Genomic DNA, 72,089 nt, shown 5'->3' with positions numbered 1-72,089 from the left:
GATGGATGTGCCTCATACTTTGATCTCATATGGTTTGGTCAAAAAGGGAGTGACTAGTGATAATGATCACTGTCAACCCCTTGAAGGCACACTCGAGAAAGAAAGATTTTCAAGCAGCTATCATGCTTAGCTTCCTGTATAACAACCACTATAAAGTTCCAATCTGTCTGTTTTGTCTTGGGCTAGCACCTTGTGGTTAGGAGTTGTATTTCTACAGAATCTTTGCAGGCAGTGGGTAAAAGGTTTGAGATACAAAACTAAAAAAAAAAAAAAAAAAGTAAAATAATTAAGGTTTTAGTAATTAAAAAAAAATTCTTTTACCAGGTGTGGTGGTGCACACCTTTAAACCCAGGGGAGGCAGAGACAGGCGAATCTCTGTGAGTTCAAGGCCAGCCTGGTGTACAAAGCAAGTTTCAGGATGGTCAGGGCTGTTACACAGAGAAACCCTGTCTTAAAAAAAGAAAAACCATCCCCATAAGGAGGTTCTTTCATGCTCATCGTCTTCTTGAGGTAATTTAGCACACCAGTCACTGGGCAAAAGTGCCCTTGTTTCTGCGACTGACAGAATTCTGGCTAAAAACAGGCAAGCTTAGATGCAGGCAGAGTCAATGACCAAACTCTGCCAAGACAGGGTAAGCAAGTCCTCAATAGTTCCTGCCCCACAAATATATGTGTCAGTTATATTGGGCCAGAAGGTTGAAGATGATGCTCCAACGTTATAGAGAGTTTCAGGTGACTGTTCAGACATCAAACTGTCTCTGTCATTTTTTCATTTTGGAAGCTGCTAACATGCATTTCCTGTTCACTCAGGTAATTAACTTTTATTCCTTCTCAAGTCTCTGATGAGGTTGAAGACCATATAGTTTAGTCTTTTAAATTAAGCTTAGTTGCTTAGGGGATAAGATGTTTTTAGTTCTAGATAGATGTTTTACGTTGATAGAGATGAGATATGATAAATATTGATTTACATTCAGAATTTTAGATTTATCAAGATAGCAAATATGTTTTCTGCAAGGTTGCCAAATACAATTAGCCAAAACACCATGAATGTAACATTTATATAATTCCTGATTGTTTCCTGGTTCTTCTTGCTGTAAGTAGTTTATTTTATGTATGTGTAATAATATAAATGTATATGCCAAAAAAGAACTGTGAGGTATTCACCTTTAAAAAAATCACTAGATCTTAAGTATTGGAATTTATAATAAATATTGTTATATATTAAAAACAAAACAAAACAAAAACCCAAAAACCAAACATTTTTTATAGTCACACCATTTTTTTTGTGAACAATCAGAAACTTATTTGAGGGTCCTTGTTGCATTCTTCCTTCCTTGCTCTGGATATTTTGGGTGTGACATCACAATAGACAAAAAATGTTTGCCATTAATAGCATGTACCCAGGCACAGCAGACCTCTAGGCATCTTACACACTAACATTAATGCCAAATTGTGTGTCTTTCAGGCATTCTGGAGTGCTCAATCCATCTTAGATCAAGAAGACAATTTTAGAACTTGTAACACATAACAGAAGCTTAGAGTACTCAAAAACAAAACAAAACAAAGACATTTTTGTTTTTTTTTTTTTAGATTTTAGTTTAAAGGTCAAATAACAGATAGAATAAAACTTTGTTTTCTAGGCCAGCTACTTATATGTTAAAAAAGAAAGAAAGAAAGAAAGAAAGAAAGAAAGAAAGAAAGAAAGAAAGAAAAGAAAGTTAAAGAAAAGAAAAAAGAAAAAAAACTTGGACTGGAGAGATGACTCAGTGGTTAAGAGAACTGGCTGCTTATCCAGAGGTCCTGGGTTCAATTCTCAGCAACCACATGGTGGCTCACAACCCTCTATAGTGAGATTTGATGCCCTCTTCTGTCTGATGCTGTCTTCTGTCATGTAGGCATACATGTAAATAAATAAATACATAAATTCAAATTTTCCTATTAAAATCAAATAAATGGTCCAAGAAAACTGTCAATTACCAAAGAACAAATACCAGTGTAACACTAGTGTCCTTGCAAAATCAGTGCTCAGCTTCGAGAAAAGCACCCCCTCCTATTTTCCTAGCTTTATCATGATTGCTTTTCAAAATTTCTTTTAAACTTTCTCTCATCTTTTCATTTGTCCAGTCCCTATACCTTAACATGTGCAGCAGCCACATTCTTATATTTCATCTTTTCTTTATTTAAATATGTGTTTAAAACAAAACAGTGGTCTGAATTGCTCGTGAAAGTTTGAAGCATTAAGCAAATCAGCCTTCACCTCAAGTCATTTCCATGTCACAGCATATTAAATGCATGGACAGTTAAAAGACCCAGCTGCAGATTAGTTGTGGTGGTGCACGCCTTTAATCTCAGCACTTGGGAAGTAGAAGAGAGAAGAACTCTGTGAGTTCAAGGGCAGCCTGGTCTACAGATCAAGTTCTAGGATATGTAAGGCTACATAGAGAAACACTGTCTCCAAAAAACAACAAAGAGGGAGAGAAAGGAAGAGAAAGGGGGAGGGAGGGGGGAGGGAGGGAGGGAGAGAGAGAGAGAGAGAGAGAGAGAGAGGGGAGAGAGAGAGAGAGAGAGAGAGAGAGAGAGAGAGAGAGAGAGAGAGAGAGAGTCATCCTGACACGCTTCAAAAGCAGGCATGGAACTCATCCTGGAAAAGGATTGGTAAACCATGAGCATAAAGTCTGTCTGAGCTTGCCACACCAGTGGTTGTTAAATCACCTTCTCTATTTTAAAGTGTGCCTGTCAAAGACATGGAATTTGAAAGTGAGAATTAATTAACTACGAGGGCAGGCAGGAGAGGATGGAAGACTCAGTTTTCAAACCCATACCCTACAACTGGGCAAATGGAGGGGAGCTGTGGTCAGTTAAGTAAGAACAGACAAAGTGAGTTTAGTCTTGAAAAGCAAGAAACCAGGCAGGTGAAGTGTAGGGGGCCAGTGATTTGGTTAAAGGTTCTGATACTCATCCTATACAGGAAATGTGTCTTTTCCTGGATGACCAGCAGGTGGCAGGAGAACACAGTGCATGTTAGGACCTTTTCTGGAGCCCAGGCAAGGTTATAGAGAAAACCACTCTACTCATCATTTTCTACCGTTTTGTTTTGTTCTTTTGAGACAGGATTTCTCTGTATGTGGCCCTGGCTAGCTTGGAACTCGATTCGTAGACCAGGCAAGCCTCAAACTTACAGCGATCCGCCTGCCTCTGCCTCTCAAATTCTGGGATTAAAGGCGTGCGCCAACACTGCCAGGCAGGCTCCACTTAACCACTGTCTACTATTCGTGGTGTGAAAACCATACCATTTCGTAAACGACACTTCAGGTTCTGAATTTCAACCTCCTTCCTAGCAACAGAAACACAGTGCTACCTGTGGCCGAGAGCAAACCTCCTAGGCAGCCATAGCGCGAGAGGAAATTAATGCCCCTCTACTGTGCACTGTCATGAGGCTGTAGCTTTCCGGGAGCTGCCTACTCACCTTTTTGTATGCATAGTATGGTTGCCAATCTCATGGTTGTTTTCTGTTCCCTGTAGATCTGGAGCCCATAATCCATTGTTCTAGGCTATTGGCCACCCCAGTTTTTATAACACTAGAGCCTCCATCCCTGAGCTGAGAACTGTCTTGAGAGAAGTGGCCTGGTTGACTTTTAGCCAACTTGACACACACTAGAGATCCTCCTGAGAGGAAGGAACCGCCCTTGAGGAATAACCTCCATCAAACTGGCCTGTAGGTAAATCTGTGGGGCATCTTTTATTTGATAATTGTCGTGAGACAGCCCAGTCCACTGTGGGTAGTGCCACCCCCTGGCCTGGTGGTCCTGCATTATTAAGAAAGGATGCTGAGCAAACCACAGGGAGCAAGTGAGTAAGCAGCACTCCTCTGTGGTTTGCCTTGGGTCCTTGCCTGGCCTTCCCTCAGTGACGGGCTGTGATGGCCATGTAAGTCAAAGAAACTTTTCGTCTCAGGTTCCTTATCATAGCAATATAAAGCAAAGTAGGACAAGAAGTGTGCCGTCAGACAAGGGGGCTTTGGTACACACATGTCCTGTGTCTCCGTCCTCTGACTCTCCTATTTTCTGTTTATGAGTTACTGAGAAAGCTTCTAACCACCATCCCTTGACACACACACACACACACACACACACACACACACACACGCATGCACACACACCTCCTCATTGTGAATGTTATGACAATTTACATAAGAACATAGAGTTAAGTGATTAGTACAGCACTTGCCACATGGGAAATCTTCATAAATGTCAGTTATCTTGACCAGTCTAAGACAAGTGAAGTGGGTAAATAAAGTCGACTATGGGGTATTACTAAAAATAGTTTTTAAAGAGAGCTGTTCCTTCAATTATAATTTTTCTGTTGTCACATTTTAGGTATTCAGCAGAATATAAGCAATGCCAACAATCTGTTTTCATAGGCCTTTCCTGCAGCTGGATTTTGCTAATTTTCCTAATTTGTATGTGGCAATGTCACAGATGCTGAAGGAACAGGCATGAGGCATGAGCAATGCTCTCTGAAAAGCTACAGAAGTGATTAAAGAAACACAGCTGCCTCTGAAAACCCACTCTTAAGCCCTGAGCTCACAGCTGATGGTTGAGGAACTGTTCCCTGCTACAGCTGTGGTCACAGATCATAGGAAGAAAGAGTATGCCTCTTGGAGAGAGGCTGGCAAACGTGGACTGAAGCCTCTGTGGCCTGTGTTGCAAGGAGAACTGAAAGCTGAAGAAGAAATCCAAACAGAAAACTGGTCCAGTGCTACAAAGCCCACAGAAGCCCAAAGCAGCAGCTTCCCAGGGCACATACTTGCTTTCCTGCCTTTCATAAGGAGCTTCATTCTTCCACTAGTTCTAATAATTTACATTTTTAAAAAATGTGGTGAACACTAGTACCCACATTGAGTTCCAAACCTCCTAACTTACATGGCTATAAGCAGTAAGCCCATGACAGCAATTCACAGTTTCAAGACAATTCTCCATTATGTGGTCTGGGAGCTCATCAAGTTTCCACAAAGCTCCTTACCAAGGCTGTGTAAACTGTAGCAAATGTAGGGAGAGGAGGCTCAGCTGTGCAGCTGCCTGGAAGATGTGCAGGGAACCCGAAGGATGGTGTTGCATGCGTCTTCACCCACCTTGGATGAGCCTTTCAGTGCTGTAGCTGCTTTGAATCAGCCACACTGCTGCAGGTAACCCCAGTAAACTCAGGAAGCTACACTATGGTGAAGCAATTTCTTTGTTCTCTTATTGGTGCCCTGTTGGGGGCAAATAGACTTTTTATACCTCCCTAGGGAAGGAAATTTCTCGTGCCTCGCATTGGGAGTTTGTTAGACTAAAATATGATGAATTGATATATCTAAGAGCTGGTTCTTTGAGAAGATAAACAAGATTGACAGACTCCTTGCCCAATTAGTCAAATAAAGAGATGACTTAAATCCTCCTGTCACATAATAATCAAAACATTAAATACACAGAACAAAGAAAGAGTATTAAAAGCTACACGAGAAAAACATCAAGTCACATATAAAGGAAAATCCATCAGAATTACTCTTGTCTTCTCAACAGAAACTATGAAAGCTAGAAAGATGTGGACAGATCTCATGCAAATATTAAGAGACCAGAGATGCCTCCCAGATTTTATACCCAGCAAAACTTTTAATCACCATAGATGAATAAAACAAGATATTCCATGACAAAACCAAGTTTAATCAGTACCTAACCACAAACCCAGCCCTACAGAAGATAATAAAAGGAAAACTCAAGAAGGTAAACTATATCCATGAAAACACAAGAAATAAATAACTCCACATCCATAAACCCTGCATCCCCAAGAAACACACACAACCACTCTACCAACAACAACATCAAAATAAAAGGAACTAACAACCACTGGACATTAATATCTTTTAACTTCAATGGCCTCACATCCCCAGTAAAAAGACACAGGCTGACAGAATGGATGCAAAAACAGGATGAATCATTCTGCTGCATACAACAAACACACCCCAGCAATAAAAATAGACATTACCTCAGAGTAGAGGGTTGGAAAACTGTATTTCAAGCAAATAGACCCAAGAAGCTAGCCAGATTAGCCATTCTAGTACCTAATAAAATAGACTTTCAATCATAACTAATCAAAAGAGATGGAGAAGGACATTTCAACTTCATCAAAGGAAAAATACACCAAGATGATGTCTGAATTCTGAGCATCTATGCCCCAAATGCAGGAGCACCTACATTCATTAAAAAATGTTACTGAAGCTTAAATCATACATCAAACCCCACACATTAATAGTGGAAGACTTCAACCCCACTCTTTCCCCAGTAGACAGATCATCAAGACAGAAACTGAAAGGAGAAACAAGGAAACTTATAGACCTCATGAAACAAAGGGACCTAACTGATATCTACAGAACATTTCACCCCAACACAAAAGAATACTCCTTTTAAGTACCTCATGGAACCTTTTCCAAAACTGACCATATACTTGGTCACAAAGCAAACCTCAACAGATACAAGAAAATTGAAATAATCCCTTGCATCTTATCAGACCACCATGAGTTCAAGTTGGAGGACAACAACAGAAGAAGCAACTGAAAGTCTATAAACTCATGGAAACTGAACAACTCACAACTCAAAGACATCTGGGTGAGAGATAAAATAAAAAGAGAAATTAACAACCTCAAAAATATCAGTATTCCTGCTATATAGAAATGACAAACGGACTGGGAAAGTCTTTAGGGAAACTATGCCCTTCACAATAGCTACAAATAATACAAAGTATCTTGATGTAACTCTAACCAAGAAAGTGAAAAACCTATATAAATAAAACTTCATGTCTCTAAAGAAAGAAATTGAAAATGTCAGAAGATATAAAGTTCTCCCATGTTTGTGGATTGGGAGAATCAACATAATAAAATTGGCCATCTTACCAAAAGCAATTTACACCCAATATAAATCCCATCTATATTCTGACACAGTTCTTTACAGACCTTGAAAGATCAATTCTCAACTTCATATGGAGAAACAAACAAACAAAAAAGCAGAATAGCTAAAACAATCCTGTATAATAAAAGATCTTCTGGAGGAATCTCCATCCTACATCTCCAGCTGTATTGTAGAGCAACAATAATAAAACCAGCATAGTACTGGCATAAAAATAGGCTAGTTCATCAATGAAATCCAATCAAAGACCCAGAATTAAACCCACACACCTATGGACATTTGATTTTTGACAAAGAAACTAAATCCATACAATAGAAAGATGATATCATTTTCAAAAATTGGTGCTGGACTACCTGGATGGCTACCTGTAGAAAAATGTAAATCAACCCATATTTATCACCCTGAAGAAAACTATATTTCAAGTGGATTAAAGACTTCAAATTAGAAGCAGACACACTAAATTTATTAGAAGAAAAAGTGGGGAAAAGCCTTGAACTCATTGGCATAGAAGACAACTTCATGAAAAGAAGACCAACTGCTCAGGTTCTAAGATCAACCATTAATAAATGCCACCTCATGAAACTGAAAAGCTTCTTCAAGGCATAGAAAACAATCAAGAGAACAAAACAATAGCCTACATACTGGGAGAATATCTTCACCAGCCTTGCACTTGAAAAGCACTAGTATCCAAAATATGTAAAGAACTCAAGATTATAAACACCACCAAGTAAAGTATCCCAATTTAAAAGTTAGGTAGAGAACTGCACAGAGAATTCTCAAAAGGGGGATATCGGATAACTGAGAAATACTTAAAGAAATGTTCAACATCTCTAGTCATCACAGTGCAACCCAAAACAACTCTGAAATTCCATCTTACACCTATCTTATTGCTAATTCAAAAATTCCTGTGACAGCACATGCTGGCAAGGATGTAGAAAAAGGGCAACACCCCTATACTGCTGGTGGTGGGAGTGCAAACTTGTAAGATCACTTTGGAAATCAACTTGGTGCTATCTCTGGAAGTTGAGACTAATTTACCTCAAGATGCAGCCATACCACTATGGGCATATTCTCTGAAGATACTCCACCATACAACAAGGACATTTTCTTCACTATGTTCATAGCAGCTTTATTATAGCCAGAATCTGTTTACCACCTAGATTTACCTCAACCAAATAATGGATAAAAAATTAAAAAAAAAAAACCTCTGGTACATTAACACAACAAAATACAATTCAGCTATCAAAACAAGGAAATCTTGTATTTTTTCAGGCAAACGGACAGAACTATAGACAATCATCCTGAGTGAGGTTACACAGATCCAGAAAGAAATGCATGGTGTATACTCATTCCTAAGTGGATATTAACCACTTAATACAGGATAACCACATTACAATACAGAAGCAGAGGGATGTGTCAACCAAAGTCCATGTACAAAGTAGACCTAGACCCTCTGCTCAGATGTAATATATAGGCAGTACAGTCTCCTCACAGGCCCTACAATGAGATGAGTGGAGACTACTTCTGATATATACTCTGGCATTCCAACATTGATCAATTCCCCTCCTGGCAGGGAGACCCTGCCAGGACACAGAGTAAGAGGACAAAGGGAGTAGAGATGAGATTTGACAGACAGATGTCAGATGTTTGGGGAGGAGGGTTCCCCTTTCCAGGACAAGGTGAAGGAGATAGAGGGAATGAGGGACAGAGCATGAGACAGAGAGTTGATAAGGGAGGGGGCTACAGTTGGGATGTAAAGAATTCAAACTGAAAAGCAACAGGGAACTTATAGTGCTAACCCCACTATGTGGGAATAGCTCTGAGACTAGCTGAGACATGAATATACATGTACATGCACATGCATAGACAAGGCTTCTTATTGGTCACAAATTCCCTATGACTTATTATTAGATGCCATTCTTCATATGGAATCAATGAAGATTAGCAGCTGTCTTTTTTTCTGCTCATACTAAGTGCAGAGAACAAGCCTTAGGTATTCTGTGCATCATGTACACCTCATATATTTATAATTTTAGGACTGGATATTGCTTTTGAGAATATATATATATATATATATATATATTCTATATATATATATATATATATATATATATATATATATATTTCAGAAATATATATATATATATATTTCAGAACAAAAGAACCAGACACTAAAGCTGAATGTGACATGACAGGATTTATTCCTCTCAGCATGCTGGACACTGATATCATGCACCCTTCATGTTCCAACCCCAAGTGCTTCAGTTGCCAATATTCCTCAGAACAGGCCAGCTTCAAAGAAATCTTCCAACACAAATTGGTTCAACATTTCAATCTGTCCCACACAGGACTACTATTAAGTCTGGAATTTCTCAACATTTAAAAATGGAAACAAATGCAATTCCTGGGGTGCGGGGGACCTGCTTGCCCCTGCACATGGGAGGAGCGCGGACTTTCTCAGATCAGAGCAGCAGCGGCAGAGACAGCAGTGTCACCGGCGGCACCAGTGGCACCAGTGGCTCCAGCGGCACCAGGGCGGTGGCTGAGGTTTACAGCTTGGAGCCTTCCAGTGGAGGAGATTGGTGTGGTGGATGGTGGGAGTTGCTGCGGGAGAGGGGAGTCTGGACAGGATTTGGGTCGTTGGTGCCTTGAGGCCCAAACTGGACTCAGCAGACAGTTCGGCCCCAGAGTCCTGGTTTTGCTCAGTGAGCTGTGCCATGGAGAAGCTGGCTCAGTTCAGCAAGCAATTCTGCCCGAGGCACAGCTACCCTGCTGTGACACAGGCTGGGCCAAGTGCTGACTTCCACCCTAGGTTCCAGCTCAGCACAGCCGCAGTTTTCCTGCTGTGATGCAAGCTGGGCAGAGCGCCCTAGGTGATTGCTCAGCACAGGCGCAGTTCTCCTGCTGTGACACAAGATGGGCGGAGCGCTCAGTTCCACCCTAGGTGCTTGCCCAGCGCAGTCGCAGTTTCCCTCCTGTGACTCAAGCTGGGCGGAGCACTCAGTTCCACCCTAGGCGCTTGCTCAGTGCAGTTGCAGTTCTTCTGCTGTGGCAGACAGTTCAGGCCCTGAGAACCTAGCTGAGCTCAATGCGTGGTTCAGGCCCAGTATCCCTGGATGGACTTGGCAGGGGACCAAAAAGGCTGTGGATACCTTGGCCTGATCCAACGCTCATTCAGAGACCTAGAACAATTGCAAAGGGGAGCTGAGGATCACTGGCTGTGAAGAGCCCAAAACAACAGGGCTAACCTCCTGCCATCCACACCAGTGAAATATCAGGGCTTTCAGCCTACAGAAATCGTGAGAAAACAAGTGAATCTATCATCAGACTCCCTCCACCCAACTCTGGAAGTTACCCAACAAAATCAGAGACTGCAAGATGTCTAAAGGACAGCATAAAAGCATACACAAAAAACCCCAAAACAATATGGCGCCTCCAGTTTCCAGCTATCCCAAGGAAAACAACCCAGAGAACTCAAACACAATGGAAACACAAGAAAATGACCGCCAATCCTTGGTAATGAGGATGATAATGGAGGAAACAAATAAAATTCAAAATCAGATGCAGGAAGACACAGCCAAGCAGGTGCGAGACATAAAAGAAGCACATAAAGTGGTAATGGAAATTTTTCAGGAAAATGTAAACAACCAGATGAAAGAAATAAAAAAATCTGTTCAAGATATGAAGATGAAAATGGATTCAATGATAAACACACAGACAAGAAAAACGAGAATGTGAGACCTCAGAGAAGAAGGCGAATGACACAATGCTGAGCTTTTCTAACAGAATGCAAGAGATGGAAGAACGAATTTCAAGTCTAGAAGATACAATCACAGATCTTGAAGCAACCATTAAAGAAAATGCCAGATCTGGATCGGGAGAATTAACATAGTAAAAATGGCCATCCTAACAAAAGCAATCTACAGATTCAATGCAATCTCTATCAAAATACCTACACAATTTTTTAAAGACATTGAAAGTTCAATTCTGAACTTCATATAGAAAAAGAAAAAACCCAGAATAGCTAAAACACTCTTGTACAATAAAAGGTGCTCTGGAGGAGTCTCCATACCTGATCTCAAACTGTACTATAAAGCAATAGTAATTAAAACAGCATGGTACTGGACAGCAACAGGCTGGTTGATCAGTGAAATCGAATCGAAGACTCAGATATGAATCCACACACATATGGTCACTTGATTTTTGACAAAGATCCCAAATCCATTTGATGGAAAAGTGATAGCATCTTCAACAAATGGTGCTGGTCCAACTGGATGTCCATGGGTAAAAAAATGCAACTGGACCCATATTTATCACCTTGTACAAAACTCAAATCCAAGTGGATTAAAGACCTCAACATAAAACCAGAGACACTAAGTCACTTAGAACAAAAAGTGGGGAAGAGCCTGGAACATATTGGCACAGGAGACAACATACTGAACAGAACACCAACAGCCCAGACATTAATGTCAACAATTAATAAATGGGACCTCATGAGGCTGAGAAGCTTCTGTAAGGCAGGAGACACTGTCAAGAGAACAAAGCAACAGCCTACAGACTGGGAAAAGATCTTCACCAACCCTACATCTGACAAAGGTCTAATATCCAAAATATATAAAGAAATCAGGAAATTAAACACCACAAATCAAATAACCCAATTGAGAAATGGGGCTTGGAACTAAACAGAGAATTCTCAACAGAGGAATATCAAATGGCTGAGAAACACTTAAAGAAATACTCAACCTCCTTAATCATCAGGGAAATGCAAATCAAAACAACTCTGAGATTCCATCTTACACCCATCAGAATGGCTAAGATCAAAAATTCAAGCGACACCACATGCTGGTGAGGATGTGGGGAGAGAGGAACACTCCTTCATTGCTGGTGGGAATGCAAACGAGTATAACCACTTTGGAAATCTATCTGGTGCTATCTCAGAAAAATGGGAATAGGGCTTCCTCAAGACCCAGCTATTCCACTCCTTGGAATATACCCAGAAGATGCTCCAGCACACAACAAAAAAATTTGCTCAACCATGTTCATAGTAGCCTTATTCATAATAGACAGAACATGGAAACAGCCTAAGTGTCCCTCAATAGAAAAATGGATAAGGAAACTGTGGTACATATACACTATGGAATACTATTCAGCTATTAAAAACAAGGAATTCTCGAAATTTGTGGATAAATGGATTGAGCTAGAAATGATCATAATGATTGAGTTAACCCAGAAGCAGAAAGACTCGAATGCTATATACTCACTTATATCTGCATATTAGCCCAAGGGGCACGTCCCACGAAAGCCTTTACTTACCAGGAAACTGAGACAGAGGGGAGGACATTCTAGTTGGACTCTAGATGAGAGAAGCATGGGAGAATGGCAAAGTAGAAGGATCCAGACGGTCCTAGGAGCCTACAAGTAGAACTTTATGATAGGCAGATTTGCGCCCAGGAGTCCCACTCAAACTAAGGCACCAGCCAAGGACAATACAGGCGGTAAACCTTAAACCCCTACTCAGATCTAGCCAATGGACACAACACTCTCCACAGTAGAGTGGAGAGTGGGATATTACTCTCTCACATACTCTGGTGCCTCACCTTTGACCATGTCCCCTGGAGTGGGAGAACTGGTGGCACTCAGAGGAAGGAGAGCAGGTTACCAAGAAGAGACTTGATAACCTATGAACGTATACAGGGGGAGGTAATCTCCCTCAGGAACAGTCATAGGGGAGGGGAGTAAAGGGAAAATGGGAGGGAGGGAAGAATGGGAGGACACAAGGGATGGGATAACCATTGAGATGTAACAAGAATAAATTAATAAAGGAGAAAAAAATAAATATAAGGAAATCTTGAAGTTTGCAGGCAAATGGGTGGAACTATAAATGATGATCCTAAGTTAGATAACCCAGACACAAAAAGATACACATGCTATACACTCACTTACAAGTGAATTGTAGCCCAACATAGATGTCCTCTGAGAGACTCCACCTAATGGGAGGTAGAAAAAGTTACTCAGACTCGAAGCTGGACATTGGGCAGAGTGCTGAGAGTTATAGGTATGAGTTGGGGAATGGAAGGTCCAGGATGGAGCAGGAGCTCCACAGGAAGACCACCAAAGCCAATGGATAGAGGTACCATGGGGGGCATGGAGGAGGGGGTAGTCTCCACAAAATGATGCTCCAGTCAAGGACAATGCACACAAAAAACCAAGACCCCTTTTTCAGATGTAGCCAATAAACTGTGGATTCTTCACATGGGGCGAGGTGGGACTGCTGCTGAACCTCTGGCTTGCACTTGGGGGCCTACTACTTGTCCACTGCTCCTTGGCAAGACAGCCTAGTGGGCATCCAGTGGAAGGGGATGTAGACTACCCTAAATATAGACTGTTTCCAGAGGTCTAGAACAGGAGTATATGCAGAAGAGGAAGGGGTGGCAATGGGAAGATAAGAGAGAGGGGATAACAATTGGGAGGTGATGTGAATAAATTACAATAAATAAAATATACATTTTATAATCTGAACAGAGGAGAGTGTTGCTGCAGAGACTGATACACCAACAAGGACCATGCAAGATGAGGATCTAGACACTCAGTTCAGTTTTAGTGCATAAGCAGTACAGTCTCCTTGTGGGTCCCTCAATATGGGGAGTAGGAACTACTTCTGACATGGACTCTGGTCCATGGATAACTTCCCCTGGGCTGTGTAGACTTTCCAAATCACAAAGGAAGAGGATACAGATAGTATAGATGAGACTTGCTGAGCTGGAATCAGATATTAAAGGAGAGAGCCTCTATTTTGGAGGGCTAAGGGAGGTATTGAGAGAGAGAGAGTATGAGGAAAGGGACTACAATCTGGATGTAAATTTTAAAAATTAAAACTGCATAACAAGCAGGTAACTTATATTCCTAATCCCACTACATGGGAATAGCTCTGAGACAGGCTAAGACATGAATGTCTACACATAGTCAATGCTTATTATTGGTTACAGAGTACATGTGACCTAGGACTAGATGCCATTCTTCATATGGCATGAATGAATATTTACAGATGTCTTTCTTCTGCTCATGCAAACAACAGAGAACTAGCCTTAATTGCTATGTGCACCTTGCACACCCCATACCCTTATAATTTTAGGATGGTGTAATGCTTGTGAGAAATTATTTTCAGAACAAAATAACAGGACGTAGAAGCTGGATCAGACCGGACAGGATTCATTCCTCTCAGCATGCTGGATGTTGACATCGTACATCCTTCATGTCCAGCACCAAGTCCTTCACTTGCTGTTCTCCATCAGAACAGGACACCTCCAAAGACAGCTTGAAAGAAAGTTTCTGTTCCCGATTGGTAAAGAATTTCAGACTGTCATACACAGGACTGTTAATAAGCCTTGGAGTTCTCAACATTTAGGAAACTGGACCACAAATTATATTCCTACCTTGTTTAAACATTTTTCCCAATATTATTTGGGCCTCTACCAAGGTATTATTTGTCCCCAATCAGCCAGAAGAAACACTAAGAGAATGACACCTAATTTCCATTGAGGGTAGGTGGGTAAGCTTTTTTTTTTTGTTGCTTTCCTGAGCTTCAGATGTTTATTTTCATTGGGAGTTGATTATAAGTTATTATTGGTCTTATCCAAAGAGGAAAACAAGATTGGAGTCAGGGATGTCTCTCTTTTCTTTTATCTTTCTTTCTTGGGTTTGCAGACAGGGGCTGAAGAGAAAGGATGGGGGATATAGAAATATATAAGGATTCTAGGACAAAAAGTAGATTATTGAGTTGATACCTCAACTTAAGGTCTTAGCTGTATTCACAATGTTATATTCATTTCACTGGTATAGAAATTTGTTTATTCAAGCAAAAAAGTTTAATTTTGATACACTGATATAAAATTCAAATTTAAGATTATTCTTCACAGACACACACACACACACACGCACACACACACACACACACACACACACACACACACACACACTATATATATATACTCTAATATGAGGTATTGTTCCCATATCACTCAAGTAGAATACAAGGTTTACCTCCAATTATTTGAAAATCCTATTGCTGACTGTTTAGGATAAGTAAGTTAGACAAGTTAATTGTCAACTTATCAAATTGTGGTCACTTCAATTACTAGTCTATTTATATCACAAGATATGCATCCTAGATATAATACATAGGTATGATTCTATCAACAAATAAGGGAAAATACTTAGAGAATGTCCTACACAATATGGTATTTAAAATGTTTACATTATTGTAATCATTCATTGACAAGACAGGTTAACTCCTGGCAACACCCAGCCTACCTCAAAGATGATGATTAACATATCCTTATGGAGATGGCTTCAAATAGGGCAAATCAACCACTGGGCAAAATGGCCTCATTTTAACCACTGACAGAATTCTGCCTAAAACTTGGCAAGCTTGGATGCAGGCAGAGGCAACAGCCAAACTTTGCCTCACAAATGTCAGTCAGATATACTAGACCAGAAGGCCGAAGATGATGCTCCAACATTTTAGAGAGTTATGGGTAACTCTCCAGGCAGAAAACTGTCTCTCTCATTTTTTCTTTAATTTGGAAGCCGCTAACCTGCACTTCCCATTTACAAAAGTAATTCATTTTACTGTTTCTCAAGTCTCTGATGGGGTTGAAGACCAAATAAGTTAGTTTCACAATTAAGCTTATCTGTTTAGGGGTTAAGATGTTTTTAGGTCTAGATAGATGCTTTAATTTGACAGAGATGAAATATGGTCGATATTGAATTACATTCAGAATTTTAAACCCACGGAAATAAGAAAATTTTTCTGCAGTGTTGCCAAATACAAACAGACAAAACACTATGAATGTAACATGAATATGTTCCTGATTGTTCAGTGGTTCTTCTTGCTATATATAGTTTATTTTATTTATATGTAATAATATAAATTTATATGTAAGAAAGTAACTAATAAAATTATTTTCTAAAAAGTAAATAAATAAGTGGATATTAGCCAAATAATACAGAATAACCACACTATAATACATGGACATATGAAACTAAATAAAAAGGAGGACCATAGGGAGAATGCTTTACTCACATCAAGAAAGAAAAATGAAGGAGATATCAGAAGCAACTGAAGAGAAGAAACAGCAAGGGAGTCTACTATAGAGGTCTTCTGAAAGACTCCACCCAGCACAAGATCCAAGCAGATGCTGAGACACACAACAAAACTTTGGGGTGGAGCACAGGAAGTTTTATGGAAGAGTTGGGGAATAGAGGGACCAGGAGGGGATCAGGAATTCTGCAAGGAGATGAATAGAGCCAACAAATCTGGGCAGAGGAGGAGAGTGCTGCAGAGAATGATGTACCAACTAAGGACTGTCCATGGTTGGACCTAGACCCTCTGCTCAGATGTAGTTGATAGGCAGCACAGTTTTCTTGTGGGTTCAATAATATGGGGAGTAGGGACTATTTCTGACATAGACACTGACCCTCACACATTGATTATTTGACTCTGGTAGGATGGACTTGCCAGGCCACAAGGAAGAGTATACAGACAGAAGAGATGTGACTTGATAGGTTGACATCAGACGTTATGGGAGGAGGGATCTCTTTTCTGAGGACTAGACTAGGGAGGGAGAGAGTATGAGGGAGGAAGTGTATAGTCGAGAAGTGATGAGGGATGGGATAACAACAGAGATGTAAAGTGAACAAAGTTAAAATTAAAAAATTAAATAAATAAACTTTCAACTAAAATTAATCAAAAGAGATGAGGAAGGACCCATCATACTCATCCAAGGAAAACTCAACCAAGATAACATCACAATTCTGAATATCTATGCCCCAAATACAAGGGCACCTACATTTATAATAGAAGCATTAATAAAGCTTAAACAACACGTTAATCCGCACACATTAGTAGTGGGAACTTCAACACCCCCACTTCACCAAATGATATTCAATAAAACAGAATCTAAACTGAGAAATAATGACACTAACAGATGTCATGAATCAAACAGACCTAACAGATATCTACTGAACTTTTCATCCTAAAACAAAGGTTATACCTTCTTTTCAGCACCTCATGGAACCTTCTCCAAAATTGAACATATAGTAGGTAACAAAAAAAGCCTCAACAGATACAAGAAGATTGAAATAAAACCTTGTAGCCTATAAGACCACATGGCTTAAAGCTGGACCCCAATAACAACAGAAAAATTTTAAAAATCTACACACATATGGAAATTGAACAACTCCATATTTAATATTAACTGGATCAGAGAAGAATTAAAGAAAGAAATTAGGGACTTCCTAAATTCAATAAAAGTGAAGGTACAACATACCAAAATTTATGGGACACGATGAAAGCAGTGCTAAGAGGAAAGTTCATGGCACTAAGTGCCTTCATAAAGAGATTGGAAACATGTCATTCAAGCAACTTAATGTCACATCTGGGAGCCCTAAAAAAAAAGAAGCAGATACACTCAAGAGAAGGAGAAAGCTGAAAATAATCAAACTCACAGCTGAAACCAACAAATTAGAAACAAAGAGCATTTCAAACAATCGATGGACCCAAGGGCTGGTTCTTTGAAGGAAAGAAACCCAAATTGCAGGGCACATCTGTGAGGCACACTTATAAGGGATGCTTTTTCTTTCATTTTCTTTTTTTCTTTGTCTGTTTGTTTCTTTATTTCTTTCGAGTCAGGATTTCACTGTATGTAGTCTTGGATGTCCTGGAACTTGCTCTGTTAACTAGCCTGTCCAGGAACTCACAGAGATGTGCCCGCCTGTCTCCCATGTGTTAAGATTAAAGGTATGTGCCACCACTACTAGGCTGGGATTATTTCTTCTTAATTAAATCCTATTAATTGGAAACTCAGATCTAATCTTGATCTTAGAGATTTGAAAACACACCTTTAATCTGGCTACACCTTCTTCTGGCACCCTATATAGACAACATGAAAGAAGAAAGCTCATCATATCTTTGATTACTCTCACTCTCACTAACAGGTTCTTTCCTTCACTGGCATTAGAGCCTAGCTCTTAGTGATTCCTGTATACAGAAGATCAGCTCAGACAAGCAGTCTCATTGACTGAACAACTACTGGGTTCTTGAACCTTCCATTCATAGTCAGCCATTGTTGGATTAGCTGGACCATAGCCTTAACCTATTTTAATAAATCACCTTTTTATATATATTCATGTATTCTCTAAAAGAACTATATAAAGAGCTGCTCCCAAAATTAAAAAAAAAACTTAAAAGAAAAAAGAAAAGAGGAAAAGAAAAGAAAAAAATCTTTGCTACATAGAAGACACAAGTTGCCTCTGTGAGGTGAGCCTCAGAACAGCTCTAAGTTTAGCTGCTGCAGTACTCCAAGGTTATGTCTGGACACTGGTGAAGATGACATTTGTGCCCTCCTACACAAATCAAGCTGCTTCCACACCAACAAGTCCTAACCAGTGTGAAGCGTTGGCCCTGTTTCTTAACAATTAAACTTTATTATATAACCCCATTATCTTACACAAGAAGGAAAAAAGGTGAAAGAGAAACAAGAGTGAACGTTCTGGTATCTCTTCTATGGGATGGATACCTAAGTGTCTCTGGCCTGTGTGCTGGTCCAATTGGTATGCTTATCCTTTTCCTGATCCACATGCACTCCAGCTTGGTCTGAACCTACTGCGTCCTCTCATCCTCTGCCTGGGTTGTTTCGAGCGTTCAAGAACCACTCTCCTCCCACCATAATCCCACAACAATCCAGGTGGAGCACCCCAGTCCACTTCTCGAATTCCAGGCCCAGAATGGTTCCACCCAGTCTATCTCAAGGTTAATCTCAAGGAGTATCTGTGGTGTTTTCAAGGGACAAAGCCCAGCAAGTCTGCTTTCACCTGGGACAAAGCCTGCAGTCCTGGCACAGTGAGGTAGAGCCTAAAGACATAGAGATAAGATAAAATTTAGCCACAAGCCTTCCTCTGCTTTCTGGCTCATCCCCTTGTTCAGTACTTTCCTCCTTATCCCCCATAATTTTATTTTTATCCTGTCTTTTAAATGGTTTATTTAATAAACTTCCCCCCTTTTCAACAAAATGTATCATATAAGCTCTGATAAAGCCTGTCATTGTACAATAGCTCCACTTTTCCTGATACAACTGCAAAAAGACCTTTCATATGCTGTGGGGGACCCTTTCACTCCAGGCCAGTGAGGATTCTTCATATTAGTCCTTTGTTTCCTCCTATTCCCTTTCGTTGATGCTCTATAGTTCCCTGTCTTCCTCTAGCTCACTTAGGAGCAGCAGCACTCCTGGCAATGGGATTAGACACCATTAACCCAATCAACTGTATACCTTCTTTCTATCACTAGTCCTCCTGTTTCTACTCTTCTCCCTTTCTCTGCCTTTATGAGTAGTGGTCTCTTAGATTTTGTCTGTAACAAAATCATCTGTTTATTGCTCCCTAATGATTACTTTTCAAAAGTCTTTTCAGGAATACATGATGGCAATCTCATGACTCATTGCAGCTGATCCAGTTTAAATGCCCTTCTAGCTAAATGACCAGAGGATTCTCTCTTCAACAGACCTGGAAACAAATCTCTGACAATGACCCTCCTCAGTGGAAAACAGGTAAGAAAGAGGTGATATCCAGGTTCCCCACTTTTGTTGATGCCACAATTCCCACTTTTTTTGTGACTGTTACTCCCCATCTATCTGTCTTTATTAGGATTTTGAATTATGCAATGCCTCAGTTGTAAAATGGAATTCTTATGAAATTACACAAGATTTTACTCAGCTGTTATTATTCAGCCCATAAAGGGATGTCTGTTGAGATAGCTTGTCTGTCAATATAGTCAGTCTTACCATGGGAAAACAATTTCAGGAAGGAGAGGCTGCAGGAGAGAAACACAGGCTACAACTGTAACAATGTTCTTATTCCCAAGAAATTCCCTGTACCCCTATAAAAGGTCACAGCCAGGTTTTCCCTCTGGAAGATCCTCATTTTCCTGTCGTAGAAAGGGTTCCCATTGCTGTGTATTCTAATAAACAGTCCTTTCTGTTGAAAGTCAGACTCTAGTCTCTTTCTGCTTCTCCTCTTTTAAGCGATTGTACACTATTAATAATAGGTCTTTTTCAACTGCCTAGGAAAACACTAATGTTTTACCTATTCTATGATAATCATGGCTTGTTAGCAATGATTTTTTCAAGAAAGCTAGTTGAGGGCATTTGAATGTCCCCAACACAAATGATAAATGTTTAAAGTGATGACTGTTCCAGTCATCATGATCTGATGAATAATTATTTGACACATATATACATATATTGGACTGTCACACTGCAGCCAATACATGTACAAAATTACTAGGAGCCAATTACATTTTCAGAGATATTTTAAATGAAATTAAAATAAGAATATTCTCAAACAAAATCTAAAATAATGTATCATTGTTGTTTCACACTATAAAAAAATAGTACAAACTTCCTTATGATTAATAGATATTGTCCCAAAGAGAAGAGAGAAGAAAGAAGAGATAGCACTTCAGAGGTTTTTGAGACCCATGTCATGTGAAGAAGCTGACATGGATTGGAGGACAAGAAATCAGAAGTCAGATAGCCCAGAGACCAAGGATAGAGCTAAGAATGAGCAAGGGATTCTGATGCCTTCTCTTTGGTCACCTCCCCCTGGTAGGGTGCATTAACTGGCCACAGAGGAAGAGGATGCTAGAAGTCATGATAAGAGTTGTCAGGGTGGGGTTATTTGATACAGGAGGGCTCACACTCTCTGAGGACTAGGAGAGGGACATGCAAGGGGAGAAAGAGGGAGTGAAGGTAGTATCAGGGGAACACAAGGGAGGGGCTACAATTGGGATTTAAAGTGAATATACTTTTAAAAAATAGATTTAACCATAAAAGAAAAAAGAAAAAAAAAAGAAAAAGAAAAAAGAAGAAGATACATATTTGTGAAGTATACTAGACCTGTAATTAAAAATGCAAACATTAAAGAAAGAACTACAGGGATTAAATGGCTGATAAAAAGAGGAGAATTATTCATCTCAGTATAGCTCCCTGATAGGTTATCAAGTCCCAAGTCAGAGTAAAGCATTTAGGTATCTGTTCTCCTCCTTGGTTCCAGAAATCAAATTGGCATCTTCAAGCTTAGAGCAAGAGCATACTGTCACCATCCACTGAAGGCCTGACCTCTTTCCTGAATTATCCATGGACAGAAATGTAGAAATCCTATAATCAGGTTCTTCATGCCTCATGAATTCCTGGGGATTGTAATCTCCATATTTGCAGGGTAGGCCAGCATTAGGGGTGCACCCTTTTAAGCCTATCATTGGGAGACAATAAGAAGTGGAGGTCTATGTGTTACAGTCATTCCATCCTTTATAATGAGTTCCATGTCAGTCAAACTCTATATGGAGACCTTATCTCAGCAAAAGAAAGCAAGTTTAAAAATGTGAAGCACTCAGGAGGCAGAGGCAATCGGATCTCTATGAGATCAAGGCCAACCTGAATACATAGTGAGTTTTCAATCAGCCAGAGCTGTATAGTAGGGATAGCCTGTCCAAAAAAAGAAAAAAAAGAATTTCTTATAATTTAAATGAACTGTAAGTTTGTCTAAATTTATTACACAGAGTGAGTAAGAGGCCTGCTTAGATTACACAGCCAGATCTTAGTTTAAAAGCAAAACAGAACAGTTTAGTATTATGGTGTACTCCTTTAATCCAAAACTCTGGTTCCAGTGTGTTTTGAAACCATGAGTTCTTCACTGATCAGAAAAGACAATGAATTAGTTCCCTTTCTTCACAGGCACACAGTCTCAAGACCTTGACCCTGGTGGCCAGGTCAAAGTCCAAGAAAGACACCAAAGAGTGAACATCCAGGTTCCCGTGGTCTGACCATTAAGCTAATATATCATTCACGAGAAATTATTTTTCTATTCTATTTTACCAGAAGACATTTAAAATATGAGGGGTGTTCTTCCTTTGCTTTTCTTATTCTTATTTTTTTCCTGTTTTCTTTTGTTTGGCTTTTGGTTCTTTGGGACAGGATATCTCTTTGTACCTCTGGCTGACCTGGTGCTCACAGAGATCTACCTGAATCTGCCTATTTAGTGGCTGGAAGTAAAGGCATACAACAGCACCACTTAACCTAGAGTATGAGGATTTTATTATCCTAGACTCTCTTGTCTTCATGGACCCTTGGCTCTCCATGTCAACACTGAGCCCTCTAATCTGAACCTTCTACATCATATCTTAACCCCTACACATAGACTCATTGGACTGTGTCTCCTAGAGGAGTCACCTCTCTTTTTTAGTGCCCAGAAGTAATTTTCCCCGATCGCTGCCAAAGCAAAACAAAAGGAGACAAATTCTCTCCTCCTCTCAGTAACTCAGAAATTATCATGACTTTCAGGACAGCTACAGAGAGCAGAGTGACTGACTTGAGCTGCCTCATGGCCTTGAGTGCACGCACCCATGAGCTCAGGGTTATTGTGGTCACATCATTTTATGAGAGAGTAAAGAATGTCTTCAGAGCTCTCCTGTGGACCAGGTAGACTTGGTGATTAACCAAATCAGATTTACCATGTGGAGCAAAGGTGCTCAGGAACAATCATGAACATGTCATTGTCATGGAAATTAGATATAGTTGCCTTGGCTCAGAGAAGAAAGAAGGGGACTATGACCATCCTTCAGCCCTCCAATTCCAAGGCCTTTGGAGTGAGTGGCTACAAATTTTCCATAAGAACATGGAGGATTCAGAATAACCATGGGTCCAGAAGGACATAAATGAGATACTACTACAACATGGAGGTTCAGGTATGTAAACTGATCCTGGTCCAGTCTCAGGGGTATTTGATTCAAGTCTGACTGTGAAAGCTGGTGGAAAGTGACTAATATGTGTCGAATTATCTGAGCACTCAATAATCCTTAATGAAAAATAAAAAGAAAGACTCACTCTGGGCTGCAGGAGACGCTCCATCCATACTCACCTGAGCAAAATTTAAAGTGGTGTCCTTGTGCCCATTGCACAGGAGACACATTCCTGAACAGAACACCAGCGGCTCAGGCTCTATGATCAACAATTAATAAATGGGACCTCATGAAACTGAAAAACTTCTGTAAGGCAAAGGACACTCTCAACAGAGCAAAATGACAGCCTACAGACTGGGAAAAGACCTTCATCAACCCTACATCAACAAAGGGCTAATATCCAAAATATATAAAGAACTCAAGGAAGTACACTCACAAAAACCCAAAAAACCAATTAAGAAATGGGGTTTGGACTTTGGAAATCTATCTGGTGCTATCTCAGAAAAATGGGAATAGGGCTTCCTCAAGACCCAGCTATTCCACTCCTTGGAATATACCCAGAAGATGCTCCAGCACACAACAAAAAAATTTGCTCAACCATGTTCATAGTAGCCTTATTCATAATAGACAGAACATGGAAACAGCCTAAGTGTCCCTCAATAGAAGAATGGATAAAGAAACTGTGGTACATATACACTATGGAATACTATTCAGCTATTAAAAACAAGGAATTCTCGAAATTTGTGGATAAATGGATTGAGCTAGAAATGATCATAATGAGTGAGTTAACCCAGAAGCAGAAAGACTCAAATGGTATATACTCACTTATATCTGCATATTAGCCCAACGGGCATGCCCCACGAAAGCCTTCACTTACCAGGAAACTGCGACAGAGGAGAGGACATTCTAGTGGGACTCTAGATGAGAGAATCATGGGAGAAAGACAAAGTAGAAGGACCCAGAGGGTCCTAGAAGCCTACAAGTAGAACATTATGATAGACAGATTTGGGCACAGGGGTCCCGCTCAAACTAAGGCACCAGCCAAGGACAATACAGGCGGTAAACCTTAAGCCCCTACCCAGATCTAGCCAATGGACAGAACACTCTCCACAGTAGAGTGGAGAGTGGGATATTACTTTCTCACATACTCTGGTGCCTCACCTTTGACCATGTCCCCTGGACAGGGATACCTGGTGGCAATCAGAGGAAGGACAGCAGGTTACCAAGAAGAGACTTGATACCCTATGATCATATAGAGGGGGAGGTAATCCCCCTCAGGAACAGTCATAGGGGAGGGGAATAAGGGGAAATTGGGAGGGAGGGAAGAATGGGAGGATACAAGGGATGGGATAACCATTGAGATGTAACAAGAATTAATTAATAAAGGAGAAAAAAAGAAAAAAAAGAAAAAAAAGAGAAAAAGAAATGGGGTTTGGGGATAAAGAGAGAATTCTCAACAGAGTAATAGCAAATGGCTGAGAAACACTTAAAGAAATACTCAACATCCTAGTCATCAGAGAAATCCAATCAAAATGACTTGAGATTCCATCTTACACCTATCAGAAAGGCTGAGATTAACGCAACTGACAGCACATGCTGGCAAGGATGTGGAGCAAGGGAAACACTCTTCCATTGCTGGTGGGAGTGCAAACTTATACATTCATTTTGGAAATCAAATTGGTACTTTCTCAGAAAATTGGGAATAGGGCTTCCTCAGGACCCAACTATTTCACTCCTTCACTTATACGCAAAAGATTTTCCACCATACAACAAAGACATTTGCTCAACTATATTCATAGCAGCCTTATTTGTGATATCCAAAATCTGGAAACTGAGCTCCCTCTGTAGAAGAATGGATAAAGAAACTGTGGTACATTTATACTATGGAATACTACTCAGCCATTAAAAACAAGGAAACCTTGAAATTTGCAGGCAAATGGATGAGATAACCCAGACCCAGAAAGACACTCATGGTAGGTTCTCACTTATAATCCTAGCAAAAACAGACAGATCCTATTATTTTGTTGATTTCTAATCCTACAGTTACAAGGAGTAGGGTGATGGAGGTTTCTACCTTTAATCGCAGCACTTGGGATGCATCTGTCTCTAATCCTATGGTTAACATTATTAGATCCTCTCTTGGATTAAAGGTGTGTGTTACGGCTCAAACTCACCAAACAAAAGGCAGGATTTTGCAGATCACAACCTCAGGGATCACATTGGAATCAAATACATGGTTTTGAGGTTCACAGCCTCAGGAATCAGATTGGGGTCAAATATCCTGCCACAGTCTCACTGTATAGATCTGTCTGGCCTGAAAAATTCTCTCTATACACCAGCCTGTGCCAGACCACAAAGAGAACCACTTCCTTTTGCCTGCAGAGTACTGTGATTCAAGGCATGCACTACTACACATGTGTAAAGAAATTTGTTCACATTGTGTGGATCAGGCTTGCCTGAAATTCAGAAAACCTGCTTTTGCTTCTGAAGAGTAAAGGTATGAAGACATGCTGGGATTACACAGGTGTATTAACAAAACATTATTATTTTGATTGATTTTCGTTGTATAATGCTTTGCTGCTGATTTTAAACTTTGAGAGAGAGTATCCATCTTGATCCTGATTTTTTGAAACTCCCATTAAACTTGATAGCTAGAACTACAGGTACCCGACATATACCTCAACCCTTTCATATCTGGGATATATGTTTGTAAATTAGGATTTTTGTATTTGTTTGTTTTGTGTTTGGTTTTTATTTTGTTCTTGTTGTCATTGTTTTGAGACAAAATCTTACTGTGTAACCAATGGTTAGACTAACACTCACTATGACTCAAGTAAAAAACACAACAAAAGCAGACACTGAAACAAATACATTTACCGTCATTAAAACTACAAGCACAAAAATACACCTTACATAAATAAGTGTATGTAGATACACATAAAAATGAGTCAATCAAATACCAATGGAAACTTTCTTTTTCACTTGTATTGTTTTTTCTTTGTTGGTAACCGTTCCCACACAGCATTTCTCCATATGTATCCCTGACCATCCTTGAATTTGCTTTGAATACCAAGCTGTCAATGAGCTCAAAGAGATACACCTGTCTTTAATCACAAGCACAAAGGCTAAAGTCAAGTACCTTATACCCAATAAATCTTGGCATTCTGTTCACTGTATTTGAAACGAGTGAGAGGAGACTCATTCGACCAATCGATAGGAGTTTCTGGATGGGTGTTGGGACTACACATGGAAGGGCAACATGGAAAGTATATAAAATGCCGAGAGGAGGTTTAGTAGAACAGTAGATTTCCTGAGCTTGGAGATTCTGCCTGACCCTTCAGATAATAGTAACCCTATCACCAGTGTTCTTACCAGATAAGTCACTACCTCCCTCAGGAGGCTTCTTCAATGCTGCGCTAGCCTTATCACCACCAAGCAACATTCCAATTCCAAATTAGAAATTTTGTTTGTTTGTTTATTTCTTTTTGTTTTTCAAGACAGGATCTCTCTGTGCTAGCCTTGACTGTCCTGGACTCTCTTTGTAGATTATGTTGGCATTGTACTCTCAGTGATCCACCTGTATCTACATCCAGAGTGCTAGCATGAAAGGCGTTTGCCACCACACTCAGCCAAATTTAAAACATTTAATATATGTAAAATTTGGTTTTTTGAGAACTGGTTTATGAGAACACGGGCATGTACATGTAAATAGATTTTATCAAGGCAGGCAGTCTAGGAGATAATGGAGAATATCCAGAGAGATAAGAGGAGATAGCTAGAACAGGGATAGAAACTTTGCCTTCATAGAGAGAGGGAGCACAGTTTCTAGAGTATTTTGGCAATAATAATATGACATAAGGAGATAGAAATGTTTTGGAAGGAAAATAGCCTAGGTTGAGATATGGAACAAGGGTATTTATTTCCCCTTCTGGGAACGTGGACACCTGAGGCCAGAGGAATGACTTCTTTTCCTGGGCAAGGATGACTATAAAATTATTCATTTATTAAAGGTACTTATTTTTAATCTATTCATTTCACATCACAATTGTAATCCACTCCCTCAACTTCTCACCTCATCCCTCCCTCTACCCACTCGTCTAGTCCTCAGAAAGGGGGAGCCACCCTCCATTATCATCTGACCTCAGCCTATCAAGTCTCATCTGGAATGCATACATCCTTTTTCTCTGTTGACTGGCAAGGCTGCCCCACCAAGGACAAGAGATCAACCGATGGACAATGGAGTCCATGTGCAAGGCAGCCACTACTCTCCATATTACAGGATTAACATGGAAACTGTGCTGTCTATCAACTACATTAGAGCAGGGGGTCAAGATCTTCTCATAGCTTGGTACTTGGTAGGTGCATCAGTCACTACAGATCTGTTGGTACTGTTGGTCTTGTTGATCTGCTGCTCCTTCCATTTCCTTCTATGCCACAACTCTTCCATAAGACTCCCTGTGCTCAGCCCCAACATTTGACTGTAGTTTCAGCATCTGCATGAATCCCCTGCCTGGTGGAGTCCTTCAGAAAACCTTTATGGTAGGCTCCCTTCTAGTTTCCTCTCTTCACCTGCTTCTGCTGTCTGTTCTGCTTGCCCTTGTGATTGGGAATTCAGTATCCCCCTAGAGTCCTCTTTTTTATTTAGCTTTTTTAGGTCTGTGGGTTGTAGTGTGGTTGTCGAGTATATACGGCTAATATCTGCTTCTGAATGAGTATACATCACAGGTGACTTTCTGGATCTGGGTTATCTCATTCAGGATAATCTTTTCTACTTCCATCCATCTGCCTGAAATTTTCAAGATTACCTTGTTTTTAATAGCTGAGTGATATTCCACTTTGTAATTGTACAATAGTTTCTTTAGCTATTTCTTGGTTGAGGGACAGCCAAGCTGTTTGAGATGATGACTATTATGAATCAAGATCCCATGAGCATAATTGGTAAATGTCCTTGTTGGATAGTGGAAAATCTTTCATGTTTATGCCCAGGAGTAGTAAAGCTGGGTCTTGACATAGCACTATTCCCAATTACAATGTCTTATACATTAGCTTAAAATCAAATGTAGTATCACTATTCTAAATACTCTGAGAAAGCACCAAATTAATTTCTAAGGTGGTTGTACAAGTTTTCATTCCCTCCAACAATGGAGAAGTGTTCTCCTTTTGCCTCATCCTTGCCAGCATATGCTGTCACTTGAGCTTTTGATCTTATCCATTCATATGGGTGTAAGATGAAATTACAGAGTCATTTTGATTTGCATTCTTTGGTGACTAAGGATGTTGAACATTTCTTTAGGTATTTCTAAGCCATTAATATTACCCTATTAAGAAGTCTCTGTTTGGCACTGTACCGAAATTTAATTAAATTATTTGGTTTACAGATATGTATTTACTTATGTTCTTTATATATTTATATATTTTGGATATTAGGCCCTGCAAATATACAGGGCCTTACAGAAGCTTTTCAGTTTCATTAGGTACCATTTATGAATTGTGTATCTTAAAGAATGAGCTGTTGGTGTTCTGTACAGGAAGTTTTCTCCTGTGACAATCAGTTCAAGGCTTTTCCCCATTTGATCTTCCAATAGATTTAGTGGGTTTGGTTTTATGCTGTGGTTTTGTTGTTGTTGTTGTTGTTGTTTGTTTTCTTTTGTTTTGTTTTTAGGGTGCGTTTTTTAAATCCATTTTTTACTTGAGTTTTGTGCAGGGTGATAAATATGGTTCTTTTGGCATTATTCTACATGTAGACTTCCAGTTAGACAGGTACAATTTTGAAGATGCTTTAAACTTTTCATTTTATGTTTTTGTCTTATTCTGCAATAATCAAGTGTCCAGGGATGTTGGATTTCTCTGAACCTTTGATTTGAATCTCTTGATAACCCAGTCTGTTTCTATGCCAAAGCCATGCAGTGTTTATTACTATTGCTCTGGAATACAGCTCAAGTTAGCAATTGTGATAACTACAGAATTTTTTTAATAATTGTTTAGGACTGTTTTATCGGTGCTGGTATTTTTGCAAACAAAAGTTAGAATTGCTATTTTAAGTTCTGTACATTATTTTTTGACATTTTGATGGGAATTGTATTGAATCTGTAGATTGCTTTTTGTCAGATGGCCATTTTATCTATGTAAATCCTACTGTTCCATGATCATGGGAGATCTTTCCAATTTATAGTTTCTTCTTCAATTTTTTCCCAAGTGACTTGGAGTTTCTGACATATGAAGTTTTATTTGCTTGTTTAGAGTAACAGTAGAATATTTAATATTATCTGTGGCTATTATGAAGTGTATCATTTCCATAATTACTTTCTCAGCCTATTTCTCATGTTTATAAGGAGGGATAGTGATATTTTATAATTAAATTTGTATCCAGCTGAAATTTTGCCAGCTGTAGTAGTTCTCCTGTAGAATTTTTGGGGTTACTCATGTACATAATCATATCATCTGAAAATAGGGCTACTTTGAATTTCCCCTTTGAATTAGTATTTGCTTGATTTCCATTAGTTGTCTTATGTCTCTGGTTAGTAGTTCAAGTCCTATATTGAACATGTACAATGGGAGTGGGAAGCCTGATTTCTACATGGTTTTAGTGGGATTGCTTTAATTTTCTTTATATGAAATTTGATGCTAGCTTTATGCTTGCTATATAATTTTTTTACTGTGTTCAGTTAGGCTACTTGTAAGCCTCATCTCTCCAGGACTTTTAACATGAAACGTGTTGGAGGGAGGGGTGAGAGTAGGAAGAGGGAGGGGAGTGGGTGGGGTGAGTATCGAAAGAAGGGATTGAGTGGGGGGGGGAGAGGGATATGAGAGGAGGGAGAAAAGGAGCAGTGAGGGTTGGGAGCAGGCAGAGAGAAGGAGGGATGAGGGTGGGGAGAGGAAGGGGTGAGGGAGGTGTGGGAGCAGAGAGAATGAGGGGTGAGGGAAGGGAGATAGAAGAGAGGGGGTGAGAGTGTGGAAAGAGCAGGGAGAGGGAGGGGCTAAAGGTGTGGAGAGGGAGGGGTGAAGGCAGAGAGAAGGATTCCTGAGAGCAGGGAGAGGGAAAATTAAGAAGTTGTAAATGATCTTTCATGATTTATACTTTCTGTGATTGAATTTTCTGTAAACTTACCTTAAATCCTTGATAGAATCTCCCTTTGGTATTTTTTCAGGAACAATTTGTAACCTCTACCAAGGTAAAATACTCATTATTTCATTAATCATTTGTTCCTTAATGTATCTGCATCTAAATCAACCTGTAAGATATCACCAATATAATGATAAAGTTTAGATTCAGGAAACTGCTTATGATTTATTTTTAAGGGTTATTGTACAAAATATTGGCACAAGGTAGGATTGTTTAGCATTTCTTGTGCTCAGACTTTCCAAAGCTATCTCTATATTAAGCAACTATTATTATAAGTAGGTAATGAGAAAGCAAACCTTTCTCTGTCATGCTCACACAAAGTGATCAGGAAAAAGCAATCTTTTAAATCAATTACAATCAAAAGCCATAGCTTAGGTAATAAAGAAGGCAATGGCATCCAGGCTGTAAAGAGTCCATTGACTGACTCATCTAATTTATGGTTCCTAAATCTGTTAACATCCTCCATTTTCCTGATTTCTCTATAAAAACAAAGACAGAAGAATTCTATGGGCCTGTAGATTCTTCAATGTGTTGAACATTTCACTGTTTCTGTATCAGCTGTTCTAGTACCAATAATTTTTCTCTTGTATTATACCCTTGATCTACCCATGCAAGTTTGTCAGCCATTTTAAAGGTAGGAGGTTTGGTATCTTTGAAAGACCAACACTTCTCATGTTCTATTTATGGACAAACTGGACAGTCTGTCACGGTTCTTGATAATACCTTTTAATATTTTTCTCTGAAGCATTCTTTATTTTATAGTTTGTTTCTGAGATTGGAGGAATGTTAATCTGTATTTTTCATTGCTGCAACAAAACATATCCCCATAAATTCATAGCTATATTAGCCATGTATGCTTTAAATTGTGCTATTTCTCCTTCTGGTGCAACACATTCAACCTACCATGGGCTGATTTTATCTGAGATGAAATTCAAATCCTTAGAATCTGGATACCAGGATTTTGGGGAATTGATTCGTGTGTCTCTTTTCTGTCTTCTAAACCTTCAGTTCCAGTAATATTTATTATTAAATTCAGCTTAGGTATCTGACCCTTTATAGCAGTTTGCTAAAATATTTGTTTTGTAATCTCTTTTGAAATTTTGCACTATTTTTGAAGCTGTTATGTACTTTAATTTATCTAGAGCAATGCTCCTTTTAAGAACAGGCAGTAACTCTTTTAATTGCTCTGTAGATAGGTTTATTCTAAGCTGACAGGGCATTGAATTTGATGTTGGGGCCTGCAGGCACCCCCTGCTGCTGTTTCCTGACAGCAAAAGATTACCTTGCCCATCCCTGGTTGATCTGAATTCATTATGCCTGACTTTGCCACTTTTGCCTACTCTGGAAGGCTGGCAACTACTTTTTGGATTCTCACCCTAAATAATTGTGTCTATGTACCTCTTGCCTACTATCCCTTATCAAATGTCCTTGCTTTCCACAGCTGAAGCATCTTCTGTATTGAGTTTTTCTAAGATGTTCAGAAATTACTTCTCCTATCAGATTAGCATCATAAGCACAAGATCTTATATCAGCTATATCTCTAATCCATTTCTCTATTGGTACTGCCCTTGTCTTTAAAGGCCTAATCCCTCTTTTGCATTTTGAATTAGGATTCTAAAAAGCCAAAGATTTAGTCAGTATTTTCTGACTCCTGAATCTGATATTGTTCTAGTTACAGCTGAAGTTACTCTTTGGGAAAAAATCAGGGAATGACTCTTTTGGGCCTTGTGTAATTTTAGTAAATGACCCAGACCTCTTTCCTGATTCTTCATTATCCCAAGAATTTAAAGCTGCTAGATGACAGATTGCCAAGGTGTGTTCATCAAATTCAAACTGCCTTTGTAAATCAGCATATAGAACTTCACCTAGTAACTGATCTAGGAAACATCAACACCACTTGTCTGGTTTCACTGTCCTATGGACTGCACATCATTCTTCCACCACAATTTCTATTGCACCTGAGAACGAGCTTCCAATATCACTGATACAAAACTTTTACAGTATTGGGGTAATCATTTCTACTTTCCCATGAATTTAGAATCTGCTTTACATAAGATGAATGCATTCATAAGAGATGACTGCTCTCTTAAAAATCCTCAAATCTAATGTCTATGGATTACATATCCTTCATTACGAACCTTAGAGTTCCGATCATCTATTGATAGGTCTTGTTTAGTAAGTGGATAAGCTAAGGTTGACATTCAAACAATCTTGGTCTACCCACTTTCATTTTGTTCTGTCATGGTGTGGTACACTTTTGTGTAAAATCCTCTCTATGAATCTGAGTGTTTTTATTATTCTTCTTTATAAGCATCTCTAATTTAACTCCTAAGACTTATATTTTATTAATCTGCTTTATCATTAAATAAGTACAAAAAGCCATTATGGCTATTAATAATGAAGGAAAAATAATACCAAAATGAAAATAGTCATGACTGGTATTGGGACAATCTATAGTTAGGCCATTTTGCGTTTTATTTTCTGATGTTTTTCAAGCCATCTAAAGGAACTCTCTATAGGGTTCTAAAGCCCATTATTATGGGATTTCCCATCACAAACTCTCTCCTGGAATACTTCCTGGATGACTTACCAAATCTGATGGCTTCTCAGTTTGTCCCTAGCATGAGAGATTTGTCTGTGTGCTTGTGCCACTCCTTGGAGTGCCAAGATGTTGTTTTCTAAATGAGCTCCCATACATTCTATTTTTCCAATGAAGACTCAGAAGCCAGATGCTGGGGTGTAAACATGCTAGCTCAGAGAGACAGAGAAAGCACATAGCTGACCTTCCTACTCAACTCACATAGAAGAAGAAAAAGCCCAAAGCCTCTTCTTTTCCATTCAGTCTTATATACCCTTTTCCCAAAGTCCCGCCCTTTCTCCTGGATTGCTGTCAGCTGGGTACTTGCTCTGCCTCTTGACCTAGGGTTCATTTTATTTAGCTCTTATTTACAGAAACCTCTTGGATTAAAGATGTGTGCTGGGGTTGACCACATCATAACCACCTGTTTATGATAAACATAAGGTTTTGAATTAAAGGTGCCGTGTTGGGGTTGAACATCTTTACAACTAGAAACAGGTTTTACTGAGTTCACTATCTCAGGTTCACAATGGAATCAAATGTCCTGAAACACCAAACTGTGTCTAAAGTCACATGTTCAGGGAGCCCTTAATGAAAGTGTTTCTGCTTGATTTTGAATTCTCAGCATCCAGAAGCAACCTTCTCCTATTTATTGCCAACATGGACATAGTCTGGTCTTCCCATTATAGACACAGCGCTGATGACATATAAAGCACAGGGCTGTAGCAAAGACAATTGTCTTTGGCTGCCTTTTGGCCATGAGTATGTCCAGTAGGCCAGGACATTGTTGGCCAAATGTTTCCACAAGGATATGACCACAGTGATCATAGCACTCTAGAGGGGCAGGGTAGAGCTCTACTCTCAGCTTGTTTAGATTGGCAATGCATTGCAGAAGGTCCTTCACTGCAGCACTGGAGAAGAGATTGTCATAGAAATTGACTCTGGTGAGCTGGGAACACTGGCTCAGGGCAGGCAGCAGGACACAGAGGTGAGAGTCCTCCAGACTGCAGTTGTCTAACTTCAGGGTCTCCAGAGTGTCTGCTACATTCTCAAGGAGAAGTCGGAGACCTGTGGGATGGGACGTGGATAAGAAAATACCACTGAAGTCCAGGTGTTTCAGTCGACAGAAACTCTGACATCGTGACAAGTATTTCAAATCTGACTGTGAGAGATGGCAGAGTATCATAGACAAGGACTCAAACTGGGTCTTCAGGCATCTGGAGAAATAAGAAGAAATTAGTTCTGGCTCATGGTATTGGAGGATATCAGTAAGGTTGACAATAGGAAAGATGGGGTCACATATGCACAGTAAATCTTTGCTTATGCTGAAGGTGAGCATTGGATGAAGAGCTCATAGGTGTCTGCTCATATTACTGTCTTCTGGGGCATAACACCATAAAATGTGATGATTTAGAAAACACATCTAGGACTTGAGAGATGGGTCAGAGGTTAAGAGCACTGATTGCTCTTCCAGAGGTCCTGAGTTCAATTCCCAGCAACCACATGGTGGCTCATACCATGTATGAAGTGATCTAATGCCCTCTTCAGGCCTGCAGGTGTAAATGCAGGCGAGCACTGTACATATCATAATAAATAATTCTTTTTAAAAATCACACATCTACAACTGCCAATCATCATTCTGTAAAAGAGACAATTACATCTTGCTTCATCGGTCCAGGAAGGCATAGTCAGAAAGGAGGATAACAGAAAGGTCATGGCATGTGTCCACCACAGATCATGCTTCTCCTTGTTATCTAGGACAACCTGTATCCAGGATATCAGTGCCCCACCCTTGGAACTGATGAAACCATATGCCACTGTCACTAGTTTCCATCTACTAGGTCCCAACCTTCATTTAAATCATCCTTCCCTCCAAGGGAAATCAAAGGCTGAGAGAGACATTAATGAAGGAACAAACTGGTTTCTATTTACAGAGATCAGGGTAAAGAACTCCAGTAGGAACCACAGATGTGGGTCCTCACCAGCTCAGGGCACTCTGCTCTGTCCTTTCTCCTTCATCATCTTAGATGGGATCAGAAAGAGGAATACCCAAACATCACTCAGTGCATCTGACCCACTTTTGCAGTTGTCATATTTGTAATGCAGCTCTGTATCCATCTCCTACTCCAGCTCAGACTCTGCTAAATGAATGGGAACTGAAAGAATGAGTTCAAATAAGAAGGAAAGAAGCACTGGGTGTTGTGGCACACATCTTCAATCCCAGCACTGCACACAAGGAGGCAGGCAAACTGCTGTGAGTTTGAGGTCAGCCTGGTCTACAAAACAAGTCCAGGACATCCAACACTACACAGAGTAGTCATGTTCGATAATACAAAATCAATAAATACATGGAAACAATACACACTTAGATACTATAATGAGTTATTAACTGGCACAATTCAGGTGCCCACTAATGCTCAAAAGGAAAGGTTTCTTGACATGGCAGAAACAGCTCACCATCCTTCCTTACCTGCACAACTGTTTCATGTTGTCAGTGAAAAGGTTGATGCCATTCATGTAGAGATGCTGGAGGCAGTTGAGTTTGGAGAACTGAGTAAGGAACTTGTTAAGACACTTCTCTATGGGTACCCTATCTGTGTTCAGATAGGCTAGACTAAGATGCAAAGTTCGAAGATTTCTCATCAGGCCAAGGTAAGGTGCAAAGCCACCGAGGAAGGGCCGGACCTGGTATATAAGTAGTTCCAATTCGTCAATGTAGTGTGGCTTGAAAATGTCCAGGACTTCCCTGACCATCTCTGTAGGGGAGTCACAGATCTGCATCTTAAGACAGCACATCTGTATAGAGCCCTTTTTCTTCTGGGCCCACTGCAACAAGCACTTTTGTTGTTCTTCCAACTGGTTGCAGAGGCTGAGGTCTGTGACCAACTTCAAAGGCTGCCTCTGGGAATTTCTAGGAAGGCGTTTTATTACTTGCTTCTTGCTTCCTTTCTCTGCTGAATGGGCTCCATCTTCTCTTCCAGCCCATATATCCCAGAAATTCTGGTGCACTTTCCTTAAGTCGAGCACTTGAAGCTTGCATCGTCTGTTAGGGAAAAATGTGAAGTTTTATACTGTAAACCAGTAACCAAAATGTAGGCAGTTTCTACCCGAATATGTCAGCTCCAACATAGCCCCTCACACCTGCCAGGCAAGGACTATTTGCCTAAGCCACATCTTCAGACATGTCCTGCTTCCCTCCATTTAGTATCTGTGGACTTGTCTCTTCCATATCGAAGAGAGACAGGGAAAGCCTCATTCTACTTGGGGTATATATACTCTGAACTGTCCTCCATTCCTGACTGTCATTATATCAGCTCTCAACTTGAGCAGTATTTCCACAGACCTCCGAGCCGAGGACATCAGATTATTCTGCCCACTTTGACCCCATTCCCCTTGACCTCACCTGTGTCTTACCTTCTAGCCTCCTTGGGCCTTGCTTACCTGGGATGAGTCTTCTGCATTAGCAGAATGTCTATGCCATCCAGCACAGCTTGCAAGGTCTCCACTTCAGCAGTCTTCATCAGTACCCCCACTGGAAGGCAGGGAAAGGGCCAGGCTGCCACCATTGCCTTCAATATTTTTGTGTGTCTGCCATCGAAGGCCTGCTTGAACAGTGGTGGGAAGAGCTCAATGGGCAGGTTCTCCAGAGCAGAGATGGATGCGGCATCATTCCTCAGCAGTCCCTGCATGGCCAGCTGCACAAGTGTGAGAGGGTTGTGCATCCTTATCCTGATAGATGTTCTGTCAGAGGGACCTGTTGAAACATTAGAAGACATAGTTTCAGGCTAATATGTGGAATTTTCTATTTGTCACATATCACATTCTTGAGGGGACTAGAGTCCACACTATGAGAATAGTGGGAAACTCAGAATTCCTAATCAGCCAGTCTGCTCATCTCAAAGCCAAATGTCCATTGATCTCGTCATGTATTCTCTCTTGTAAGATTCTACATATGCACAAAATAATGATGGGCTGTCCAACTAGGAACCCACCTCTGCTCCTCTGAATCTCATGCCTACTCACAAGGGTTATTCAAGAGCATATAGTTCAACCAGTCTCTTGGTCCAGGAAAAGACACTGAACAACTTTCCAGGCCCTCAAAATGTACTCTGTGCTGTGACATTCCCAAACTTTATGCTTTTTCTCTCAATATACTGATACATCCTGGGAAGTCTGAGTAAATATGTGAGACACCTGTCAGCACGCACTGCCTTCTGTTCCATTCAGAGACCAGTGAGGAAGCACTGGGCTATATTGTATTAATTTGGGGAATACAGTAAAATGTCCATAAACTAAAGGCCACCAGGCCACACAGTCAGATCATATCTGAAATTCAAAACCTCAGTGAGACATGCAACTTTCCCAAAAAGCAACTGGAAATCCAAGCTGTGAAATTATAGCACCTGCTAAATATGAGTCTTAGATAAGAAGCCAAACTGCTCTGAAGCTACAAGGAGGATTTCACATGTTGAATTGGGCTTCAGAAAAAGAAAGGAAATGATAACAAAAAAATCAAAATTCTTAAGTTTGTTTGGTTTCATGTTTTAAACTTTTACATTTTGTGTTGGTGTTGCCTACAAAGGAGTCTTGAGTGAAATTGGCTACCTTATAATCATATGTTGATCTCATATATAACCCATGCCTGTGCCAACTCCCCATGTTCCTGCCTGTGAAGAGGAGCATTGGGATTGTCTTTTTCCCCAACATTCATTGCTAATGCAGGTGCTTTAAAATATTGCATAGATGCCACACAAGCTAGCAGGAACCAATTAACCCAGCTCTTGGGTACAAGAATCACAAGCATTCTGGGTCAGTCTAATCTATATAGTTTATTTCAGGCTAGTCTAGGTTAGGGGAAATCAAGCAAAATAATTCTATGTCAGCTGGGCAGAGTAGTGCATGATTGTAGTCCCTGCAATCTGGAAAGCAGTTAAGGTGGATCTATATGTGTTCAGGCCAGCCATATCTACAAAGTGAGCCCAGGATAGACAAGGTAACACAGAGAACCCTTGTTTTAAGAAAGAAAAAAAGAGCTGGGCATGGTGTGCGTGCTTTAATCCCAGCACACAAGAAGGCAGAGGCAGGTGGATCAATCTGAGGTCAAGGCCATTCTGGTCTAAAACGTGAGACCATAACAGCCAAGACAAGTAGACAAAACTTTCTCAATATGTTACCCCTAAAAAAATATTTTAAATGTCTTCATTAAAATTGTATAGTGGCATGGGTCCCCACTGTGCAAGTGTTCTAACATTTAGTCGCATTCCCAAGTCATCTGTTTCATATTGTTTAACTTTAAGTACAAACAAGGTTACTTCATGCAGTCGAGTCAAGGCCAGAATGTGATCATTTATGTTGCTTCGGACATTAATTTGAGTTTCCAGGTCTGGTTGGTATAAGCTATCTGGCTCCTGCTTTGTATAGGAGAGAGAGAGAGAGAGAGAGAGAGAGAGAGAGAGAGAGAGAGAGAGAGAGAGAGAGAGACGGTTTCATGATCAGCTGTTACTTGTGGCTCTGGCATAAAGCCATCCCCAAAACTGTAGGCTACAATTAAGAGAAAATTTCAGTTCCCACAAAGGCAAAATCATACTCTGTAAAACATGAATTAAGATACTGTTAAAGGATTAAATTAGAAAAAAGGATTCTAACTGAAATTCTAAACTGAGCCTAGAAACCTGGACAGAGCCAGAAGGATCTAGAGTTCAAGGCCAGCCTTGCTTAGTTGAAACCCTGTCTCTGAAAACTCAAGAGAACAAAGAAACTGACATGTACCATTCCCATATAATGACAATTTCTCATTAAAGCCAAGTATACACACATTAAAAATTCTAAATTGGAATTGTAACTGGAATTTGATGGTGATAAGGCTAGTCCAACATGCAAGAAGCCTCTTGATAGAGGTGAGTGACTTACCTGATATGAACTCCTATACCAGGCAGGGTCAGGCAGCAACTCCAGGCTCAAGGAATGTGATCTTCTACTCCTCTGAGCCTTTTATACACCTTCCACATTGCCCCTCCCCATGTAGCCCCACCTCCCTTCCACAGGCTCCTATCTGATTGATCCAATGAGTCTCCACCCACTTAATCCAATTAAAGATTGAGTTTTCCTACTGTAGGTTGATTGATTCAGACCTTAGTGTGTGAAATAAAAAACACTGAAGAAGAAAGTCAAGATTCTGCTGGATGTGGTGGCGCTGCAATGCCAGCACTTGAGAAAGGCAGTCACATCTCTGTGAGTTCAGAAACACCCTGGTCTACAAAGAAAGTTCCAGGACATCCAGGGACACACACAGAGAAACCCTGTATGAAAAAGCAAGAAACGAACACACAAACAAAGCCAATAGCAAAAGGAAAGTCAAGTTTCCATTGGTACAAGATTGACCCATTTTCTACGTGTATCTACATACATTTTTATATATGGTATATTTGTGTTTGTGATTTTGGTGTCTGTATTATATTTCTTTCAGTGTGGGCTTTCTGTTATGGATACCTAGTTATATTGTTGTCTCAAAACAACAACAAAATAAAAATGAAACCGAAAACAGTAAAAATTCCACATGAATATTTTTCAGATGTGAGAAGGTTAAAGTGGGTGGTAGGTATTTGTGGTTCTAGGTATCAAGAAGTTTAATGGAACCATGTCTTGAGCAGGGAGTTTCAAAACATCATGATCAAGATGGATACTTTCTCTCAAAGTGTGAAAATCAACAGCAAAGCATTATATGATAAAAATCAAACAAAAAGAGTTTTATTAGTACACCTGTGTAATGCCAGCATGTCTTGCACACCTATGATCTCCCTTACAGACAGCATTTTCCAGGACACCCAGAGCTATACAGTGGGACTCTTGCAAAATATTTAATCCCAATGTTAAACCTGAGATTGTGAACTATAAAAAACTATTTGATCTCAATGAGATCCTGAGATTATTATCTTTCTTTTGTTTGGTATGGTTGAGCCCTAACACACACCTTTCCTCTAAGACAGGATTTACTAAAATTAACCATAGGATTAAAGACTGATGCCCCACAAGAGTTGTGATTAAAGGTGGGAACAACCAGAGCTGGGCGTGGTGGTGCACGCCTTTAATCCCGGCACTCGGGAGGCAGAGGTGGGCAGATTGCTGTGAGTTCGAGGCCAGTCTGGTCTACAAAGTGAGTTCAGGACAGCCAAGGCTCCAAAGAGACCCTGACTCGGAAAAAAAAAAAGGTGGGAACAACCAAAGACGTATTCCTTGTAACTGAAGGATTAGAAACATACTAAATTGTAGGGATCTTTAAATCTTACTAGATTTAAAGACATAGGCTGTAGCTACCCTGCTCTAATTTTTTGTCTTAGCTCCAACCACTCAAATCTGTAGAGACTAAGGAAAGAAGTTTCAACTGTTACAGGCTTTTAAACTTACTTAAAAGATTGCAAAACCGTGCCTTTCATTTCTCAACAAAAGTTCTCTCTGTGTATGTAGCCTTGACTTTATAAGACTTGCTTGGTAGAGCAGGCTTTCTTTGCATCCATAGAGATCCTCCCACACCTGCAAACTGAGTGCTGGGATTACAGGTGTGCACCATTGTGCGCTGATTCAAATCTTTTAAGAGTGTTTTTTAATACCATTAAAACTCTCCTTTTTGCAAGGCATGGTCATACACACATACACACATACACCTTTAATCCTAGCACTTGGGAGGCAGAGGAAGGCAGAATCTGTGAGTTAGAGACCAACCTCATCTACAAAGCAAGTCCAGGACAGTCAAGGCTACACAGAGAGGCCCTGTCTTGGAAAATCCAAAGCAACCAACCAAACAAACAACCACAACAAAAGAAAAGTCTCCTTCTTTTTTTAAGCAGAAAACTAGTCTTATATGTTACTTTGAACTAAATGTTCAAACTGTCTGGTGAGCTATTACCTCTCTTTAGGAGATCCATGGCTTTTCTTTTCCTGTGGAAACAAAGACCAAGCGTCTTACACAAAGGAACACACAACCTGCTTTCCCATCTGAGGTCAACAGATCTTTAAAATATACAGGCTGAATTATTTCAGCAGTGTTTCTTTTTTACTATTATCCAATGTCCTTCTGGAATTGCTGTTCCTTTCGATTAGCATTTTAAATTTGCTGGGTGTGGTTGCACATGCCTTTAATCCCAACACTCAAGAAGCAGAGGCAGGTGGATTGATGTGATTTCATTGCCAGCCTGCTCTATAAGGTGAGTCTAGGACTGCCAAGATTACACAGAGAAACCATATCTAGAAAGACCAAAAAATAAAAATTTTAGAAGTTGATAAAGCACTCTATAATCTGTCATTGGAGGTCTGTATTACCCTTTCTGTTTATTGACCACTTGTCCTGTAGGATTGTGTGGTAAACATATAATATGCTTTTAGTTGTAAGATGCAAAAAGCTGTTTCATGTTACTAGAGATGTATGCTGAAGCACTGTCAGTCTTAATTTTTACATGTATCCCCTTAATAGGCATAATTTGTAATAAAAGTGTAATTACCGAATCAGCCGTCTCTGAACTTAAAGTAGGTGCCCTTTAAAATCCCAAATATGTACCTATAGCATGATGCACATACTTTAGTTGTCCCTACTCTTCAAAATGAAACACGTCCATCTTCCAAATTTGGAAAAAATGTGTATGTTTGGGCTCAACTACACCAAAGAAAAGATGTATTTTTACAGTTCACAATCTGCGGAATCACAATGGGATCTAATATCCTGCCATATGAAACCCTGACTGGGGGTGGAGGATAGGGAGGGGAGCCTTATTAAAACACCTGAACAATCTCGGCCTGTGGTCTTAGCACCCCAAATGAAAACTCAGGAAGAGCTCACAGGTCATCTTTCTCCATACAGTTAGAATCTGTCAAATAACAAGACCAAATTCCATGCAGAAAACACTGGTGCCTTTCTTGAAGAAACAGTAGAAACCTCGGTGCATCAGAGGGGCTTTTAGCTCTCCCTTACCCAGTGACAACAAGAAGGCTTCTGAGTTAAATGCACTTGCGCCAAGACTGAAGACCCCAAGTTGATTTTAGGAACCCAGATGGAGAACAGTCACCTAAATGGATGTCTCTGACCTCCACCAGTGCACCATGGCAAATAGCCTAGCCAACAGTAATTAAAAATCAAACCATGCCAGAAAGTTGGGGAATGTTTTTAATCCCAACACTTGGGAAGCATAGCCAGGCAAATCTCAGTTGGTGACCAGCCTCATCTACATTGCACCTTCCAAGACAGCCAAGCTACATAGCAAAACCCTGTCTCCAAACACAAACACAAACACACAAAGGTCAAATAACACGTGGGAAAGTGTTCACTTCTTCCAAAATATATGTCCTCAGGACCAACGTTACATCACCATGCTTTAGAGCATGTGATTCTTAATGTGAAAAGAAAAGTGTTGGTTAGTTCAGTTTCTTTAAAACAAAAACAAAAAATAGCATTTTTTGTTTTAGAATTTCATAAGCATTGTTTTACATCATTTGTTCCCCATCTTCTCCCTCCCACAACAACTGTTTTATAACCTCTGAATTTCCTTTCAACCATGGGATCTACTCTATAGTAACAAATGTTACACACACACACACACACACACACACACACACACACACACACACACCCCTATAAAAAACCCTACTGTGTCCCTTTGGTGTTGATTGTATACACTTGTGTAGAGAATACCACTAGTGATAGGATAGATTGTCCCAGAAAATAAATAATTCTCTTTTAACCTTGTAGTTCTATTTTTTAATTTTTGCATTTTTAATCACAGGTTTAGTATGCTTAACTAATACTTCTCTTCTTCATTTTTCTATTTTTAAATTTAAATCTATTTTTAAATGTATTCACTTTACATATCAATCATAGCCCACTCCCTATTCTCCTCCTAGTCCTATCCTCACTCCGTCTTTCCCCTCGATGTCCATCCCCTCCTACTCAGAGAAAAGGAGCCCTTCTCCCATATTAACTGACCTCAGCCTGCCAACTCTCCACAGAAATACTTCCATCCTCTTCCTCTTTGGCCTGGTAATGCACCCCACAAGGGGGAAGTGATCAAAGAGCAGGCAACAGAGCCCTTGTTGGGGACAGACCCTGATCACTCTTGGCTCTATCCTAGGTCTCTGGGCCATTTGCCCTCTCATTTCTAGTCCTCTATGCAGTGTCAGCTTCTTCTCCTGACAGAAGTCTCAAACTGGACAAGGCATTGCTTAGCTTTTCTCACAATTTTTGTGCCACCTTTATTTACTCTATTGCATCAAAACTTCAAATACATCAAAGACATCAGTGTAAAACCATATACACTGAACCTTCTGAAGAGAATGTGGAGAATAGGATTAAACACATTGGTACAGGAAACAACTCCTGAGCAGTACACCAGTTGTGTAGACACTAAGACAGACAGTTAATGACTGGGGACTAATGAAACGGAAAACCTTCTGGAAGGCAAAATACATCGTCAATAGGACAAAATGTTGGCCTACAGAATGGGAAGAGATTTTTATCAAATCTACATCTGACAGAAGGATAATTTTCAAAATATATAAGGAATTTAAGAAACTAGACAGCAACAAAGCAAAAGGCCCTGTAGCTCTTTATCTTCCCTGGGGCCTGGTGAGAGACATAATTTAAGTTACTGCAAAAGGATTCAATTAGAAAGAATACACTAACTGGAATACCAGAATGAATCTAGAAACCTGGAAAGAGTGGAGACATCTATACTTCAAGGTCAGCCTTGCTTACCTTGACTCTACAAATTCAAGAAAACAGAAAATCTAACATGTAAATTCCATGTAATAACCATTTCTCATTAAAACCAAATTACACCAATATTAAATATTTTAAATAGGAAATGTAACTGTATCTTGATGGTGATAAGGCTAGCCCAGCATACAAGAAACCTCCAGATGGAGATGAGTGACTGACCTGATATGAACACTGGTGACAGGGCTACTATTCTCAGCTGAATCAGGCAGCAACTCCAGGCTCAGGGAATCTGATGTTCTACTAAAGCTCCTCTGATCCTTTTATACACTTTCCTCCTTGCCACGCCAGGTGTAGCCCCACCTTCCTTCCAGAAGCTCCTATCTGATTAATCCAATGAGTCTCTACTCACTTACCCCTAGTAAAATTGATCTTTCCTACTATAGGTTGATTGAAATAAAAAACACTGAACTATAAAATCAAGATTCTAGCCAGGCAAGGTGGCACACTCTCTTAATACCAGCACTTGGGAGGCAGAGGCAGGTGCATCTCTTTGAGTTTAAGGCCAGCTGGGTCTGCAAAGTGACTTCCAGAAAAACCAGAGCTAAACAGAGAAACCCTGTCTGAGGAAAAAATATGAGCTCATGTAGATTTCCAAATGAAGCAAGAGAATTTCATTCATAGCACCAAAATAATCCAGGCTGGGTTGGCCCTTCTGATCCTTTGTTTGTTTGTTTGCTTCTGAGACAAAGCTTCTCTGAGTATGATTTGCTTTGCTGACCTCCTTTTGTAAAGCAGGCAGGAATTCACATTGATCCTCCTGTCTCAGCCTCCTGAGTGCTGGGATTAATGGTGTGTACCTTCAAACCCAGCTTGCCAATATATTTAATTAACATATTTTGGTTTAGCTGGGTGTGGTGGTTCATGCCTTTAATCCCAGCACTCAGAAGGCAGAGGCACACAGATCACTGTGAGTTCAAGGCCAGGTGGTCTACAAAGTCAGTCCAAGACAGCCAAAGCTACACAGAGAAACTCTGTCTCAAAAAAGAAAAAAAATGTAATATTGATTATCTATAGGGGCATATAAACAAATTCTGGTGTTTAGAGGAGGAGGAAATATGTGTAACCCAATGTGGACAAAACTTCAAGAAGGGTCTGAGTTGGCTAGATACTTAGTTTGAGGATGGGTGTGGTTCCTCTGTATAGCCCCTGGCTGTGATTTAGAGAGATTTTCACACACCAGAGGGAAGAATTAGGAATTTGAAACCAAGACATGATGATTTAAAAATGTTAATTGAGGTCTTTTTTTATTTAGTCCCTTAACCAGATATCATTGAATAGGTATTTGTTCAGTTTCCACAAGGCTTTCTGTTGTTTATGTTGTTATTGTGTTCCAGCTTTAACACATGATGTTCTGATAAGATGCAAGGGATTATTGTGAAGTTTTTATATCTATTGAGGTTTGCTTTGTGACCAATTATATGGTCTATTTTGGAGAAGGTTCCATGAGGTGCTGAGAAGAAGGTGAATTCTTTTGTGTTTGGGTGAAAAGTTTAGTATATGTCCATTAGGTCTATTTGAATCGTGACATCTATTAGTTTCATTGTTTTGCTATTTAGTTTTTGCCACTATGATCTATCTCTTGGTGAGAGTAGGGTGTTGAAGTCTCTCACTATTTATATGTGGGGTTCAATATGTGATTTAAGATTTAATACTTTCTATGAATGTTGGTGCTCCTGTTTTGGGGGCATAGATGTTTAAGTTTGAGATATCATCGTGGTATATTTTTCCTTTGAAGAATATGAAGTATCCTTCCCCATCTCTTTTGATTAGTTTTTGGTTGAAAGTCTATTTTATTAGATACTACAATGGCTACTCCAGCTTGTTTCTTGGGTCTGTTTGTTTGGAGTAACTTTTTTCCAGCCCTTTACTCTAAGGTAATATTTATCTTTATTACTGAGGTGTGTTTACTGTACATCAGCAGATTGATGTGACTTGTTTTCACAGCCATTATGTTAGCCTGTGTCTTTTCATTGGGGAATTGGGGCCATTGATATTGGGAGCTATCAGTTATCTATTATTTTGGGGTTGGTCGTGGTTCTCTCTCTCTCTCTCTCTCTCTCTCTCTCTCTCTCTCTCTCTCTCTCTGTGTGTGTGTGTGTGTGTGTGAAAGAGAAAGAGAGAGAGAGCACACTTCCTATCTATATCTATTGCTTTTGTGGATGTGGTGTTACTTATTTCCTTCATTTTTCTGTATAAGTTACTTTCCTTGGGTTGGAGTTTTCCTTCTATTTCCTTCTGGAGAGCTGGATTTGTGGTTAGGTACAGTTTTAACTTGTTTTTGTGGTGGTTGTTGTTTCTTTGTTAGTTTTTTCATCGAATATTTTACTTTCACTGTCTAGGCTGACTGAAAGTTTTACTGGATATAGGAGTCTACGTTGGTATCTGTGGTCTCTTAGTGTCTGTATGATGTCAATCCAGGCCCTTCTGGCTTTCATAGTCTCTGTTGAGAAGTCAGGTGTAATTCTGTTAAGTTTGCCTTTATATGTAATGGCCTTTTTCTTTTGCAGCTTTTAATAATATTTCTTTGTTCTGTACATTTAGTGTTGGGATTATTATGTGGTGGGAGGATTTTCTTTTTTGGTTCCATCTATTTGGAGTTCTATAGGCTGATTGTATATTTATGGGCATTTCTTTAGGTTAGGGAAGTTTTCTTCAATGATTCTGCTGAAAATATTTTATGGGCCTCCAGTTGGAAGTCTTCTTTTTCTTCTATTGCAGTAATTCTTAGATTTGGTCTATTCATAGTGTTTCAGATTTCTTGGATATTCTGTGTCAGGAGCTTTTTAGATTTAAAATTTTCTTTGACTTTCCTGCCCATTTCTTCATTCATAGCTTCTGTCCCTGATATTCTTTCTTCTATCTCTTAAATTCTGTTGGAAATGCTTGTGTCTGTAGATCCTGTCCTCTTCTTCAGGTTTTTTTTTCCAGGATTATCTCTGATTGCATTTTCTTCATAGCTTCTATTTCCATTTTTAGATCTTGACACCTTCTATTCATTTCTTTCTCCTGTTTGAGTGTAGTTTCTTTAAGTGATTCATTCAGTTCTTTCATTTCTTTCTTGGTGTATTCCTGTTATAGTTTGGGGGATTTATTTTCATCCTTGAAATCCTTCTATTGTGTGTCAGATGGTATAGTATCTCCAGGGCTTGTTGTGCTGGTGGTACTGCTGGATTGTGGTGGTCCTGGGTTGATTGTGTTCTTACTCTACTGTGTACTTCTTGACTGGTTAGTCATATCTTTTAGGAGTTAATACATATTAAAAAGGTGTTTATTAGCACAGTATAAACTTTTATAATAATCCATGGACAAGATTGGGGATGTGTTTCCTTGCAAATATGCTGTGTAGCAAGCCTGAGGGCCTGCAGTGCACCATGAGGCTTCACATACACACACACACACACACACACACACACACACACACACACACACACACGCATGCACACACACATGCACACACACATATTGATAATATATTTTTATGAAATAACCTACAAATAGAAGATTGTGGTACCTGGGCTCAAAGACCTCATCCTTTTGCCAATCTCATGCTCTTCTTTTCCAATCAGAGAAATGACTAAATGGACTCAAGTTTAGCATAAGGGTTGAGTCACACTTAAAATGCAAGATTGCTTTAACATAGGGGATGGACTGAATGCCAGTCAGGCATGGGGCCATGTACCCTCAATTCCTAGCACCAGGAAGAAAAGGCAGGAGACTTCTAGAGTGGTAAAGACAGTCCTTGACAATATATTTCAACTCTTGCATTAATCTTGTGACAAACAATGAATGACAGACTCCTCATACACATCTGGCTTAGGTCAGCAAATAAATACCACTTGGAAAGCCATCTTTCCTTACATCTTGCCAGGTTCCAATCAAAGGCAGAGCTGATCCAGTCATAGAAAAAAAGACATGGCAGGTTATGGTACCACACAACTATAATCCCAGCACTTGAGTGGCCTAGAGACATGATTTTCTGAGTTCTATGCCACCCTGTTCTACAGACAGTTCCAGGATAGCCAAGGCTACTGAGAGAATCCCCATCTGAAGAAAGCAGTTGTGAGACAATATACATGGCTGAGTCTTACTCCTATGTGACCCACATGGCTTTTGGTGTTAGTCAGTTTGGGGTTACTGTTTCTGACAATAGATGTGCACACAAAATCTTTATAAAACATCAAGGGATAGCTGGGGCATGGTGGTGTATGCCTTTAATCCCAGCACTTGGGAGACGGAGGCAGAAGCTGGCAGATCATTGTGAGTTCCAGGACAGCCAAGGCTACATACACACACACACACACACACACACACACACACACACACACACACACACACAAAACCAAACCATCTAGGGATTTTGTCTTCCGGTTTCTATTGATGCAATGAAATATTATGACACAAAGCAAGCTGTGAGGAACAAGTTTTTTGTCTTACATTTTCACATTGTGGTCCATCACTGAAGGAATCCTGGACAGGAATTGGAAGGGCTGGAACCTTGAGGCAGGAGCTGATACAAAGGACGCTGGAGGATTTTGCTTACTGCCTTGCTCTCCTATGGCTTGCTGAGCTGGCTTTCTTATAGAACACAGAAACTGTAGGCCCAGATAAAAGGAAATATTTATTTATATGAAGGGCTGAAGATGATCACTCCTTCACTTGGAGCACTGGCTGTTTTTCTAGAGGACATGGATTTGAGTCCCAGTACCTTAAAGGCAGCTCACACCATATTGTGACAGAACAAGACAAGGCCTTGATTACTCAATTTTTTTTTATTCTTGCTGAGGTCATTTCAGGTTTATCTAGAATTTTATCTCCTTGATGGTAAATCCTATGGAACATTAGTCAACTCTATTCTGGGAACTTAAAATCAGGATATTATAGCTAAGTTACTTTAGCTTGTTTGTTTTGGAAATCCTTATAGCACACTGCTCATTTTAGCTTCCTTTAGACAGCTTGCTTCTGTGAAGTCCCACTTCAGCTGTCTAATGTGGAAAATTGGTGCTCTTCACAGGTTAGGCTAACACCAAGCATCTAGAATTCTTAGGTGTGGTCCCAGCTGGCTTCCATAAAAATTTATAACTGGCTATGAACTGAGTCAATATGAGTATCTTTGGTGGGCTGCCTGTCACAAGATATACTTCTCTTTCCAAAGGTCCAGACACCATCTTTTGATCTCTCCAACCACACGTGTGTTACACACATATCTTCAAACAAACTCTCATACATATAAAATGAAAATGTAAAAAAATAGCATAATTGACTATTTGATTTAGGCCAGCATAAAGCAGCATTCATGAAGGATCCTTAAAGAGATTATAAGCCATCAGGAAAGCAAATGTCCTCAGATTTGATGGCTAGGCCAGTAAACCCAGGGTGGGGTGGGAAGGTGCTCTCAGAAATAAGGAAGTTGAGATCATCTTGAGCTACTGGAGACCTTGTCTTCACAAAAGAAATGAATAAGAACCAGAGATCACTAACATGGCAGTGAGGCCATTCCCATCTCCCTTTTACAGCCCCTCCCCTAACCACAGGATGTCACTCACAGGCTGATTTGGTTGAGTCTCCACCCAGTTAATCCTAAATAGCATTTTTGTGTGTCCAGATTATCAGAATCAGGTCACCCTCAGAAGAGTGAACAGAGACTAGGGAGAAAGACTTGAACCCATTCATGACACCCTGCACCCAGCTTCTCAGTTGGCTGAGGCAGGAGGGGGAAACATATGCTTCAATCCCTAGGACTGTAAAAGAAGCAAAGAGCCTTTGGGATGACAGAAAAGCTGCCATAGATCCAAATCAGTCTTTTAATATGTTTTTCCTGGCTGTAAACTTGTGCCCAGGCTGACTTGCTACTTGTTACATAACTATTGATGACCATGAAAACCTGACTCTCCTGACTCCAACTCCCATGCTAGAACACAGGCTTTTCACACCATGCCCACTGTAGTGTAGGGTGGTAGGGTGTTGAGGGGATGGAGGGTTAAGCTCGGGTCTTCAGCACACCAGATGAGATTTTACCATTTCAGGTATATCACTAATCTTTTGTTGTTGTTGTTGTTGTTCTCTGAGGTACAGTTTCACTCTGGAAATCCGACTGACCTGGAACTCTCTAAATAACCTAGGCTGGTTTTGTGGAGTTGGTAATGGTGATGTGTGAATGTGTTATTCTTCCTGTCATGTCATCCATGTGGTATGAAACCACTGAACACCTCATTTATCTTCCATGGTGTGGGGAGGGAAAGAGCTCAGACTCTGGGCATCCAGAGGCCCAGGGTGTGATCATTTATCCAAAATTATGACTCATGAAACTGGTTTAATAACATGTACTACAAAAGCTTCTATTTTTTGTATCAAATACTATTTGGCTCTTAAACCACTTTTCCACATGGTGCCATTGTACTTCGTGCCTTTTCCCCTTCCAAACGAAGCTGCTACATCATATTCCTACTCCCCTTTATGCCATAACCTTCTGTGTCTGCTTAATGAGACAGCCCTCCTGTGGACTTCATCTCTGAGTGCCCAGAAATAGCCCTGTCCCATTTCTGTCTCTGCCAAAAAAAGAAAAGTGTGGTCTCTAGTCATAAAGTATGGTGCAGGCATTGGTAGTAAAGCACACAGACTTGGGCTGCCTTATGGCCCTGAGGAAATCCATGAGCACAGGCCAGAGTTGGGCACATCTATCTTCGAGGACATGACCCATGTCATCACAGCTCTCCCAAGGGACAGGGTACAGCTCCACTGTCAGCTGCCTTAGATTTTTCGTGTCATAGAAAAGGTCCTGAAGGACAGCCATGAAACTGTCATTGCCACAGAAATTGATCTTAGTGAGGTGGGTGCACTGGCTCAGGGAAGGCAGAAGGGAACTGATCTGGGAGTCCTTCATCCTATAGCCCTCCAACTCCAGACTCTTCAAAGTGGCTGTAGCTCTTTCCAGAAGAATGTGGAGAGCTCTAGTACCAAAATGGGATACTACCACACCACTGAGGTTCAGGTGTGTGAGCTGAATGAGGTCCAAGCTCATGGGTAGATGATTCAAGTCTTCCTGTGAGCCTGGCAGTGAGTGATGGACAATGTCTCCCAGGGGGCCTTCAGGTACCTAGCGAGAGAAAAGGGGTGCACTGAGGAAAATGGACTTAGAAAGTGCTAGTAACAGGCTCACACTGAGAAGGGTTAGCATTGCTCATGTTCAGTCTGACCACATGATAGAGTTGCACTCAGGATGCTGCCAGGGTCTTATCACTCAAGTTACAGCATTCTAAACCAAGGCCAGTCAGCATCATAATGGAGTGGTAGAGTACATGCACTCTGACACCCCTTTACTAAAAAAGAAATACCCAGAACTGGCCATCTCTGGGCTACAGAGCACATACAGGAAGGAGAAAATCAATGAGCACCTAGCTGCATACTTGGAGTGTCTCTGCAGAGCTTCTAAACATGTATGTCAACAGCACAGACTTTTTACCTCTTCAGACTGATTCCCTCTCACCACAACCTCTGACACTCAACCCCAGTGCAAGATATTCCACAACTACTGAGCCTCCACCTAGGCTCCACACAGTCTTTCCCTACACAGACACAAAGGAAGGCTGCCACTCTTTTATAGACTCTTCAGTACTGATAGGCCACTATGTCTAACTAACATCTAGGTTCCCTACCTACAGAGCACAGAGAAAGTCTTTGCTCTGATCCACAGGATAGCTCCCCATCTTACCTCGGCAACATCTTCAAGTTGCCTTTTAGAAAGAGGATGTCATTCATATAGAGATGCTGGAGACAATTGAGGTTGAAGATCTGAAGAGGGGGCTCACTGACACACTTCTTTTCTGGCAGTGTAAGGTCATCATTGGAGATAGTCTTGTAGATTGACAGGAGGAGTTTGCAAAGACTTCCCAGCTGCCACCAGGAATTCACTTCCAACTCCTGGATACAGTCTGTATCTAGTATCTTCAGGATCTCTATGACAGTGTAGATGGGTGAGCCTCTGATCTTCAGCTCTCTACAGCACAACTGTACTAGGCCATTTCTCAGCCCGACCCACTTCAGCAAGTATTTGTCTGGTTCCTTGAGATGCTCTCCGTAGAGGTTGATATCAGCTAACACCATCAGGGGCTGCCTCACCGTGCACATTGGATGGTCTTCCCTTGGTTGCTTCTGATTTCTGTCCTGTGGGGTACAGATGTCAACTGTGCCTCCAGTCTGTACATCCCAGAAGTTTTGGTGCACATTTCACAAATCAAGCACTTGGAGTTCCTACCTCCTTTGAGAAAAACAGATAGAAATCTCAAGAGCTAGGGTCAGATCCCATCTAAGGCTGCTACACTCCCAACTCACCTGTCTGTAGACAGTTACAGATTCTCGGTCTCATGCCCTGGATGGGTTCTTTGCCTCATTGGGCTCTATAGCTCTCCTTTACTGCCCACTACTATGTTTCCCTTGAGTGCTCCCTGATCCCATTGTGCCTGGACAGGATCTTCCTTCTATGACTGTACTGAACTAAGCTGCCTTTCAAAACCCCTCTGTTTTGCAGAAGTTTGTGAGCTCTGAAGCCTCTGCAGTCCTCTACTGGTGCAGTGAGAAACCATCATCCACATGAGACCCATGGTTTCTGACTCTACTTGTCCGATGACTGAACCTCCAGGACAGTAGATGGGTCTTGCCTACCTGGGGTGAACCTTATGTGTTATGAGAAAGTCCAGTGAATCCAGCACAGCCTTCAAAGTCTCCATGTGTGTGGTCTTCACCAGAGTCCCCATGGGGAGGCAGGGAAAGGGCCAGGCTTCCACCATTGCCCTCACAATGTTAGTCTGTCTGACAGCGAAAGCCTCCTTGAAGAGTGGTGGGAAGAGCTCCATGGGCAGGTGATCCAGAGCAGAGATGGCCAACACATCATCTCTCAGCAGCCATTGCACTGCCAGCTGCACAGGTGCAGGCTGGGCTGAGAAACTCATTCTTATATATCCTTAGCATCCAGAATCTTGGGGAGTCTTCTATGGAAGAACACATTTTCAGACTAAGTCTTAGGAAGCTCTTCATCTGCCCAATCAAAGGGCTCACTCAGGGGCAGGATGACAATTAAGACAATTCCTGATGCACACTTTACACTCTGCCACTACTATCTCTTTGTATCAAACCATAAGTTAAAATACAAGACCAAAATTCCAAACAGGCAGTGTTTGGCAGCATACACCTCTAATCCAACCACTCAAAGCACAAAGGCAGGGGGACCAATGGGTTCTATGCCAGCGTGGTCTCCAAAGTGAGTCCAGGACAGCCAGTGTACACAGAGATACCCTGTCTCAAGAAAAAAACAACAACAACAACATCTGTGAAACTCATGGCTGGCAGCCTGGATAAAATCACAAATGCACATGTGACCACACATTCCCAGTGGGCTCATCTAATTCCCCCTATTCCTCCATCCCATTGGAAAGGCATTCATCCCAAAAGTTTAGCCTCAGACAGTTGTGGAAACAGATCCTGACATCCTCTCCAGGCCCTCCTAGAAAGAGTGGAAAAGTCACATGGTCCTCCTCCCCACATTATGCTTTAAAAACCTAAGGCTCTGCTAGTTGCACCTCGAGCACTATTACTTATTCATCACAATCCTTTGCATCCTGCAGTGCGACATTCTGCCTAGTGCAGCAAGTAGAGACTGAGGAAGTGAACTGTGACCTCCCCATGTCCAGGCTGCATCAATGTTTCAAAGACAGTCTGCAAACTCCTCAAAATGTCATAAGTGATAAACCCAGGCAATCTTGTGCAGAATGAACGGGTAAATGATGGGCTATACACACTACTTAGTGATCCCAAGACCATCCTGTATTACAGGAGACCATGACTCAGGAAAAGAAAAAAATTATACAATTGATGTAAACAAGAGGATATCAAAAATATCTCCTCAGTTCACATCGAAAGGTTCAGCCTTTTGGGAAGCAGGAGGCTTAGCAGAAGTTCAAGGACACCTTTTCTTCAAATGAGACACTGTCTCAAAACTAAGCACAAATGTGGACTTGATAGGAATCTTCTCTGATGAACCATGCTGGCAACCCCAACACTCAGGTCCTGAGAGAGAAAGAACACGACCTCTCACGTAGTTAGTCAAGGCCAGCCTAGCAACAGGGCAGGCCTGAATCAATCATAGGGCATACTAACTGACAACATTGCATATGTATATATATTTATATACTTTATTCAGATTACATCCCAGTTGCTATCCTCTTGCTTCTAATTTCCTGTTACCACCTTCTCTACCTCTTCCACCCCATTCTCATTCTCTAGATCTGTGACAGAAGAGGATCTGCTTTCCCATCATATGACCACAGCCAATCAGGGATCATCCCAATAATCTGCTTTTCCTTCCTCTGTGTGCCTGCTGGGCCTCCCCACCAACAGGAAGTGATCAAAGCAGAGCACCAGAGTTCATGTTAGAGGCAGTCCCCACTATCCCCACAGTCATGGAGAATGAATGAGCTCTCTATTGCTTATATATGAACAGGAGGGTCTAGGTTTACGGCATTTATTGAAATTGGTTAGTGCAATAGTTTGTAGAGACACCCCTGGGTCCAGATCAGCCAGCCCTCACTGTCTCCTTGTGAAGCTCCTGAGCCCTCTGGGTACTCTCCCACAACCCTCACCGCCTTACCCTCTCTTCTCCCCCTTCCCCCTCCTTGATACTCCCATACTCCTCCATTTCCCCTTCCCTCCTCCCCCACCCTGCCATGCTTCCATACCATTCTCAGTGCTCTGCCCAAAAATGAAGAAGTCTCCAAACCAATGAAAGGATCAAAACCTATATCCTGAATCTACTCCTATGAAGAGACTGAAATGAGAATTCCAGGTCCCATCTTGGTGCTAGTGTCAGCTATAGACACTGCCTATTCTGGGTGAGGTAGGGTGTCTCTATTGAGGTGGGAATTTACCAGAGATTGGTAGCTGTGTTGGGTCTCCAGTTCCTAGAAGGCCAGGCAAGTAACTATTGCTCCAGGGCTCTAATTTCTTCTCTGGCTTCTCTGACCCTTTTATGCATCTTCCTATGCTCACTGCTCACTTCTCTTTTGTAGGCCCTCCTCCCAACCATAAGCTGCACACTGATTGGTAGATTGAAGGTCTACCCTGAACCAGGCCTTGGTGGTACATGCCTTTAATCCCAGCACTGAGAAGTAGGGGCAGGAGGATCTCAGAGTTCCAGCACAGCCCTGTTTACTAATTCAGTTCAATGACAGCCTGGGCTTCACAAAGAAATGCTGTCTTTAAAAAAATCTGTTAACCTCATTTGTAATTTTTTTTAACTTGTAGATTGATTGGATCGTAAGGTGAGATAGGCAAAGGTCTGAGCCTAGGAGAAATTCAGGGCAACCTCTAGGTTACCTCTCCACAAACTCTGATTCCTAAGATTTGTTTACATAACTATTTTGGATATTTTTTGAGAGGACCCTACACTATCGCTTACTCCTTCCTAAAACTTATTATATAGCCTAATCTGACATCCAACTCTCAGTAATCCTCCTGCCTCAGCACTTGGCTATGAAGTAAGATTATGGAAGATACTTGAACTATCTTGCTGGTATCATGGAGTTCTGATGATGGGTCAGCTCAAGATTTAGTTTGTGTCTAACATAATGGACATACAAACCTGAATACCATGATCAAGGGGCCTGTGTCCTAGTCAAAACAATCAGTCTCTTTGAATTTATTATCTGAGCTGGAGCCTGTGGCAAGCATCTACTGTAAGAGAAACTAAGAAAAGTAATGGATCAAGGTGGAGACACACACTTTTAATCCCAGCAGTCAAGGAATGGGTCAAGGTGTCGATATACACCTTTAATCCCAGCGGTAGGGAGTCAGAGTCAGGATGACCTCTGAATTCAAGGTCAACAGTCTATAAAGGGTGTTCCAGAATGGACTGTGCTAGACAGAGAAATCCTGTTTTTAAAAACACAGAAAGATTTAAACATGAATGGAAGAAGGCAGGAAGGAAAGATGGGAGGAAGTAAGGATGGAGGGAGGGTGAACTAGAAGACAGCTTGGGTACATGGGTGTGGTTGCACTGCCAGCTGGAGTTTTTCCACTGGAAGAATGTTTGTTTAGCTTTAAAGTAGCTCTCGGTTCCTTTCTGAGCTCCTTATTAAACAAACCATTGTCTTTGTTGGTGAATTAGATGCTTCTTCTCCTACAGTAGATGTCTGTAGAACCTGGATCCTGGATAAGTCTCCTGGTAAAATAATGGCAAGTATGGAGAATAAAGTTGTAACTGTAACTTTTATTACTCTGACTACTTGTCACTGAGGTTTACTACCTAATTTTTTTTTCAGAGACGGGTTTCACTGTTGATTCTGTACTCATGTTTAAACCAGGCTAGCCTTGAACTCAAATCCACCTACCTCTGCCTCATAGTATGCTGGGATTATAGGCATGCTCTACCGCACACAGATGGCTTATTGTCTTTGCATGCTGACCTAGGTAGATCTAGTCCTGGAAGCTGGAATCTAGCCTCCAGATGATCTAACCTGGGCCTAGAATGTCTTCAGTATCTGGGATTTAGTAATGAATAAGCTCATCCTTTCTAGCTCTTTCTGAATTCTGGATGGCTGGATCAACTCAGCTCTTCTGGCTCAAACTCCTCTCCTAGCTGACTGATTCAGATTGACTTCTGTCTCCTCTTACTGACTTACTCTTCTTGGCATCATACTAATTTTGGAAGTATGTTCTAACCTTCTGACTCCTCATTTTCCAGCAAATTTTGTCTTTACCTCTTTCTACCTTGTTTCCTCTCTGCAACTGGGCTCTGCACAACTTTTTCCATAAAACAGCCTCTGAATTGCATGAACTGAACCATCATGAACTCAACTTCACTGCACTGCCTCTCAATTCACTGAATCAACTTTAGTGCCTGAATGCAACTCAGAGATTTGTATGCTTCTGCCTCCTGAGTAATGAGTTTAAAGGTGTGTACTACAAGGCCTGGACTTAAGATTTTCTTTACCTACACTTGTTCTCTCTATATCAGGCTTGCCTTGAACTCAGAGATCTACTTGTCCCTGTCTCCTAGAACTAAAGTTGTGTCTATATTCCAGCAAGAGTGGTTATGTTGTTGGATTAAAATTCCTCTACACAGAGTAGACTAGACATGCAACTGATTTATAGACTTGCTCATGCCTACCTTACAGGTACAAGATAAAGGGGAATGAGATTGAGGGTGTGGAATGGAGGGAAGTAAGAGTGGGCTGCTGATCTACTCAGGCAAATAGTTCCTTCCAATCATGAAGCCTGAGATTGAATACTAGACATAGGGAAAAAGCAAACATTTAGATAGGAAAGCTAGTCCAAGTGTGGGAGCCCAGGCCTTTAATTGCAGCACTCAGGTGGCAAAAGCAAGCTGATGTCTATGAGTCTGTAGCCAACCTCATCCAGAGAGTGGTTTGCAGGGCAGTCACTGCTTCACATAGAGGAACCTTGTCTCAGAAAACACAAAAAACAAAACCAGTGCTGGAGAGATGGTTCAGAGGTTAAGAGTTCCATCATTCATAGCCTGTCTTTGGTCCAATAAGGCTGAGACTCACTCTTACCCATATCTGGCTGGCCTCCACATCAACACATGAAGAGGGACAGTGTCTTTGATCTTCATGCCATGTTCTTGTGCTTGTATTGGCTGTAATTGCTGAGACATGAGATGTGTTAGAAAGGACAGAAGGCACAAGCTATAATCTCGAGCCCTGCCATCCCTGCCAAGGATAATCCATGCTGTAGATTACTGTTAATTCTAAAGAGATTATATCTAATGTGAATCTAGCTACATCTTACTCACAAAGAGTCTAGAGAAGTCTAGCATGACATTGTAACTTGCTCAGTCATCTCAAATCACTGATCTTCTAGTTAGCCCATAAACAATGTTAGTAAATCAATGCCAAAACAATAGTAGATATGAGAATAATAACAGAATTATAACAGATTTTATCACTCAACAGCACACCACAAGTCCCTTTTCAGTTCTCCACAGTCCTGCAGATGAAACTGACCCTAACAATTAGGGTGGAATAGTACTTATAAAGCTTAAAATCTGGGCTTCCGGAAAGAAAATATTTGGGAGGAGTCCCTGGGACTCCAAATTCAGTCTGGTCCATAAGGAAGATGTCTCATAGGTCCTGGAACACTTGAGTTCTCCTTTTCTCCTCAAACACAGGGAAATCAGGCCATGAGTGTTATTGAACATATGTTATCCCAAAAAGCAAGTTGAAGAAGAGAAGGATCTGGAATAATTGTCCATGGAAGGTTCACCTCTGACCTCAGCATCATCAGTAAACTCATCCATGTCAGTATCCATTTGATGCTGAAGAAGAAGAAGAAGAAGAAGAAGAAGAAGAAGAAGAAGAAGAAGAAGAAGAAGAAGAAGAAGAAGAAAAGAAAGAAAGAAAGAAAGAAAATGGTAGACCAAACCATATCCTAGAGCTGAATTGTCAGTGGCAGCTGGGAAAGGTGACAAGTTATCAACCTTCCTGGAGCAGATGGGAACTATTCACACACAGATGTGTTAGAGGGAGGGATCTGTGCAGAGGTTCTTCAATATCTCTGTCTTCATTGCTGGAAGAAATTTGGATGAGCATAATCTTGCTTCAGTTCCCCAAACTCCACTGTCTCCAGCACCTTTATATAAGTGATGTCTACTGCTAAAAGGTTGCAGAACATAGTTGCCCAGGCATGGAAGAATGGATAGGATGTGTAACAGACCATAGAAAACATATGTTTTATTTTGAAGGTATAGTTGCCTGACCACTGTTGCTGATTTGTTTTGTTTGTCTGTTTGTTATTGAGACAGAGTTTCTCTGTGTAATAGCCTTGGCTGTCCTGGAATGCACATTGTAGAGTAGGTTGGTCTCTAACTCACAGAGACCTTCCCTTGCCTATTTCTCCTGAATTCTGGGATTTACAGTATGAGCTATCACACCTGTCTTTGTCTGGCCACAGTTAACCTGAATTCCAGAACTGCTAGGGCTGCATGAAGAAACCCTGTCTTGAAAAACTCTACTTTTGTTTTTTGGGTTTTTGCTTGCTTGTTTGTTTGTTTGCTTGTTTGTTTTTGGTTTATTGACTCAGGGTTTCCCTGGGTACACTTGCCTGTCCTGAACTAACTGAGGACAACAGGCTAGCTTTGAGCTTACTGAGATCATCCTGCTTCTTCTTCCCTGAGTGCTGTGATTAAAGGCAAGTACAAACACGCCCAGCTAAAAAATATTTTCTAAATATGGGCTCCTGTAGATTTCCAGAAGGGGCAATCCAATCAGAATGTATTGGACCTTTTGTTCTTTATACTGAAATACATTGGTAAACACACTTAAATAAAAACACATAGATCTGATTATAACTAGGGGCATAGAAACATAAACTAGTCTTTAGAGGAGGAAATATGTGTAACCCAATGTAGACAGAGCTTTAGCAAGGTTTTAAGGCTGCTAGATCTCTTGTTTGATGATGAGTGTGGTTTTTCTATGTAGCCCCTGGCTGTCCTGGATCTCACTCTACAGAGCAGACTGACCTCCTAGACTGTCTCCTGAGTGCTGGGATGAAATAGTGCATGGTCATTGCTGGCCTGGTAATTCATCTTTTAAGGGTTGATACTTTAAATATGCTGTTTAATTTATTACCACATAATGATATTTTTCAGTGATCCATGGACAAGAATGAGGGTGTGGTTCCTTGCAAGTATGCTGTATATTTAGCATGAGTTTCTGCACTGCATCGTCAGGCTTCACGCAGAAAAGGTATTAGTAATATAGTTGTAATGAAACAAACATAGAAAAAATACTATATGCAATGAGTTCACAGTAGTACACATAAGTGTGTAATATGAATAAAGAAGTGAAAGAGTAAAATATGTTCACCCACCCCAACCCAAAGGCCACAGTGTCCCTGTCTTTTATTTCTGGCAATCCTATGTCCATCTACTTCTTTCTTTCTTTCCTTCTCTTCTTCTTCTTCTTCTTCTTCTTCTTCTTCTTCTTCTTCTTCTTCTTCTTCTTCCTCTTCTCCTTCTCCTTCTCCTCCTCCTCCTCCTCCTCCTCCTCCTCCTTCTTCTTCTTCTTCTTCTTCTTCTTCTGTATTTCAAGACAGGGTTTCTCTATGTAGCCTTGGCTGTCGTGAAATCACTTTGTAGGCCAGACTGGCCTCAAACTCACAAAGGTCCACCTACCTCTGCCTTTGCCTCCCAAGTGCTGGGATTAAAGACATGTGCCACCAAGCCCAGCTCTGCCCCTCTTTTTCTAACCAGTTATTAAAGTGACCGAGAGGAATCCAAGATTGGCTGTGGATAAAATCAACCAGGAATTCAAGATTAGTGAACATTGCTAAAAATCACAGGGGAATGGATTAAATGCCAGCTAGGCTCAGTGGTGCAGGCTCAGTGCCAACCATCCCTTGCACTATGAAGGGAAGGTAGGTAGGAGTTTTTGGAGAGGTGAAAGCCAGCACTGGAAAACACAGCTAACTTTATCAATTAGAACAGTGGTTCTCAACCCTCTGAATGCTGTGACCCTTTTATATAGTTCCACATGTGGTAATAACCAACAATAGATTTTTTTTCCTACTATATAAATGCAATTTTGCCACAGTTATGAATCCTAATGTAAATAATGATATGCAGAATATCTGATATGTGAACACTGTGACAGGGTCATTGTACCATTAAAAGGGTTTAGATCCATGTTCTGTCTTAAAAGGTGAAGCTGGAATGTAGATCAGACATTGGAAGCTTTTCTGGCCTGCTGCTATAATCTAGGTTATATCTCAAATACAAAAAGAATGCTCAAACAGGCTGTGATGGTGTATGCCTTTAATTCCAGCACTCCAGCAGCAGTGGCAGACAGATGGGTGAGTTTGAGGCCAGCCTGGTCTTCAGAGTGAGTTCCATTACAGCCAAACCTATACAAAAACCTGTCTTGGAAAACAAAAGGTCAAAGGTCAATCCAATTGGGTGTGGTTGTACTCCAGGAACAGAGAAAGGTAGACCTCTATTAGTTGGAGGCCAGATATGACTACATAGAAGTTGTCTGCTTGCTTGCTTCTTTTCTTCCTTGCTTTCTTTTGTTTCTTAGTTTTGTGGTTTTGTTTTATTTTTATTATCCAAGACAGGGTTGTAGATATGGCTGTCCTACAGCTCACTGAATAGACAAGGCAAGGCTGGCCTCCAATTCAGAGATCTGCCTGCCTCTGCCTCACAACTGCTTGTATTAAATGCATGTTCCACCACCTGCAGAAAGAAAGAAAGAGAGAGGGAGGAGAGGGCTGAGGGGTAAATCTCTATGAGTGAGAGGCCAGCCTGGTCAGTATATTGATTTCCAGGCCAACCAGAGCTACAAAGAACTTGCTACAGGGGTGGAGGTAGGGAATAGTAAATAAATATTGGTCATGTCTGTTGTTGTTGACAATCACTGACTTAGGGAAACTGGCAGGAGAATTGGCCTCAGTATAGGGTAAGAATCTATCAGGAAACACTAACAAAAAAAGAAGCAACAAAATGTAATAAAATGCCATCTTGATCCGTGAAGAACTGCATTTGACCCACTTGGGATTTTTGTTTGCTGTTTTTGAGACAAAGTCTCATAGCCCAGCCTGGTCTCAAACTGGCAAAGTAACAAGGTTGTCCTTGGCCTTCATTTTCCCCACATATACCCCTCATTACTGGAGTTGGAATGTGGGAAAACACATCCTGCATTTTCATAATTTTATTTTCAGGTCATAGCAAAATGAGAAAGAAATAATTGTTCACTGTGGTTGACTTGATTCTTTGAGGCTATGAAAACTTCATGGTTGATAGTGGAGCTCACCATTTTGTTTGTTTCCTCTTTCTTCTGAGGAAAGCAAAGGCCTTTCAGGAGTCTTCCCATTTTACACCTTTGAGTCAGCTGAGGCAGAGGGATTACTAGGAGTCTCCTGCAGCTCTATAGGACCTGTATCTTCTTTCAAAAATACTGTCTAAAAAAGTTGCCTAGGTGAGGAGAGATGGAGAGTTATCCTGCATCCCTGATTGAGTCTTTCTTTTTCTTTTTCTTTTTAAAGTTTATTGGGTGTTTGGTGTGGAACAGATACTGTGGTTAGGACACAGCTGTAGATCATTTCTAAATTAAAGAGTCCATAAGTCTCTGTGTAAAAGGCTGCTGAGAGCCTAGGGAGATGATGAAGTCCTTGGATGAGTAATGCTGGGGTTCTGTTAGGAGAGAAGTACTGTGAACAGAGAGATTGTGCTGAAGTTTCAGGGTCAGGGACACCAGAGTATTATGTTAGGCCTTGGTTGAGTAAAAGACTAGGTCAGTCCTACATGATGATGAGAGGGCTGTGACAAGAGTGGTGTGACGTGAGTGATGAGACACCAATGGCAATATCCTGGACATTGTCCTCCCTGATAGGTCCAAGTGGTGATCTCTATGAGGAAACCAAGAACCCCAGAAGTCACTGTTTCATACTACCAGAACTTTCTCTTATTCTCCACCTAGGAGCCTGAAGACCTGCCCTGACATAGAGACCCTCTCTGTCTCTTCCTGACAGCTCTCACCATCAGACTCGAATGATCTATCCATGAGTCTGCATCAAAACTAGCTCATATACCTGAACTTCAGTGATGTAGTAGTATTCAGTGCTGTTTTCCTACTAGGCCTCTCCATGTTGTTCTGGAGAGAGTTTCAGCCACTCTTAAGACATTGAGTTGGAGGATTGTAGGATGGACACTCCCAGCTCAATTCTCTTCTGTCTTCTTTGATCCAATACAACATGCTCACCAAGATCTGCTTCCATGAAAATGACATGCCCATGGATGTCCTTGAGTGACTTTGCTCTACATGGTAAAACTGAATCAGTTGAATCACCAAGTGTACCTGGCCCCCCAGAGAGCTCAAAGACATTCTTTACTCTCTCATAGAGTGATGTGATCACAATAAACCTGAGCTGTTGGGTGCTCTCAGGGTCATGAGGTAGCTCAAGTCAGTCACTCTCTTCCATATAACTGTCCTAGAAGTCATGATCTTGTTGTTTCTTTGTTGAGGTCAGACTTTGTCTTTTTTTTTCTTTTGGTAATGATGGGAGAAAGTTAGTTCTGAGCACTGAGAAAAGAGAGATTACTCCTCCAGGGAACACAGACCAGTGAGTCTATGTATTATGGGTAAGATATGATATAGGAGGTTCAAATAAGAGGGCTCAACATTGACATGGAGAACCATGGGTCCATGGAGAAAGAAGACTCAAGTATAATACAATTCTAATATTCTAAAGTGGGTGGTGGAGGTACATGCCTTTAGTCCCAGTACTAAAAATACAAGGTCAGGCAGATCTCTGTGAGATTCAGATCAGCCAAGGCTACACAGAGAAACCCTGCCTCTAAAAACCAAAAACCAAACCAAACCAACAAAGGAAAATAAACCTAAAAAATGCCTTGTATTCTAAAAGTCTGCTGGTACAAAAGAATAAAAAAAATTTCTCATTTCCCATTATCCCAGAGGACATCTGTTTCGGGCTAGTGTCCAATTATAAATGAGTATATACCAATTGTATCTTTCTGGGTCTGGGTTAACTGTCACAGGTCTAGATGAGGGAAATAGGGTAAAAGAGGGAGGGAAGGGGAACAGGAAGATACAAGTACACGGATAGCAATTGAGATGTAATCTGAATAAATTACTTAATTTTTAAAAAGAAAATAATTTCTCATGAATGAAGTATTAGCTTAATGGTCAGGCCATGGAAACCTAGGTGTTCACTCTTTGATGTCTTTCTTGGACTTTAACCTAGTCACTATGTTTAAGTTCTTGAGACTGTGTGCCTGTGGAGAAGGGGAACTAAGTCACTGTGCTTTCTGATCAGTCAGCCAGAATCTGTGGAACTAGAGCCTGGGATTAAAGGAGGACATCATAATACTTAACTGTTCTGTTTTGTTTTAAATCTAGGATTTTGCTATGTACCTTAAGCAGGCCACTTACTCACTCTGTGTAACAAATTTAGACAAATTTACAACTCCTGTCTCAGCCTCTCTAAAGTGAGTTCTTCTTGGGGACAGTAGGTCATATGGCCAATGTTTAGCCATCTTGTCCAAGTCTGCACCTTTAAGTTTCTGTTTCTCCCAGAACTTGCCTTTTACCAGAAACTAACTGGCCCTGTTATGGTTTAGCAGTTAGACTAGACAAAGATAGAGCAAGATATTCTGTGTGGCAGAACATTATGACCGTGCCTGGAATTCCCTGTGTTTTGAGATAGACTGCAGATGGGTTGCCATAGCAGTATGCTTCCCTGTCTCCTGCCTTATAAAAACTGCTGCCTGAAAAATAAAAGTTTGAGAACTTGATCAATATTCAGACTTGCTCTCCTTCTTTGTGTCTTGTGTTTTGTCCCTCACTCAGGTGATTGTCCTCCTGACTTTAGTCAAACACTCCCTGGTTGGAGCAAGTTCTAAATTATAAGACACTTTAATTTTGACATGGTGTCTCTTTTTTTTTCTTAACCAATGTGCACTACAGTCATCGGGGAAAGATCAGGTGAGGGGAAAACACTCAACAGAGGCTTTAAACAAGCCACTGTCCTTCCCTGAGACCCAGTGCCCAGATCTACAGATTCAGGGAACTGGATGGAATGAATGGTCTTGAAATAGTTCCAGGGCTGAAATTTTGTGAGACAGGAAAAGCTGAAACAGATGCTCCATGTGCCCTGCAGGATTAAGTTGCTGAATTCAGGTGGACACACACACCTAGAACGTGCTCCCAAGGCCTTGACTAGCCCCAGGAGACTAATACTGCCAAGTCTCTTCAAAGCCAAACTCCAGCTTTCAGCAAACACGCAAATCCATCTCTCTCGCACTCACTGCTGCTGTAGCTACCACTGGATTTCTCCTGCTCCAGAGCTCCCAGGGGTATAGCGTGCCCCCACCTCATTGTAATCCTCAGCTGGTAGGGGGTGCACAGCACTCTGGGGATGGAAGGCATCTTCAAGTGGTGGGGAGGATAGTACTGGAGGTCTGAATAGGGCCGGAGGAGAGAACAGAAGCCCCAGCATGAAAGAGGAGCTCTGTCCTCCTTGTGAATCACAAGGAAAGGGGCAGGGAAAGAAGGAGACTGAAGGTGGGCAGACACATCCTGCATTACTCCCAGTCTCAGGGAACATCGGCAGGCCTGATCTATAGGATGGCAGGTGCCCCGTCTGGGGGAAAAGAGTGGGTGTGTTATAACCAAAGCTTTCTGACAGATACAGGGTCTCATAAGCATGATCTTCATGGGGAAAGGAGGGGTAAGGGGGCCTGGATGGTGAGAAGTCCATATCAGTGCCAAAGGGGGGACCCGATGAGGAAGGGAAGCTGCAGAGAGATGAGTGTGGCAGGGGTTCTTCCTTGAAGATCACAGGCAGGAACTTGAAACTTTGAGTAGTACTGCACTTACTCCAGCCGTTGGAGATGTAGTAGCCCTGGACTGGCCGGATCACGTGCTTGTTGCTGTACTCTGGGATGGTGAGAGTCAGTGTCACCTCACTGCTCTACAGCCAATGCAACGCAGCCTCCTCCTCCCACTGTAGTTTTCCATCAGGGCCCCACAAAGTTGGAACTATTCAGTACTAGCTCCTCACCTCCTCTCACAGAGCAGGCACTGGGACAGTAGGCCTCCACCTGGGGAAGCACCTGGGCAGAGCGCTAGGGGCACTTGATGGGCACTGACGCCGCCTGGACAGAGATGACTTTCCCACTGCCCTGAGGAACGTGAACACGGAACACCAGCCACACTCGTGTGTTTTTGTGCCCAATGTCTGTCTCACCCTTCCACAGCTCAATGTCTGAATTACTAAGCTTCAAGGTTCCAGCATAGTCGCTGTTGGCAGCCATGTTGTTCTCTGGGAGCAAGGTTATCTCCAGCACTTTGGTACCACTGACTACAGCTTCATAGATGGCCATAGCCACCATCTTGCTGGTAATACGGTACACCTGGTAGAAGGCATGCGGCCGCAGGCTCCTTTCATCTGCATTGCCAATGAACATCTGTAGAGCGAGTGGTTTCTCATTGTAGCCTAGGAGCTTGGCCAAGGGGTGACCTCCTGGAGCAGCCTTGAAAACTCCTCAGTAGCCCTCGGTCTCATAGTCGGCCTAGTGGTGCGCTCTAGGGTGTACCTTGATCCTCAACTACAGCTGCTCATATTCGCTGGGCAAAGTTCAGTCCAGAGGAGGTAGGCAGAGGTCCTGAAGATGGGACTGTGTCCCCGAATCCGGGCCTTGGACCAAGAAAGGGGAGAAGGCACTGCTAGTTAGTCCATGCCAGCCACCTCGTTCCGCAGAGTTGGAGCAACCACAGCATCCTCTGTTCCCGAAGGAAGCTTGCCATTGCAGGAGGCAGTCTCCTCAGACCAAGGTAGGGCCACTGCCTGCTCATTAGAAGTCCTCTGGGTTTTCTGAGGGATGGTCTGGGTTGGTGTAGTACCCACATAATCAAAAGGGCCAGGGAAACTAGGGACCCGGATCAGAGGCAAAGGAGGTGGTGGAGGTGGTTTTGAGCCCTCTTCCCCGAGGCTGCCCTAGCAAGATAAAGCTGGGGAGGCAGAAGATGGGGTTCCAGAACTGGAATAGCGCCTCTTGCCATAAGGAGAAGCAGGCTGAGAGGAGGCTATGATGGTCCCAGTAGCCCTGCGGAGTAGCCAGCTATTCTCCAGAGTTTGGCATCCAGAGCTTGGACAAAATAGGTTGCATGGATCCTCCAGAGTCCATGTTCTAGGGGAAGCACAAGGCGAGGGCAGTGGAGAGCTTAGGCCAAAGCAAGAGGTTGCTTCATTAAGTTCAGACTACATCTCTTCACATGCTATATGCAGGGCTGCTTCCTCTGAGGCATCAGAGAAGAAGCTCCAGAAAGACAGGCTGCTGCTGCTGGAGCTCGGGCTGAAGAAGGCACCTTCACCCTCCCCTCCTGCCTCTCGGTAGCCCTCAAAGCCTTCTGGTGGCAAGTAATCCCCCAGCTTTCAGGAGTATCCTCCAGCGAGGTCCCTGAGGGTTGGAGAGATGGAGGTGATCTGAATGCTAGGACACTCGAGAACACGACCACCTCCAGCACTCCCACACTCCCTCCTGGGCCCTCCAGCATCAATGACCAGGCTGGTCGGCTCTCCCAGCTGCCAGGTGAAGAGGTGGGATGGAGTGGTGACATGGTGTCCTTTATACAGCTCTGGATGATTCAAAACTCACTTTGTAGATCCAACAGGCTGGTCTTGAACTGACAGAGAACCACCTGAGATTAGGCATTATTAACCATGCCAAATTTTCTTTTTATTAGTGTGTATGTTTCAAGACAGGGTTTCTCTGTAAAGCCTTGACTGCCCTGGACTCTCTTTGTAGACCAGGATGGCCATGAACTCACAGAGATCTACATGCCTCTGCCTCCTGAGTGCTGTGCCATGTTTTTCTTGACTTGTTTTGCTTTACTGAGACAAGGTCTCAATATATAGTTTGACTGACATGGAACTCATTGTAAAGGATAGAATGGCTGTAACTAATAGACCTCCACTTCCTTTTGTCTCCTAAATAATAGGATTAAAGGTGTGCACCACCACTGCTGACATACCCTGCTGAACATGAAGATTAGAAATTCAAGGAATGCCTGAGGCATGAAGGACATGCTTATAGGATTTCTACCTTTCTGAGGATAAGTTATCTGGAAATGGGTCAGACCATTAGTGGATGGTTACAGTATGCATTCTACTTGCTGTGAATAAGTTGTGCAGCAGGTACAATTTCAACGATAAAAATATACACTATTTTGCAAGAACAAGAAGATGCCCTATGGTCACAATAAGTCCTATGATGGCCCATCCCCTTGAGCTATGATGGAAATCTAAATTCTAACAACTGCCCCCATGCACATTTGTTGAACATGTTAATGATCAGGGTCTTCTGTAGGAATGCCACTGTGCTCACAATCACATCACTCTCCAGTGATGGTTCTGTCTTGAGGGTGATTTTCAAGAGTCCTTACCAGTTAATAGATTGTACGGAGTTAGCAGGAATCACAATGACATGTGAGAACATGAAGATTTGTTTTTCAATAAGGGCCAATGAAAATAGAGACTAAATAAGATTATTTTCTTGCTACCCGATACAGTGACAAAGGGAGTAAAATGGCTGGCTTTGGTACTCCCTTAACTAAAGACAGAGCTCACAACTGAACTACTGACAATCAGGTCTCAGGTCACACAATTCTCTAGGCAAGGGCTTTTGCTTCATCCATCTTAAAAATGTTTACAGCACTTTATATCTGAGTGCCGAGAAATGAAATCCCCCGCCATTCTCTAAACCAGTCTTCACAAGAGAGCAGGTCTACATTGTTCAGTTCAGTTTGACAATTTTGTTAATGAAACCCATCAAGCAGCCAAACAGAGGAGAAGACAATATCATAAATGACTTCAATGCATTTTATTACCAAAAGGCCTTGGACCATAATTTTCTTGATCATACTTTTTGACATGGCAAAATATCCTAAGAGTAAATGTAAAAGTGAAGTCAGTAATTGAGTAGCATACCAGAGGAAAGCATTCATATTCTTAAACTGACCTTATATTACAACATGGAGAAGCCACTTGTTACCCTGCTATGATAAAGACACATTTAGAAATGCAGAATTAACTTAATCAATCCACAGGACATGGTTCCACTGCTCTTCATATCATGTCAGCTCCCATGTACTGAATATGTTGAACATAATTTTGATTCCAATGCACAAAACTGGAACTAAATCCAACTGTCCTGAGACTCCTTAATGAACATCCATTCCCTGATTTTGATGTTTCAGCATCCAGAAACAACCACGTCCTATTTACTGCCAACATGGACAAAGTCTGGTCTTCATGTCATAGACACAGCTCTGACAGCATTCAGAGCACATGGCTGTAGCAAATGTGATTGTTTTCAGCTACCTTTTGGCCACAATTATTTCCAGGAACACAGAACACAACTGGGCAAATTTGTCCACAAGGATACAACCCAAGTCATCATAGCATTCTAGAGGAGCAGGGTAGAGCTCTACAGTCAGCGTGTTTAGACTGCGCATGCAGTGCAGAAGGTCCTTCAGTGCAGCCATGGAGAAGTTGTCATAGAAATGGACTCTGGTGAGCTGGGAGCATTGGCTCACAGGAGGGAGGAGAAAACTGAGGTTAGAGTCCTCCAGGCTGCAGTGCTCTAACTCCAGCATCTGCAGAGTGTCGGCTACATTATCCAGGAGGACTTGGAGACCTGTAGGATGGGACATGGGTAACACTATCCCACTGAGGTGCATGTGTTTCAATTGGCAAAGATTCTGACTCCATGACAAATGTTTCAAATCTGACTGTGAGAGATGGCAGTGAGTAATAGACAAGGGTTCCAATGGGGTATTCAGGTATCTAGGGAAAGATCAAGAAATATATTCTGGCTCATGTTGTTGGAGGACATTACTAAGTTTGACACTGAATGGGGGAACCACATAAGCAAAGTCCATCTACACTTACACTGAATGTCATCACTGAGGAACAGCTTGAAGGTGTCTACTCATGTCACTATCTCCTGAGACATAGCACCATCTGGTGGGTTGTTCTCAGAACACAAGCATGCAACTCCCCATCCTCCCTGGCAGAAGGAGAACTAGATCTTGCTACATCATGCCAGGAGGACATACCCAGAAAGGAACATCACATAAAGTTTCTGGTAACATCTTAGCTTGTGTCCAACTGTGTTCATCATTTCCTTGTTATCTCAAACAACCTCTATCCCTTATTTCAGTGCTCCACCATTGAAACTGATGAAACTGTACCCCAATGTCACCAATTCCCATCTACTAAATTCCAACCTGTATTAAAATCATCTTTCCCTCCAGGCAGAATTAGAGGCTGACAGAGACATCAATAGAGGAACTAACTAATTTCTGTTCTGAGACATCTTTGTAAAGAGCTCCACTAGGAACCACAGGTGTGGGTCCTCCCCAGCTCAGAGCCCTCTACTTTGACTTGTTCCCTTCCACAGTCTTAGTCTTAGAGAGGATCCCAAAGATGAATACCTAAAGGTCATTCGTTGCATCTGACCCACCAGTGTAGTTGTCATACTTGCAATGCAGCTTTCTACACATTTCCTACCCCAGCTCAAACTGTGCTAAATGAATGGGAATTGAACCAAGTAACCTCAGTTAAGAAGGATACAATGCACACTGAAATATTATCATGAGTCTCTAGGTGTAAAATCCACTGTGGCTGGCACCCACAGGTGCTCACTAATGCTCACAGTAGAGGGAAAAGTTTGCTGACATAGTAGAAAGGGCTCACAATCATTCCTTACCTGAAAAACTGTTTCATGAAGTCCATGGAAAGGTGGTTGCCATTCGCATAGAGATGCTGGAGACAGTTGAGTTTGGAGAACTGAGAAACGAACTTGGGGAGGCACTTCTCTTCTATGTCTGCCAATGCATTTTCAGCTCTTCCCGTGTACAAGTAGATGTGACTTAGACAGATTTGGGGAAGATTTCCCATCTAGCCAAGGCAAGGTGCAAAGTGACCCAGGAAGGACAGGTCCTGGCTTGTAAAATGTTCCAATTCTTCTATGTAATGTGGCTCGAAAGTGTCCAAGAACCCCCAGATGATTTACACAGGGAAGGCACATATCTTCATCTTCAGACAGCACAACTGCACAGAGTCCTTTCTCTGCTGGTCCCACTGCAACAAGCACCTTTGGTGTTCTTCTAGCTGGAAGTAGAGGTGGAGGTCAGTGACCACCTTCAAATGGTGCCTCTAAGCATATCTATGAATGCAATTTTCTACTTGCTTCTCCCTCACAGTCTCTGCTGAGTGGGCTCCATTCTTTCCCCCAGCCCATATATCCCAGAAATCCTGGTGCACATTCCTTAAGTCGAGCACTTGAAGCTTGCACCTTTTGTGAGGGGGAAAAACTGAAATTTCAAAATGTAACTCAGGAACCAACATGGAGGCAGCTTTTAATCCACCTTTATAATGTTTGTTCCAACATAGCCCCTCACGCCCGCCAGGCAAGGACGTTTTGTCAGGGCTAAAACTGGATATACGTATTACTTTTCTCTATTCAGCGTCTGTGGACTTGTCTCTTCCACATGTAAGAGAGACACTAGGGATACATATCTTCCACATCTAGTATCTGTAGGAGAGACAGGGAAAAGCTCCTCCTACTTGGGGTACATATACTCTGAGCTGTCCTCCATTCCTGACTGTCATTTATATCAGTTCTCAACTTGAGCAGTAGTTCCACAGACCTCCAATCCAAAGACATCAGAATACTCTGTCCAGTTTTACCCCATTCACCCTGACCTAACCTGTGTCTCACCACTAGCCCAGTGATTTCCCTTCTAGCCTCCTTGGGCCTTGCTTACCTGGGATGAGCCTTCTGCATGAGCAGAATGTCTGTGCCATCCAGCCCAAGTTGCAAGGTCTGTATAGATGCCACACAGGCTATCAAGAACCTATAATCCCAGCCCTTTTGAGTAAGAAACAGGAGTCCACATCAGTCTAATCTTTATTGTATATTTAAGGCTCATCCAAGTTAGGGAAAACTAGTATAATATGTTTGTAAATGTCACAATCCCAGCACTTGGGAGGCAGATGCAGGTGGATTTCTGTGAGTTTGAGGCTAGCCAGGTCTACAAAGAGTGTTCAGGACAGCCAAGGCTTTGTGTAAAAGAGACAACATGCCTCCAAAAAGTAAAACAAAACAAAACAAAAGCCAACAAAAAAAAGAAAGAAAGGAAAAGAAAAAAGGTTTTTAAATGTCAGCCTGGCATGGGGGCACATACCTGTAATCCCAGCACTCTGGGAGGCACAGGAGATGGATATCTGTGAGTTTAGGCAAGCCTCATCTACAATATGAGTCCAAGGAGCCAGGGCAACCCAGAGATATCCCCCATCTTTTAGAGATTTATTTATTTATTCATTCATTCATTTATTAGTACAATATTCTCCTTGCATACGCTCCTATGTGCCAGAAGAGGGCACCAGATCTAATTATAGATGGAAATGAACTACACTCTGGTTTCTGGGAATTGACAGAGGTCTTTTGGAAGAACACTCAATGCTCTTAACAAGTGAATCACCTCTCTAGCCCTGAAATCCCTTCTTTTTTTTTTTTTTAAAGTCTTTCTGTGGTCATGCATGCCTTTAATTCCAGCACTCAGGAAGGAGAGACAGGTAAGTTTGAGACCAGCCTGGTCTACAAATGAGTCAAGAACAGCCAAAGCAACACAGAGCAATCCCTTCTATTAAAAACGAGACAAAACAAACAAAAACAAAAACCTAAAACAAGCAAACAACCCAAACAACAAAAACAAAACAAAGATTTTAAATATTTTAAATGACTTTATGGAAGTTCTTCCTTAGTGGGGTTTGTTCCTACTACACATGTGTTCTAACATTCAGCCACATTCCAGGTCATCTAATTCATTCTGTTAAATTATATGTAGAGATAAGGATTCTTCATGCATCCCACTTTACCCTGGAATGTGATCTTTTGTGCTCAGTACACGAACTGAGTTTCCAGGTGTGGCTGCTGTATGATACCTGGCTCCTAGTTTGCATATATCTCTACTTCTACATTTGTATATCTATATATCTATCTTAGACATTCATTGTCAAATAGACAAGGCTGAAGCAAACACATTGCTACTGCATTGGTTCCAAGATCAGCTGTGACTTGTGGCTTTGGTGTATGGAGACATCCCCAGCACTCCTTGTAGGCTAGAATTAAGAAAAAATTCAGTTCATATAACTTTCAGACCACATTCTATAAAATACAGTTTAAAAATTGCAAAGGGATTAAATTAGAAAGAAGATCCTAGCAAATTGCAGAATGAGCCTTGAAACCTGGCCAGATCTAGAAGGATCTAGAGTTCAAGGTCAGCCTTGCTTAGTTAAGACTCTTT

At 41.3% G+C, this 72,089-nt stretch overlaps 1 protein-coding gene and 1 pseudogene across 3 annotated transcripts; both read right to left on the bottom strand.

Moving 5' to 3' along the window:
• Window positions 1-32,587: 32,587 nt before the first annotated feature.
• LOC311600664 (PRAME family member 12-like) lies at window positions 32,588-70,568 on the bottom strand. Of its 2 annotated transcripts, XM_084787632.1 has the most exons (4): window positions 38,343-38,483; window positions 35,874-36,186; window positions 34,903-35,475; window positions 32,588-33,649 (listed from the first exon to the last, which is right to left on the bottom strand). In XM_084787632.1, the coding sequence occupies exons 2-4, from the start codon at window positions 36,152-36,154 to the stop codon at window positions 33,082-33,084; spliced, it is 1,422 nt and encodes a 473-aa protein (XP_084643758.1). In that variant the 5' UTR covers window positions 36,155-36,186; window positions 38,343-38,483; the 3' UTR covers window positions 32,588-33,081. The 2 variants fall into 2 exon arrangements, with proteins under 2 accessions (XP_084643758.1, XP_084643759.1); XM_084787633.1 differs by lacking the exons at window positions 35,874-36,186; window positions 38,343-38,483 and adding an exon at window positions 70,548-70,568.
• LOC311599067 (nuclear factor of activated T-cells, cytoplasmic 4-like) lies at window positions 63,966-66,335 on the bottom strand (annotated as a pseudogene). The gene has a single exon. The product of its transcript is annotated as a nuclear factor of activated T-cells, cytoplasmic 4-like (transcript).
• Window positions 70,569-72,089: the final 1,521 nt, after the last annotated feature.

This window comes from Acomys minous, assembly GCF_964271855.1.
Source record: "Acomys minous genome assembly, chromosome: 6".
NCBI lineage: Eukaryota > Metazoa > Chordata > Mammalia > Rodentia > Muridae > Acomys > Acomys minous.
The sequence above is the reverse complement of the archived record's forward strand: the minus strand, read 5'-3'. Positions and strand labels throughout refer to the sequence as shown.

What these genes read in the sequence shown, in the direction of transcription:
- LOC311600664 (XM_084787632.1), bottom strand. Translation starts at nt 36,154, where the DNA reads ATGCACAACCCTCTCACACTTGTGCAGCTGGCCATGCAGGGACTGCTG. An exon ending in ATGCAGAAGACTCATCCCAG is followed by an intron (nt 35,476 to 35,873) that starts GTAAGCAAGGCC and finishes TTTCCCTAACAG; the next exon opens with ACGATGCAAGCTTCAAGTGC. An exon ending in AACATGAAACAGTTGTGCAG is followed by an intron (nt 33,650 to 34,902) that starts GTAAGGAAGGAT and finishes TTATTTCTCCAG; the next exon opens with ATGCCTGAAGACCCAGTTTG.